Source organism: Lissotriton vulgaris, chromosome 9 (assembly GCF_964263255.1).
Source record: "Lissotriton vulgaris chromosome 9, aLisVul1.2, whole genome shotgun sequence".
Classification (NCBI taxonomy): Eukaryota; Metazoa; Chordata; class Amphibia; order Caudata; family Salamandridae; genus Lissotriton; species Lissotriton vulgaris.
In genome coordinates, this window is record NC_141697.1 from 614,985,805 (window position 1) to 615,057,893 (window position 72,089).

A 72,089-nucleotide genomic window follows, 5' to 3' on the forward strand; every position below is an offset into this window, starting at 1 on the left:
CATTAAACCCAGCCACTTTGTTGCCGATTCCAGTTGAGACAGAGAATGCTGAAAAGCAGCACGACTGTTTCTTTAGGACAGAAGAAGAAACGAAAGGGAGAGTAGACTTGAGCGACACTCCTCTTACTGAATGTGATGGTACTTTGTGGGTTGATGGTTCGTGCTTTAAGCTTCCGAATGGTGATACGACTGCGGCATATGCTCTCACGACTTTGCATACGATTGTCGAAGCTGCACGAAACCCACATAACTCAGTGCAAGCCGCAGAGTTGATTGCACTTACGAGAGCGTGCGTGTTGGCGAAAGGCAAACGAGTGAATGTGTACACTGACAGTCAGTATGCGTTTGGTGTGGTTCATAGTTTTGGACGTTTGTGGCGTGAACGTGGTTTCCTGACTCGCATGGTGCTAAGATCCAGCATGGTCAGTTGGTGAATGAGCTCCTTGAGTCACTGACCTCGCCGTTAGAAGTTGCGATTGTGAAGTGCAGTGCACACAAAAAGGTCACGGATGATGTCGGTCGTGGTAATGCATTTGCCGACGAAGTCGCGAAAGAAACTGCAAGAAATGTGATGAGTCGAATGTATGTTGCAGGTCCTGCAAGATGGATTGGTGATGTTGGAATGTGTGAAGACACGATAGAGAGCGTAAAGTCGATTCAAGCTGAAGTTTCAGAGAAAAAGTTGAATGAATGGAAAGAAAGTAAAGGTAGGCTGGATGCAAATGGTTGTTGGGTCGAATTGTCAGAACATCAGCGATGGTTGTTACCCGATGCGTATGTGCTTGCAGTAGTGACAATGACCCATGGTATGGCTCATATCAGTGTGAAAGGGATTTGTAAGTTGTTAGCTCCGGTATGGCAAAATGCTGGCATACCCAAGTGTGCAGAGAATGTGGTCAAGAATTGCATGGTGTGTTTGAAAAACAATCCTGGTAGGGGAACCCCAACTCCAGCCGGTCATTTTGCGCCTCCAACGTATCCGTTCGAGGTTCTGCAGCTAGATTTCATCAGCATGGAAAGGTGCAACAATTTTAAATACGTACTCTGCCTTGTCCACAGCTAAAGCCCTTGTCAAAGAGTTCTTCCCTAGATTTGGAATGCCGAGAATGGTCTGGAGTGATAACGGAAGTGAATTTGTGGGTCGAGTGATGAAGAGAGTATGTGAAGGGCTAGGCATCCATCAGAAGTTCCACGCTGCAAATCACCCCCAATCAGCTGGATTAGTAGAGTGCTATAATGTCACATTAAAACTGAAATTGGCCAAGATTCAAGCAAGCTCTGGTCTTAAATGGCCTGACGCCCTGCCTTTAGCACTCCTATCAACAAGAATGACTGCGAATTCGCGACTGGGACTTAGTCCGTACGAGATAGTGTTCGGCCGTCCGGCCAACATTTGGGGAGTGCCAAGGCCCACCAAGTTTAGCGAGGTAGAACACCCTGTACTGCTTGATTATTTGTACGAATTGACGACTAAATTGCGTGTCTTACACCAACAGGTCCACAGCTCCTTACCGCCAGCGTCTGACGATCCAGGCCACGCAATTGAACCTGGCACCTGAGTCCTGGTGCGCAACTTCCAGCGAACCAAGAACGAGCAGCCTCGCTGGTCCGGACCCTTCCAAGTGTTGCTGGCTACCCGCTCTGCAGTACGTGTCCACGGCAAAAAGAATTGGGTGCACGGCGCCCATTGTAAGCGGGTTCCGTTGCCCTTGCCGTGCGACCGGTGGGTCCAGGAGTGGATTGCTGACTCTGAAACGGAGACTGTGCCACGCTTTCTACCCTTCAGCGACGCTCGTGTAAAAGGAACAACTTCTGAACTGAAAAACGATAATGTGTTGCAAGAAGCTGTGCCACCGTCAATTCGATTGAACACTACAGAGCCTGAACTATTGTTCAAGAATCAAGAACTTCCTGAAAGAAACCATTATAACTTGAGACCGAGAGTCATGGACAAATAAAAGCAAAATAGAGTGTTTTTTTATGATTTTTAGTGGTTGCAGGTTAACGTCTTCACCGAGGATCTACTCATTCCATCCAGGTTCAGCTGCTAAGGCCGCGGTTGCTTAAAGTCTTCTGAGTGCAGCCTGAGACATAAGGTCGACGGTTCTGGTTGGTCTAAGGGAGTTGCCCTGGACTGACAGAAGCATTCTTTAGCAGAATCAACCTACCACCGCGGGCAGCAATTAGAGAGGATGGATTTCCTTGAGTTGGAGAGACCTGCACGGACAATGACTTTCAGACAGAAATTATGTAAATTAACTACAACGAAACGTTTTTTAGTATTATGTTTGTTTTTGCTGTTGAGCTTAATGATGTTCTTAATTGGTTATGTGTAGGCTGTGGGGTTTTAGGTTTAAACCTATTTTAACTGATAAAACCCCACTGAAAGAAAAATAGCCCTCACCGGTGAAAACATATAAACACTGAAAAAACACCTGCACAACCACAAACTAAATGCCATTCAAAGAAAGGAAAAAGGAAGTGAAAGAGTCATTTTGTTCTTACTGAAGGAATCAATAAAATGTAACTTAGTTTTACAAGCTAGCAGTAACAAAGACTGGCTAACATTATTCTGCTTGAGTTTTGTTCTTTAATGATGCCACAAAAATATTGTTTTTTCTTCCTTTTACTTTTTTCAGTTTTATGGCGTTTGGACTAAAGATGCAGGGTTTAGTTTCACGTTTTAGGTTTAGTTTAATTATTATATAAACTGTAGAGAATCAGGACATATCAAACTCACATTTGATATTTTGGCTGCATTTCATTCTTTCACGGATAGGTAAAATGGCTTGTTTCATAAAAATCTTTCCTAATATGTGTCATCACATTTGCCCACAGAGAATGGGTAAAAATCCTTAATATATCAGACCATAGCTTCTAGTGGGTCAGTATTGATAGTAGGGTAATTGCCAACACCTCAGGCTTTAAACATTAAATGCAAGGTATAGGGACAAGTATATATATCACCAAGCATCTGGGATAGTGGTGAAAACGTGACACCAGACTTCTGGAAAATATGGAACGCAGTGTCACTTGCTATGCTCTGCAAAAAAGGTTCTTTCCAAGTTCAACAAAGATTGGAGTGATATTATTTGTATTTGTAGTGATTCAGCTAAGTAAATAAAAAATGTGTGTTTTTGACTTGTCAAAATTGATACCCGAGCTGAAGTGATTCCCTGTAGGAGATCCTTGCCACTTCTTAGATAGTATGCTGAAAGCATTTTTACAATCTTCAGAGTTAATGAGGGATGCTATTGACTTTTTAGTCCATTCTGGTGCACTGTTTTCTTATGACCAGGAACTAAAATGCAAATATTTATCATTTCGTGCTTTATTTGGCATCAAAGGAAGAGTCATCGCAAATGTGCCCCTTAGCTGACGGTTCTCAGCCCAAGTGGCTATGAATGCTGAGAGGGCCTTTTCTCAGAGGTTTACATGGGAAGGAAAGCGCAAGCGCACATGACCAAAGACTCATTAAAGAAGTATTGTATGGTGTGCTACAATAAGATTAATTTGCAAAAATCTCTTTGGACCTCATATACACTATACGTACACTGTCTATATACCATGTTCTTTCAGTGCAGAAAGCAAGCAATGATGAAAGCAAAACGTTCCATAAACACCGGAAAAACACTTTTTCTGTTGTTTTTAGTGGCGTGAAAATGTGTAACCACTGACAACAACTGTTTTTTAAGATATTGAAAACACTGAAAAAACCCCACCAGAATTTACCAAAAATAGAAACTGAAAACAGGACAGCCTAGTTATGTGACATTCTCTTTTCAAGTAACGTTTATGCCTACTGTGCAACCTACACCTCCTTCTACTGCCTCCCCGCATTCTTTCCACCCTCTGCCTGAACACGAGTCCGCTAGGAGATCCGAATTTTTCAATAATTCCTTTGTTCAGCTCCTGCACCAACACCAGCTAGTAGTTAACACAACTAATTGTTGGGTGTGTGGTCTCATGCCACACACGACAGATAAGGGTATCCCTTACTTGGTCTTACCGTTTAGTTACAATGGTTCTTTGTGGGCATTTCAAGCAATGTTCATATACGCCATCGAACCATATCCCACACGTTCCATGAGAAGTGACCTGCGCAACAAAGCGTTGGTAGTGGGGATAACGAACATGAGCAGGAACATTGATTCGTATACAATGATTCCGAGAGATGAGTTGCAGGCTTATGATAGATGGAACATAACAGGGTATAGAGTCACTTTGAGTGAGAACCAGCGAGCAAAGAGATCCTCCCCAATTTGGATAGTACCCCTTCAGGGTCGCCTGTGTCTGCAAGGTAATGGTAAAAATCCCAGAGCTCAGTTAGGGAGAAGTGTCTGCACTGAGACATATGTTTTCGCATCTCAGACTTCCCCTTCGTTCCTGGCGGCTAGGGACACCTATTTCATCTGCTATGATAGAGCCTATACATGGTTGCCCCCTGACTTCTCTGGCACATGTTTTGTTTCGTTCCTGTTGCCTCCCACCTACACGGCCGCGGCAGGTTACCATAAGACAAGGATAGTTAGAGGTGTCATGAGTAAAGATGACACTGTCGGACAAGAATTTGGAGATTTCTTAAGGGGTTTTCTGCCTTTTTTTGGGGGCCTATGGTGAACAGCAGGAACATAAGGCTATTGACAAGGGTGGTTGAATCCACTGTCATTGAAACAGCCGGTGCCCTTAGCAATTTGACTGCCGAGCTCCAGTCGGATCGCCTTATGACTCTTCAAAACAGGGTCGCACTAGACGTCATACTTGCAGACCGAGGTGGGGTATGTAAAGTGATCCAATCAAGTTGCTGCATCTTCATCCCAGATAACGACCCGACAGTCTACTAGGCCATCTCCAAACTGCATAAAATCTCCGAATCTATCCACACGGATAAAGGAGATTGGTCATTGGTGGGGTGGTTCTGGGGACTGATATCTGCCTGGGGATGGAAGATTTTGATAGTCATTGGGATGGTCTTAGCCATCCTTTTTCTGTTCTGTCTGTGTGTACAGTGCGCTCCTGCAATATGTGGCCTCTGTGCTACATCGTGTGTAAGGAAACATGTATCAAGAAACAAGCTAAATAGGATGATGCTACAGCAACATCTCAATGACTTTATGAACACAGACCTGGACTCAGATTAAATTGAGTATAGGTTATTGCCTATGTAAGGGCAAAAGGAGGGTCTGTGGTACTGAGAATTCTGGACCTGTGTTATAAACATCGTCGATTCATGACAATTTTGGTATCAGCGAACCGCAAATGGCGAGTGCGGTATACACAAGCATTTTCGTCACGATCGAGTGTTGGGATCACCCTGAAATCGGCATTTCCGTCACGAACCCTCGGGTTCCATTTTGTGAACGGCATCCATTTTGTGATTGCCCTCACATAAAGCCAATGACTGAAGCCAAGACGAGTCCGAAGGACACATGCACCTTTGCTGACTCCGCCATGACCTGGGCAAGCTAACTCCACTGCCTACAGCCAAACCTGTTCGGCCAGGTCCTTTCCCAGTGGCCGAGCGAGATCAGTATCAAGGCACAACATATCATAAACCTTTCATCACACACAAACCATGCCTAATCTTACATACACCTGTCCCTTTCTGTTGTGTTATGACTTGCTTTACGAGGAGGAGGTGCCCGATTTTATTAGTGGTCTGTCGATATCTGATGGAAATACTGGGTCTTGCCGGGTAATCAGTTATGGGCTGGACGAACTGAAATATGTGTTTGACATCATGACTCTGCTTTTTCTTTGTAGTAAAAATATGTGTATGGTCAACTGTAAAATAAGGAATGTTTGCCCGAGGCTTATTGTTTTGTATAAAAGAAGAAGACTGGCTTTGTAATTTTGAGCAGTCTCCTGAGAACATACATGCTGTTGTACTTCTAGGATCCCTGTTACCGGTTGCAGCCAATAAATACGATCTTTGACTTCACCAAGAAGACTCTGGGTTTCTGTAGTCTGAAACAGGAAGGACTCGAAGTTTTCAGGTGTTCTCCCTGGCACCGCTGGGTTCTTAAAAACCTGGTACTTCACACTCCCAGCCCCTACTCTCCTCCTGCCTGGCATATTGTCTGTGTGTCACTCTCTCTTTCATTTCCTCTCTTTCCCATCATACACCATACGATCAGCGGGGGTAACCTTCTTATGATGGCCACCTACCAGTCAGCTCCTCGTAATCCTCCGTACAAACACCATTAAAAAACCATGTCTACAACTACACACACTATGTATGACACAAGCCATTTTCTTCCTACCGTAAACTATAGTATTCATTTGAATTGCCTTTTATGTTACCCCCACGGTAACTTGTTTTTCTTTCTTCTTTATATCTTTTCTGTACTTGTATTTTACTCATGCAAAACGTTAATAAAATCTAACTTGAGCAGTGCCTGGTCGATTTGGACATAGCAAATACGATTTCTGACGTGTTTCTGGCGTCCATCCGCTCTTGTTCACAGCGATGACTTGTAAGGAAGGCAGCTCAACAGGTGATAATTAAATGATTCACTTATCCTGCCCCGGGGGCGTGTTTACGCATTGCACGCTGGAATTTGCAGTTTTAACATCAGTGTTCCTTTAGTAGGTAACTGCCCAACTCCTAAAAATTACCAAAGTTCCACAGTGGGTAGCTGTATCTCACCGCAACCACTGCCATGCCAAATCATCCTGGGCAGAACTACACAAAGCTTCTACGGCGCCGTACTCGTCGCGGCACCGGACCTGTTGGTCCGCAGGGTGGGCTCTCCACGACCTAGGAAGGCCGCCAATATTCCAGACGAAAACACCCAACACTTGGAGGCCCCAACGCTTTTGTGAAGAATTACTTTGTTCTGCCAGGCAGCATAGCACATCCGTTAGGTAGGTGCAGCAGGTTATTGTCATCGATTTCCGACGCGTTTCGGGCGTCCATCGCCCTTGTTCACAGTGATGACCTGTAAGGAAGGCAGCTCAACAGGTGATAATTAAATGATTCACTTGTCCCGCCTCGTGGGCACGTGTACGCATTGCACACTGGTATTTGCAGTTTTAACATCAGTGTTCCTTTAGTAGGTAACTGCCCAACTCCCATAAATGTCCAAAGTTCCACAGTGGGTAGCTGTATCTCACCACAACTGCTGCCATGCCAAATCATCCTTGGCAGAACTACACAAAGCCTGCACTTATAGTCATGCAAGAGTTCGTACAGTCAGTGACTGTCCTCTTTGCTTGTCCCACGCTGTTAATCTTGGCCACTTTGGACTGCTAAATGGCCTCTTTCTTTCCTAATGGCAATTTTGAGGTGGCAAAGAGCTGATGCTGGTGCTCTGTCACCTCAGTGATCAAGATGTCATTCTACTCCTCACTGAAATTGCACTTCCTCTGCTTCTTCCGCTGGGAGTCTGTCTGGACATCCTGATTGCTGCTTGTACTGGCTGCTGCCATCCCACCCCCCCCCCCCCCCCCCCCCCACAAGGATGCTTTCTGTCTGGTGTGGCACTTTTGTTTCCTACAAAGAGTCATTTTTTAGTGTGTTTGGTGCGTCACATACTGAAAAGTGACGCTAGGGTGGTTAGCGTCACTTTACATGCTGCTAACCAGCCTTACATCACTTTTGCTTCCGATGCGCCAGTTTCTGCTGTGAAATCAAGCCCGCTTAAACATCACATTTTTTTTACACAGTCTGTACCTTACGTCGTGTTGTGTCATACCGTAAAGAAGTGTTAAAAGTGGATCATATCTCCCCAGAAAGTTTTTTTCTTTATGACACAAGGCTTACAAAATCTTTTTCTAAAACAATACTGCATTCAAGTATTGCTAATAATGCCACATTATGTATATAAATTTGCCTCCAGCGCTATTTCGGCAACGGGAGCTTTGACTTCAAATGCATGTTTTACTTCTGGACATATTATGAAACTACAAGTTGTTTTTATTAATCTACTTATAGAACTTTCTATTAAATGCAGGTGTCTCACGAATCATAGAATATAAGGAGAGGTAAACCTGAAGGTTGGAATACAAGTGGAAAAGAGACAAATAAGGAGAAGAGATGAGACTCAGAAAATGGAGAACTGAAATGGAGGGCATGGGAGAGAGTTCACTAAAGAGAATGTGTTTTCGAGCCATGTCTCTCATGTAAGTCTCTCTCCCCACACTCCCGGTTGCTCTTTGTTGCCCAACTGCTTCTACCCACCCCCTCCCTCTTACACTTGCCGGTCTGATTCTCCCTATTGCTTCCCCCACCCATTACTTCTGTGTTGCTTTCGTGCCCCCTCCAGTGCATCCTCCCTGTAATAGTTCCTGCATTTGCGAGAGTTTAAGGTATTGGCATTGTAAATGACAATGCATTTTACTTATGTGTTTGTTTTTAAAACAGATAAATAAAAAGCATTGTCATTTACAAGGCCAATTCGTTAAACTCTCGCAAATATGAGACCTATTGCATTTCTTCCTGTTGCAGCGGAAAAGAGGGAGCGAACTGGGAGGAGGAATCAGCTGCAGTGAGCTGTGCCGATTAAAAGAAAGACATGGCTCGCCGAAGTCTATTTTTTCCATATTGTAAGATTTTAGTAAGCAGAACAGCACGCCGCCTGTGGCTCGTAGCTTACTAAAAGATTACATTATTGAAAAAATAAACTTCCGCGACCCGCGACAAAGAAAAGAAATGTGCGGCTCGCCGAAGTCTATTTTTTTAAATATTGTAAGATTTTGGTAAGCAGCACAGCACACCGCATGTGGTGCGCTGCTTACTAAAAGTTTACAATATTTAAAAAATTGACTTGGAAGAGCCAAAACTTTTTTTTCATCATGGCGGCCTACCGAAGTCTATTTTTTCAATATTGTAAGATTCTGGTATGCAGCACAGCATGCCTCTTGCGTTGTGCTGTAGGAGGACAAAATCATTAATGAAAATAGTGCTGACAGACTATAAACAAAACATATGTGGAACTACAAAAGTAAAAGGGCCAGTTCTCATGGGAGGTTACAAATGTAGACAAGGCAGTACGAAGGAGGGACTAGCAAGCCTATTATTGAATCAGAAGCCAACATTTACAAAGGACAATGGCACAAGCCAGTGAAAAATATTGGTGGAGCTTCAAGTCCATACCTGAATACAGCAGACCTCGAGGAGCAGCGCATGCGCTGGCCATGCTCGGCCTAAAAAAAAAAAACATGTAATTTTGTAGGCACAAGAATGCCTGGTGCATGCGACAACAAAGTGACACAGGCTGCAGCATAAAAGTCTTTTTTTTTCTTCGATGCACAACATCACAAATTATGTGCAGCATGGCTAAACAATCATTTGCAATGCAATCTGTCTCGCCTTTGGCCCCTTATATGTATTTAGCTTTGCAGCACATTAGCCTGGATGCTGAAACATCTACTGTTCTTTAACATGGAGGGAAAGTAAGCACCAAACTGCGTGACATGCCAGGTAAGGGAACACATGAAGAAAAATATTGCCTTTCAATAGGAAATGGTATAATTCAAAGATATTTTTTTAATATAAAATCAGGGCCTTCGGTGGTCATATCCCTGAAAATACAAGATTTGAAAAAATATTGTCTTATGGGTGCTCGTGGAAGACAATGTCTATGGACTGGAATCTACAGAATGCTAAAGTGATTCTGGTATTTTACTGACCTCTACTGGTCGTTTTCTATCAAGAGGGTAAAACAGAGCCAGTTGCCAGAAAAAATTGAAAAAGAAAGTCCCTCAGCAGAAAGCAATTATGTGTATTTTACTGACCTCTGCTGGTAGTTTTCTATCAAGACAGTTAAATGGAATCAGTTGAACAGGAAAAAAAGTCCCTAAGCGGAAGGAGACAATTCCTAGGGCTGATCTCCAGAGCCCACAAAGTACATACACATATAAGTATACACTAAAGTATATACAAGAGGTCGCGAATGCTTGACCTAAAAACATTGGCAATGCCAATAGGTCACAGAGGCAATACTTTTTTTTTAAACACAAATTTTGAGTATTGCGAATGATACACATACATATATGAACATGATTAGACGGTTTGTTTACATTTTCCTATTACCAGATAGTACTAGTCACATATATGTTCTGTGTTTTCATTATATATAACTATGATACACTAAATATTAAGTGTGGAAGCATTACAAGGATATAGGCCTCAATCATGTCCCAGGGTGTGTGTTCTGTCAGTACTACTAGACTCTGGGTAACTTTTGTCCAGAACCCCCTCAGTACTGGGCAGGACCATAATAATGAATAAAATCAGCATCCTGTGTCGGACATCTCGGGCAAACCGAGGACACATTTGGGAACATCTTTCGTATTGTCGTCTGGGCAAGATATGCTTTGTGTAATATGAATAGTTGTATCATTTTTAACCGGCAATTACGGGAGACTCGCCGAGGGTGTTCTAACATTAGGGCCTATTCTCTATCTTCTAGTACACGGAGAAGTATTATGTCCCTTTTCTGTCTGAAATCTGAGATGTTGTAATGGGGTATGTAAATGTCCTCAAACCCCAAAAGAGCCAATGTACTAGATGTCGGCCATGCCCCATTATATGAAGAGATTTCAATAATTGGAAAGTTGGAGGTTCCCTCTGGTCTATGAGCCAATATTTACAAATAAAATGCGCTATCGCTGCATGAGTGAGAAACAAAGTATCAGGCACGGGATGATTGCGTACAACCTCCTCGTGGGGCATCAGGTAGCCATCCAGGAAGAACTCACCAAGTGTCCCTACACCCAGTTGTGTCCACCTCCTTATCCAAGTCATTGATACTATCCCACGTCTAGTAGGTAAACCACAGAGCGGGATATTCGGGGGATATGGAAAGGGCAGCTTTGCTAACTTATGGGCTTGTTTCCAATAGTGTTGTTCAACATGTAGGAGATAAGGAGGATACCACAGTTTCTCCGCATCCGGGCATAGCAGTGACTGAAGGGTTCCTTGTTTTAAAAAGTCAGGGGAATGCCTAATTTCAAATACACTTTTGCCCACCAAACAATATGACAACCACTGTAATTGTCAGACTATACAATACGTTTTAAAATCAGGTGCCCACAGCACCCCCGCATTTGTAGGTAGTTGCAAATTAGCCAACGCCAACCTATGTCTGCCTGTCTCCCAAATTAAAGAGGACAACAGGGTATCTAAATTGCAGCTGACCAAATTGTAAATAGTGAGAAGTGTAGGTATCATAAAAGGAGTAGGTGACTGATTTAGAAGCGTTAAGACATAAGCCAGATATTTCTCCAAAACTTGAGAAAACAGTAGCTACTGTGTGTTTATTTTTATTTTGATCTCGGAAATATAACAACATATCATTGGCGTAGAGTGATACAGACTGGATCACATCCCGTAATGGAATACCATAGGGGACCATAACGTGACGCAGATATTGTGCAAGAGGTTCGAGGGCTAATACAAATAGCAAGGGGGACAAGGGACAGCCCTGGTGTATTCCCCGATAAACAGTATAAGAGAGAGATATTCAAACCTGTCTTAGCACGAGCAGTGGGGTTAGTGTAGAGCAGTTTGATCCAATTACAATAGGACTGGGGCAGGCTGCATTTGGATAATAGAGTTAGCATATAGGGCCAGCTCAGGGTGTCAAAAGCTTGTTGTACGTCTAACGATAAACAGTCAGCTAGTGGTGAAGTTTCTGACGCTGCATGTAGCAAGGCATGAAGCTGATGAATATTTAGTGAGGTGCTGCTTTGGGATATGAACACGCATTGATCAGTGTGGACCAATCGGGGAAGCAACGGAAGAAGCTGGATGCCAAAAATTTACTGAGTATCTTGTATTCTGTGTTAAGCATCGAGAGAGGTCGATAGGACAAAGTTCGGTCAGATCCTTGTCCGGTTTCAACAGGGACGTAACTAATGCCTCCATGGTAGTGGGAGGTAGGGCACCATCTTCTAAGGAGGAGGTATAAAGCTACAATAATCTAGGAATCAATGTAGCTGCAAAAGTTGATGAGTAAATTTCAACAGGGAGGCCATCTGAGCCCGGTATTTTATTACGTAAGTAAGTAATTTATTGTTTTTAGGTTAATAAAAACCATTACAAAAAGAAGAATACATTAAAAAACAAGTCTCATGAGAGAAATTAAAAGAGACCTTTAAAAACAAGGGTTTTGAATAAAAGGCAAGATAAAAGACAGTAAAAAGTGCAGGTAGGATATATTGTTCGTGGCAACCTGACCCTGGCCCAAGATTCCCTCTTAGCCAACTGCCTGGGTTGTTTGTTTCCATTCCGCTAGTTTCAAAAATTTCACCAGCTTCCCGTTCAGTGGCAAGAGACCAGGGTCGAAGCAGGCGAGGACGGCTTGTCTGCGTGAGCGGACTCCTAGTTCGTTAAAGGCTGTTTTCAACAGAGCTGCCCTTTCCTTGTTCAGTCTCGAGCACGTGCATAGTAGATGTTTTAGGTCTTCAGTCCCCGTTCCGCAAAGCCGGCATTTAGTCCCATAGTTCTGTCTCAGCCACTGGGTAAGTGAGGAATGGCGGGTAGGATCCCTAGCCTGTGTTTTAAAAAGGCTTCCTTAGTTTTCCAGCCATACCCCAGACCAAAATATGCTAGGAGGCCCGGTGTTTTATAAGTAAGGCATGGTGTCTGTGAGAAAACGTGGCTTTATCCTCCAGATGCGAGTGTCTCTTTAAGCTCTTGTTCTCTGTGAGCTTGAATTGCGCATGTGATAGAGGAGACTCCCATAACTCTTTCAGTCCTGTTACGGTCAAGGACTCCTCTAAGTATTTTTTTGCCGGCATTCTGGATGAGCTGTTAATGTCTTGCCAGAGCTGTCGATTCAGGGTATTTTCTGGAGAGTTCTTTAATTTGTGCCAGCATTTGATGTAAGACCCTCTTTGTGCAAGAGTTTGGCTCGTCAGCCCAAAATCCAACCGAATCTGGGCTTGCGTAGTATACGATGGCAGGTTAAAGAAAAGTCTATAGGCCTTGGAAATGGTTGTATCCAGAAGTTTTGCGTCAGTTCCTCTTAAGGCCTCACTGCCATACGTAATTGAAGACTCTATTTTGATTTTGGCTACTCGAAGTAGTGGCAATAGAGTTTCGCATCTCAAGTTGGGCTTTAGCTGTTTCAGCGTTGTGGCTATTAACATGCCTTTCCTCTTGATGGCCGCTAGTTGGTTTAGATAGTGGCCACCTTTGTCGACTAGGATCCCCAGGTATTTGTATTCGGAACAATTTAATATTTCTTTTGTGCCAAGCGACCAGGTGTGCGACTTTTTGTTCCCTGTTATAGACAGAACTTTTGTCTTACTGATGTTCACTTCTAGTAGGTTTTCAGTGGCGTAACCATAAAGCGTGTTAATAAGGTTTTGTAGGCCAACTTTCGTGTGGCTGACCAGGACCACGTCATCTGCATATGAAACGCTGGGCAGCCCTTTTCCCCCTAATCGGGGGGCGTGGGGGTTACAAGCCTCTAAGGCGGGTGGCAGGTCAGCTGTGAATAGATTAAAAAGAGTTGGAGCTAGCACGCACCCCTGTTTTAGGCCCTTTGTGGTTGGAATACGCCTAGAGAGGTGCGAGCCGTTCCCAAGCTTTACCTGAACCCAGGTGTTCGTGTGCAATTCAATCAAGAGGCTTAATAAAGGCGAGGGAATCCCCCAGGCAGACAGTTTTCGCCACAGAATTTCCCGGTTGACATTGTCAAAGGCCGCCTTGAAGTCCACAAAGCAGAGGTGGAGAGCCTGCTTGGTCGCCCTAGCCTTATCGATGAGCAACGTGATGGCCACCAGGTTAGTTGTTGTTCCCATGTCTTTGCAAAAACCCGTTTGGCTAGATGGTATTAAGCTTTGATTTGGAGCCCATTCTCGCAACTGAGTCAATAGGAGGCCGGCGAAGTATTTGGCCTCAATATCAAGGAGTGCAATCAGGTGATAGTTTTTTGGAAGGAGTCTGTCCCCTGCCGTGTAAATTGGTGAGATGGTTGAGCCCCTCCATGAGGCAGAGAGGCGCCCAGAGTTTTTGACGGATGAGTAGAGGGGGATCAACATGTCGGCCTAGTATTCCGGTTCGCGTTTGAAAAGTGCCGGCAGAATACCGTTAGGTCCAGCTGCGCCATCTTTCCTACCTTTGGAAATTAGTTTCCTGATTTGGGCCACAGAGGGTACCATAGTTTCGTCTTCACTTGGTGAGCTTGTTAGAGGATATCGATTCTCCAGAAGAATATGGGGCTCGCTTGTTTTGCCAACTTGATGATTGAAATGTTCTTCGAGAAATTATTCCCAAGACGATTTTGTTATGTAAGATGTTATTCCAGTATTTTTCTGATTTAACAGTTTATTTATAATCGACCAGAATTGGGCGCTGTTGCTGTCCTTGGAAGCGTGGTGAAGTTTTGCCCAAAAGACTTCTTCATTAGTTCTTTTGATTGCCCATTTCAACTTTTTAAGATCCGCACGATGATTGTGAAGTTGTGCTAGGAGAATCCCGTCCCTCGGGCTTTTCTTCAGCAGTCTTAAAGATTTATTAATCGCTTTTTTATGGGAACTCATGGCTGATTTCTGAGTGCCCGAGATCTTCCTTGTGCCAGCGGGAGCTCGTGGTGGAAAATGCCGTACAGTTGTTGAATAGTTACTTGCAAACTCCTGTGTAAATTTTTCCCAGCCTGCTACTATGTTGCCAGAAGGATAATTTAAGAAGTTCAATTGAGTTTTTGCAGCTTGAAGTACCTCCACGGTATTTGCTAGTGAAATTTTAATACCCTTAAGATTGAAGGTGTAACTGTCCTGCGGCCCTATTGCATTTAAAGGAACATCATCCGGAAGAGCTCCCAGTCTGACTTCTTGAGGGCGATGATCGCTGTCACCCTTATCTCCTAAGTTGAAACCCAGAACGTGATGAAATAACGTGAGGGAGACCAACGTGTAGTCAATTGAAGAAGTGGACGCACCTGAGGTAAATGAGGCCACAGATGGTGAGTCGTCTGGGAATCTTCCGTTTAAGACCCGCAGGCCCATGTGTTCCAGATCTTCCAGTAGTGCCTTTGCAGACTTAGAAGCCTTGCATTGACTGCTAAATATTTGGGTTGGTATGTTCCAGTGGTACGACTGGGCCTGAATGTCACTGTTGGTGGAAGAGCCTAAGATGCATTGATTGAGGTCTCCAGATAGAATTAGATTTGGTGCCGTTCGAGTAGTCATAACACAATGTAAGTGGTCCGTTAGGAGTTTTCCCTCCTGTCTCTTGTTTTTGGGGTTAATGTAGATGTTGGTTAGCTGGAATACTTTCTTCTTACCCCCAAAGTTAAGTGATAACTCCATTGTGTTTATGGCCAAGGAATTTGTAGAAAGTGACCGAGCAGAGCCAATAGTTGATATTTTAAGATAGGTTGCTAGGCCTCCTGACAGACGACCAAACTTGCTTTTCCTTGTGGCTGGGGAATGATAGCAGGTGTAGCCCTCCAGATGAATTGGCTCTTCCAACCATGTTTCCTGGAGAAGGATGATGTCAAACAGTTTGACATATTGTAGGAAGTCAGTATCCTCTGCTTTATTGTATAGCCTGTTGATGTTCCATGAGCACAGTTCTATGTGCGGTGCATCCATTCGCATAGCTGGCTCTGTTGGATTTCCTTGTCATTGGGGATTGGCTTGTGAGTTACATATACTAAAGAGCCGATGTTCAATTGTACTGTGCGTATTGGTAATCCTTGAGCTGTTTTCCGTAGTTGTCGCCTGGGCTGCTGTAATTGAGCAGCCCAGTGCGCCCCTCAGCACGGACCTTGTCGTTGAGGTTGAGTCAGGCGGTCGCTGCTTGGGCCTCTCGAGCACGGGAAGCGGATATCCTATATTGTGATAAGCAGCTATATTGATCCCCCATACTTTGAGGAGACCTTCCTCCTTGAAGATTTTATTGACGATTTCCGGGGAAGACCATGTAGTTTTAGTCGCCTCATTCCCGTCCACCCTGTCAGTTCTTATAAATTCTATGGAAAGAACGTCCGCTGAAGATAAGTCCTTTAATGCAGGTATAGTGCTAAGTAGCCGTAGTAAGTTCCCTCTGTTCAGGATATCAAATCTGCCCTTTGATTGGTACTCAGGAGTAAAGAGGATGCTGGTAGAGAGCTCATTTGGATAGTGCGGCGGAGAGATTAGCTGATTTTTTGAGGCTTGAGGACTTGAGTTGTTGTGGTCGGAGTGAGACGAGATTCCAGTGGGATTCTCTCCAGTAGTGAAAGTTATTAAAATGGGCACAGCAGGACCTGTGGTGGTGTTGGTTATGGTGGATAAAAGCTTAGTTTTAGGGCTTGGGAGCCGTGGTTCCACTGGTTCCCGGGGAGGCAAGCTTACACCAGTGGTCGTGGGTGGTTCGGCCCGTGTAAGATCCAAGTTTTGAGTTAACTGTACCGCTGCCGGTTCGGATGTCAGGGGAAGATTAGGGGGACGTTCATCGGTCACTTGGCATAGGCCATGTCTGTCCGACTTGTGTTGGATTCCGGCCTTCCCACCATCTGAGATTTTACCATCCTCCAGCGTCAAGGCAGGAGTCCTTGCTTTTGCGGGGACTCCATTGGGGGAGAGTTTAGGGCCCGTAGAAGGTAGATCGCTTCTATCAATGCTTGCTGTATTAGGACTCCTGGCCAGCTGCTCAAATCTTTTTTCTGACTGAAAAAGGGGGTAAACTTCTGGTTTACTTGTTAAGGATTGTTTTTTCCGGCCTTTCCTTTTCAGTTGACGCCGCCCTTTCGCGTTGAGGGGCAGCTTACTAACGATTGTTGGAGAAGTGGAACAGGATGCAGTGTTGGCCTGTTCCGGTGGCATGCACCCCAATTCCGACACCGATGAAACTTTGTCGGGGGTACTTGATGTAGTTGTCCCTCCTGTTGGTGCTATGTAGGAAGCTGTTTCGCTCGGGTTAGTGCGCTGGGGCCTTGTGTTTGTCGCTTTTGGCAGCCCTTCTAATAGGCAGGATACGATTTCTGGAAGAGCTGCAAGTTTGTCGATAATGGGACCGCAACTACAAACCAGCTTTGCCTCCTGCTGGGCCCTGCTGAGTAGCGTGTTTAGTTGGCCGAGTTTCTCATCTATCCGTCCTACAAAAACAGCCAGGGTGTCGAGTAGAGTCAGCTGTAAGTCCATTTTATCTGATTGAAAATGCAGAGTATCGACAGTTCGTTGCATAGTGTTGAGCAGGATATCCCACGTATTTGATGCTTCTGTTGCTTGTGATTTTGTTGATGTCCCAATTTCGTTGGCCCCTTTTTTGGGAGTTGAAAACGATGAGGAATTCGGCAAGGAGGTTAAATTAGAGTGGGTACCCTCCTGGATTGGGCCCAGTATGGATGCCTGGATTTTATTTGTTAATTCTACCTTTGGCAAAGATGAATTCATACAAGTAGGTGGATTATATGTGGCAACTAAATCGGCCCATTCTTGTGAGCCCAAATAGGTTGTGTTGGCAAGGCCGTCACACCCAAGGTTTGGATTATTTGCCCAATCCTCCTTGCTGTGAACTAGCTGATCTTTTGTTGCTCCTTCAGGGGACTGTAAGTAGGGTTTTGGACTGCCCAGTTGGGCCAGATGGTTTTTGTCTGCAATCAGCAGGTTGTTGGGATTGCCTGTGTCGTCGCTGCTCGGTGCTTCTTGCCTTTGATTAAACATCGCGCCCCTGGTTGTGGGAGAGTTGTGTACAGAACGGATGTTTGTCTCACTTAATGTACATGAGAGGGAAAATGCAGATGCTGGGGGGGCATTTAGGTCCGTGTCTGGGGGGAGTTGATGGATAACGGGTGTTGCCCCCCAATCTCCTGCTAGAAATGGTGAACGTCTGAAATTGGCCTTGTTTGAGAGTTTGTGATCCACCGAGCCCCCTGTTATCTCCGCTGCCACTGGGCTCTATGCCGGTTGGCTGGCCGATGTGGAAGAGTAAGGTGAGTTGCAGCTGATTTGCTGTGAAGATTGAGCAAGATGCAGGTCCACTGGTGATAGGGGAAGAAGTGAGTCCTGGAGGTCCTGGATTTTCCCAGTGGACGAGAAGATGGTAGAAAAAGGATATTTCAGAAAATTAAATTTAGATGTGATTTTTGGTTGTCGTAGGTTGGGACGAGGGATTGCGGTTGGGGAAATTCGATCTCTGGATGGTCCAAGTTCCCCTGGTTCTCCTTGAGACGCTGCCCGGCTCCCACTGACCTCTTTGACTTCTGACTCGGTGATACTCTGTGTGGCCTTTGGCTTGATTTTTTAATTGAGCTTCGGCTTACTTTCAGGGGGGACTCTTTTCTTGCCTGACCTCATATTGGGTTTGCTGGAACTACGTGGTACTCTGTGGTAGTCTGCGGTACTCCAGAGATAGACACTTAGTGCAGCTTGATGCAGCTCAGAGGTGAGATTGCACAGAACCACTACCACTACCGCGGTGACTCCTGCAGTGTCTCTAGTGCTTCTAGGATCAGCTTGGATCAGCTTGAAATGGCGCTCTGGCGTTACCGTCTCACACCGTTCATTGCCGAGAGACTGACAAAAACTAGCGGAGCGAGCGGAGCTCTCAGGGGGGGCCACCGGCAGACCTGCCTAGGACTCTACCCCTCGGCTCTTACTTAGCAGCCACCTCTAATGGCAGCCGCGCTCGCATTTTCCTGGTTAAGGGAAATTACAAATAACAGTGCCGGTCCAGAGACAGTTGCGCGCGGCCTCACCTCGTTGAAATTGGTAACTTGGGTGTGGATTCTGGACCCCACAACTGCACAAGATCCTCTCAGGATGAACGTAGTAAAGGGCTTCCGCAATCACCCCTTGGTTATCCCCGGTGTTGGATCACAAAGGCTTAAAGGCAGGGCACGCCGGGCACACCGGTCGATATAGTGCGGCTTGGTGCGGGACCCCCTGGAGCTCAGACCACTCTCCACCAGTGACCTCAAGGGGTGCGAGGGGGGCCGGCGCTCATGGGTGCTCCAGACGCCCCGAGCTCTAGATGCCAGGCGCCTGGGCTTTGGACTCCGGATGAAGGACGCAGGCACAAGACCCGGTAATTCCCGGGTTACCAGGCTCCGAGGCTCCGATGCTCCCCCCCCCAATCTGTGCCACCGGCTCCTTACTTTCACCTGCACTCGCGGCCCCCCCAGCACGGGCCCGGCTCCGCACAAGACCGCTATGCAGATTCTGCGTATCGCTTCACTCGCTTCTCTCTCGGCTCCCACTGCCGCACAGCTCAACCGCACAGGAGCACAGCAGTAGCACCGCAGAAGCCTACTTAGGCTGCGTTGAGCTCCGACCTCAGCAGTCCCTTGCTCCCTCGGGCTCCAACGGGGGTCCAACAGATCTCAGTGAAGAGACAGCGGCAAGCGGCAAGTGATGACAGGGTGGCAACCCGTTCTCCTGCAGCGGCTCGTTGAGCTCCGTGATCAGAGCAGAATGGCGTTTCTGGCGTTCTGTATTTCCAGCTCTCTGGCGCTCGCTCCAGGTGTTTTATTACGGGCTAATGCATTAATCTCCATACGAATCTCTGCAGTAGTAATCGAAGCCGCCAAGCCTTTGCCAGAAAGCAGGTTGTAGCGTCTGACATGTCTAAGAGGTGAGCGGTATATAAATGTGCATAGTATTCCTCAAATACAGCATTTTTGCAGCCTGGGAAGTAACCACCGTGTTATGAACATTATGTATTGCCAATATGGGAGAGGGAGTTACAGAAGGTTTAATCAATCGCGCTAACAATGTGCCTGCTCTATCTGCCTCGGAATGTGTGCGCAGTCTGTAGGCATTAAAGTCTATCAGTCTCAAGCATTCCAGTAATTCAGCATAATTAATCCTAGCGGCCTGCTGAGGCTCTATGCCTTCATCGCTCCTCTAGGCAGTTATGTCCAGAGCCTGTAAGTCCCTCTCCAGGTCGGTTATATCCATAATCGTTTTCCTCCGCGAGCCCACCAAGGTTCCCATGTAAACCCAGCAAATGGTTGCTTTAAAGGCCTTCCACTCAAAGGATCTGGATGAGGCAGTACCCTCATTATCCATAAAATAAGTAGTGATAGCTGTAGCCAAAGCGGCACGATAAACTTGGTCCTCTAATTGAATAAGTTGCATTCTCCACGTTGGGATAGGGGCAGGGGAACGGCCCCAGGTCAGCAATAATTCTATGGGATTATGGTCTGATATTTATTTATTTTTGCCATTTATACAGCGCGAACGAATACCCGCGGGCGTCTCGGCGCTAGACAATTTGCATAACTTCAGCTCGATGTTAAATTGCTCCAGAGGATTTTTAATGGGTGTTACTGATATGGTCTTGTCCAGATAATCACACTGTTCTAAAGAAGGGGATAAGTCAGGGGAACAAAGGAAATAATCTAAAAAAGTATGTAACTTGTGTGGGTAAGAATAGAAGGAATATTCACGCATATTAACATGTAGGGACCTCCACACATCCAATAAATTCCAGCCTTCTGCCCATCTTGTCAAGGTAACAGCCTGCGATCGCGCTGTAGTATTAGATAAGAGAGGATGGGAGCGGTCCAGATATACATCAAATACTGCATTAAAATCGCCCGCAATAACCATGGGAAGAGTGACCAGTCTAAAAGTGCTCGAGAGACCTGTGTTGAAAATGCTTCTTGATCTGTATTCGGAGCATAAAGGGCCCCCAACACTACCTGTCTACCATCCAATGCTCCAAGAACAAAGACAAACCGACCCTGGTCATCAATTTAACTCTCTTTAAGGGAGAAGGGATTCCCGCCCGAATCCATATTGCTGTCCCTCTAGAAAAGTCATAATATGCAGTTGCATAAAATTGACCCCGCCATCATTTGTGTTGTTTCATAGTTTTGGAGGGTAACAGGTGAGTCTCCTGGAAGTATACTATTAGAGCTTTTCGGCGGTGTAACTGTGCAGCTATTCTGGTGCCGTTTAGTGATAGAACCAATACCCCGGACATTCCAAGAGATGAAAGTATAGGATTTGGCAGTACATTGAAACGGATGAGGGGTCCTGAGAACACCGGTTCTGGGGGAAATTCCAATCCAGGGAGAATACAACAAAGAACATGAATGAATACCCCCACTACAATGTATTTAAATGGGTAATAACTCCAAATATAAAAATGTCACCCTCAGAATGACTAATTTAATACTTATTTATTCATCATATTTTCAAAATTTATTTCTTTTTTATAGACTTTTTTTAATATAAATTATACAAAAATATTTTTGGTACATGAGTGTGAACACATGATAAATAACAACTTTTGTATATACAATATAATAATCACAAAACAGGAGAGCCCTGAAAAAAAGAAAGAAATGTCCAAACTATACAAATGACCAACTAACCTACACATAGACAAAGACTACGTGAACATTGATACGCAACTATGAAACTGAAAAAGTACATGACAAACAAATAACATTACACAAAAAATACATGAACAACGCACCACATAGCACAAATATGACAACAAAGGTGAAAGCGCTGACACGCGTTTAGGAAATGCCACTGCTTGAGACTTCCTTCATGCAGACTTCCTCATTCTAGTTTGTGGCGATATCATAGCCATCCACATTCAAGGTACACATAATATAGTGCATGAACAGGGCTCTAAAGACTGTCTCTGGGGACAAATGGGGAAAGGATAAGATACGTATATCTAAAAACCGCTAAAATAGTCAAAGAGAGCAAGAGACTCAAAACTGATCGTGGAGGGAACCATCACCAATCAATAAATGTGGATCACCATATGGTAAGTGGTACTGAACAGAACACACCTACATATAACAGAGTAAAACAGCCTCGAAAGCCCAGAGAATGAGGGCAGAAATAAGAACAGAGATAAGATAATATAAAAAGAATATATAAAAAGAACAAACCTCAGAAACAGTACACAGCGGGGAGCATGAAGTAGATACAGAGTGTAGATACAATGGTATCGCACCAAAAGATAAGATACCTGGAAACATGGAAAACGAAAAGAAAAATAAGCGGTAGTAGCAACTGAAAGGGAACTAAAGAATGCAGTGTAAAAAGAACACCTACGTATAAAACAGGGGATCCAAGGACCTTATGGCAGGGCCACACTGAGGATACGGAGGAGATGAGGAGAATATGTCCAGTAAGGATAAAATATCTACACAAGAGATAATACAGAACCAATAATGATGAAGAATACCCTCGGCACAAAATGAAGTGAATAAGCAAATAGGGAAAATGAGCCAAACTCATCGTCACAACTAATCCAATAAAAATCACTTTCTGTCATGGCTGGATATGCTGAGCTACAAACATCTCCATAGTGTAACTGGGGACCGGGGTATCTACATGAAAAATATGAGAAAATGGCCTGAGAGAATAGAAGGACAATGCAAAGAAGCGACAGAAGGGCCAGCTATATGGAAATACCTACAAAGGGTTATCCGGTTGGATCCTCCCCAGTAGCCATCGAGCGAAAAAGGTCCGACGTAATGGAGAGATAGACTACCGTAGGCCGAAAGGATAACAATGAAAGATGAAAAACGACTAACACAAGGTAAGTCAAGTAAAAAGAGAAATGAAAAAGTAACGTCTGAGCAGTCATAAAGTAAGGTACTTACATACAGTGCCGGTAGAACGGGCCGTCCAAGAACTCCCTCACTGGTCCTGCCTGTGGTAAGAATACGGAAAACAAGGATCTATATATACAAGGATTCCCGGAGCTTTCAACACTGAAATGAGAGGCACCTGAGAGACTAGAATGTGACCCTCAGTGCATGCATGGGCCAGAACTGTCGGCCATGTTGGATTTCGAAAAATGATGCGGAAATCGAAGAAGGTATGTACAGAATAATTTATAAAATATAGAATAATGAAAAAAATATAAAACAGACCTAAATAGGTCCTCCCAATTGCGCATACTGGATATAGATGACTAGTGCTGGAAGGCCGAAAATGCCAATTAAATAAGAGCAGGGAGTGCTGGAAAGGAGAAACCAGCGTGATAAAATGTTGGCCATATTGAAATATCTACGAGAAAGGCAAATATTAAAGGGGACTGGTAAATTCCAAAGATAACAGTGTCATAAAACGAAATAAAGAAAAAAAGATGTCACAAAACGAGATAAAGAAAAGAAAGGGGAATATCAGACTACAAACCAAAATAAATAAGGGAACACACCACTAAGGAAAAAAAGGGATATAATTAAAATCTAAGTGTGCGCAAAAAATACGAAAAGATAAGCAAAGGGAGATAACTTGAAGAAAGAAAGAAAAACAAAGAGGAACAATAATTCCAACCACCCTAAAGGGACCTAAGATGTAGCACAGAATAGAAAACCAAGCTCTTGATGCCTTCCCTAATCAAATAATGGCATTTTCTCAAAGTGAGGGATTCATTGAGACCAGTGCTTGCAGTCTGAAGGGTAAAAATCCAAAAGACTTCTCTCTTAAGCCGCTGTGCATCCATGTTTCCATCTTTCGAATTATGAACCCGTTCCAAGATAAGCCATTTAAATTTTTGTACAGTATGTTGCTTTTTAAGCCAATGAGCGACCAAGGGTGCTCCTGCCCTTTTATTGCGAATAAAGGATTTATGTTCACCGAAGCGTATTCTAAACTCTCTACTTGTTTTGCAAACATAGCCTCTATGGCAGAGGCAAAAGATAAGATATATCACATTAGCCGTATGACAAAATTTGTCATCTTCTTTAGGAAAAAAAATGTCCTGCCCCATTCAAGTTCAGAGGTAACCATGGCTGCATCGCACGCGTGACAATTGCCACATCTGTGCGTCCCACATATAGGGTTAGACCCAGTAATGGATTTCTGAACCAAACCGCTACTTTGGGTCACAGAGGCTGTGACCAAAGCATTTCTAAGGTTTTTATTCCACCGGAACGCAAAGAGCGGTTATTCGAGGGCCTCAACAGTTTCTGTGTTCAGAATGTGCCATTGAGAATTGATGATTTGACGGAGTTTGTCATTACAATTGGAGTGGATCGTCACCACTACCAATTTGTTATCATCTTTCTTCTTGTTAGAACCAAAGAGGGCCTCGCTGTTGTAGTATTTCGCCCTTTTGTAGGATTCTTTGACCAATCTATGTGGGTATCCTCTGTTTAGCAACCTGGTTTTGAGCTGGGATGCATGAAATTCTAAGTCGCTGATATTGATACAGTTTCTACGGAGTCTCAAGAATTGGCTGAAAGGTATGCTATTCTTTTGGTTCCATGGATGGTAACTTTCATAATACAAAAGAGTATTCCGGGCAGTGGGTTTAATGTATAAGGCCACCTCAATAATTTGATTAGTAACCTGAATCCATACATCCAAAAATTCAATTTAAGTTCTGCTAATGTTAGGACTGAATCTCAGGTGAGGATCACACAAGGTAATCCATTGAATGTTTGGATGTATGGATTCAGGTTACTAATCAAATTATTGAGGTGCCCTTATACACTAAACTTACATGTGTTGGTCGTTTTTTCATCTTTTGTTCTTATCCTTTCAGCCTACGGTAATCTATCTCTCCATTATGTCGGACCTTTCTCGCCCGATGACTACTGGGGAGCAGGGCCGGACTGGCCATAGTGGGCACCGGGCGTTTCCCCGGTGGGCTGCTAGGGTGGGGGCCGTTTTTGCTACCGGGCGTCGGAAATATCCGCCCCCGGTAACAAAGTCGGCGGACACCGACCCTCACAAACTGCTTGACTGCACTCCCGCTCACCCCGAGGGGGAGGGAGGGGGGGGGGGGGCTGCTGAGCAGTTTGCCAGGGCCGGTTTCTGTTCCCAGTCCGGCCCTGATGGGGAGGATCCAACCGGATAACCCTTTGTAGGTATTTCCATATAGCTGGCCCCTCTGTCGCTGTGTCAGCACTCGTCAACAAGCTATGCATGTAGTATCCATTTTGTCAGGTAGATCCCGCTGGTTCAATACAGATAAATGCCCCTTACTTAATGGATGGCGATATTGAAGTCATAAGCGGAACTCCAAGATGGGCGCCGATCCTATGGGAGGAGTTGCGGTCTAGTGTTTCTGCCTTCTGCAGGTGCGGGAGCTCAGGTGAAGCGCGCGATGTAATTCTAATGCACACTTCACTGAGGAGAATCCCGGAGAAGGTCTTATAGTTAGCGCTCCAGTAAATTCTTGTTCTGAGTTAGTCTTGAAGCAAAATTTCTACTGCGTTATAGTAATAACGACGGTTAGGAATTACCAGTTCCTGACGCAGAGTCTCTGACTTGGTGAAATTGAGTTTAACAGTCTCGCTCTGTTTTTTCGGCGACTTCGGCAAGAGGCCTCCAACGTCTGCAGCGTTCCTGAAAAGAGAAGAAAGAAAAGAGAGATAAGTAAATTTTTGTCTCCAAAGTAGAATTTTTAGGATTCATTCTTTCACCAACTGGAATGAATATGGACAAACGTAAAATCCAGGCAGTAGTGGAATGGAAATCTCCAACCAGCGTAAAAGAAGTGCAGAGTTTTATTGGATTCGCAAACTTTTACAGGAGATTTATCAGTGAATTTTCACGGAAAATACTACCTCTCACAAAACTTTTAAAGAAAGGTGTTTGTTTTTAATGGACTGAAGAAGCTGAAGAAGCTTTTAATTTGCTAAAGAAAAGTTTTACTTCGGCCCCAGTACTGTTACATGCAGATCCATCAGAACCGTTTTATGTGGGAACCGATGCCTCTGATCAGCTGTTGGTGGAGTACTTTCCCAACACATAAGGAGACTGGGCACCTACATCCAGTAGCTTACAGATCTAGAAAACTAATACCTGCGGAAACAAATTACACCATAACCGAAAAGGAATTACTGGCGATTAAGGATGCATTCAAGGAATGGCGTCATTATCTAATGGGAGCAAGGCATCAAGTGACAGTATTCACTGACTTAAACTTAAACTTAAAGTTTTTAAAATCAGCTAAAACTCTGACGCCCAGACAACTTAGGTGGTCCCTGTACTTTGCCAAATATGATTTCGTCATCACTTATAGGCCTGGAGCTCAGAATGGGAAAGCAAATGCCTTGTCTCGAGTAGGAACAGAAATTCACAAATCTGTAAAGAAGAATCAAACGATAATACCAGACTCAAAAGTAATTTGTGCCACAGTACCCATCGATTTGAATGAACAGATTGTCCAATCCATGAGTCTAAGTGAAATGCAGGAGTGGGTTGGAGAAGAACCGTGGGAACCAATGCCTCTGATCAGCTGTTGGTGGAGTACTTTCCCAACACATAAGGAGACTGGGCAACTACATCCAGTAGCTTACAGATCTAGAAAACTAATACCTGCGGAAACAAATTACACCATAACCGAAAAGGAATTACTGGCGATTAAGGATGCATTCAAGGAATGGCGTCATTATCTAATGGGAGCATGGCATCAAGTGACAGTATTCACTGACTTAAACTTAAACTTAAAGTTTTTTAAATCAGCTAAAACTCTGACGCCCAGACAACTTAGGTGGTCCCTGTACTTTGCCGAACATGATTTCGTCATCACTTATAGGCCTGGAGCTCAGAATGGGAAAGCAAATGCCTTGTCTCGAGTAGGAACAGAAATTCACAAATCTGTAAAGAAGAATCAAACGATAATACCAGACTCAAAAGTAATTTGTGCCACAGTACCCATCGATTTGAATGAACAGATTGTCCAATCCATGAGTCCAAGTGAAATGCAGGAGTGGGTTGGAGAAGAACCGAATCGAGAAAACCGGCATCAACTGCCTTATCATCAGGGAGCTCTGTATTTACCCACTGAGGAGTTACAGCGTCAAGTGATGTACAAATGTCATGACAACCCTTTAGCATGACACAAAGGTGAATCCAAGACTGGAGAATTAGTCAAGAGACACTATTGGTGGCTTTGAATGGCTACCGACATTGAGAATTATGTTAAGGCATGTGAAGTCTGCGCTCAGGGAAAATCGGAACGATTGGCCCCAGAGGGATTTTTGCAACCCCTACCCACCCCTCCTGGTCCCTTGTACACAATTACATTAGATTTAATAGTTGATTTGCCTTCCAGTCAGGGGTATAATACAATCCTGGTAGTGGTGGATGCATTTTCCAAAATGGCCCATTTTTTAGCACTAAAAGGGGTTCCAACTGCTAAGCAACTTGCTAGTCATTTCAGCACTCACATGGTAAGACTACATGGTATCCCAAAAGTGATCATCTCAGATTGAGGTTCGCAGTTCTTGTCCCATTTTTGGAAGGCCTTTCTGGGGGGTCTAGGAATTGAGGCTCGGTATTCCACTAGTTACCATCCAGAAACAGATGGACAAACCGAGAGGGTGAACCAAGAATTAGAGCAGTACCTAAGATTGTTCCTTTTGAAACAGGGTGGGAACTGGTAAGATTATCTTTGGACAGCTGAATTTGCTTATAATAATGCTAAAAATGTTTCTATAGGCTATTCTCCATTTTATTTAAATTATGGTAGACATCCCAATTACACAGTAAGCAATGCAGAGATCACTGTCCCAGCAGTTAAAGATTGATTAACTCATTTGCAAGAGGTTCATCAAGTGGCTTCTCAAAATCTAGAGCAGGTTAAAAAGAAGTACAAGAAATATGCAGACAGAAAGAGAAGAGAAGGTCCTTGTTTACAAAAAGGAGACAATGTTTGGTTAAGCACAAAGAACTTGAGGTTGAAAGGTAATAGAAAGTTTTTACCCAGATTCATAGGTCCTTATCCAATTGAAGAACAGATAAATCCAGTGACCTATCGCTTGAAATTGCCTATCAAATGGAAAATTCACCCAGTTTTCCATGTTTCCTTGCTGAAATAAACATCCCCAGATCTACGAAGGGTTTCACCCCAAAACCTATTCAGTTTGAATCGGGAGTGGAATATTAAGTCAAAGAAATTTTGGAATCTAAGAAGATCAAGGGACAATTGTACTATTTGGTGGATTGGAAAGGCTATGGACCTGAGGAAAGATCTTGGGAATGCTGTCTGGATGTTCATGCTCCCAGATTAATGATCAACTCCTTTTTTATCCAGGGGCGGTCAAACTCGACCTCGCTTCAAACAACCATGGCAAATGCGAACTCGCAACAAAAATTACAACAATTAAATTTGTCCACCATAGTAAATCTTTCTGACAAAGAATTATCGAAAGATGAGGAAATGCTCTTGAACCTGGGCCTCAAATTTGTCCCTACCAAAAGAACCGATTTCACGAAACTGATATTGGAGGCACTTGACTTCTGCCGTAAGGTTAGGCTGAAAACTTACTTTGCTGGGGCCGAAATGACGTCAATGCAGGAAACCACTGGACTTAGGGTTAAATCTAGGTTCACTCCGACAATAAACATTCCGAAACAGATTATTGCTTTTGAACAAGCGGTACTGTCCTCTCTCACGAAACTTGAGAAGAAAAACAGTTTTGTTAAAAACAACATCAGCAAAGGAATCCAAAAAGCAATCGGTGATCTTAAATCTGACACATCAATTGTCATAAAACAGGCAGATAAAGGCGGGGCGGTGGTTCTATGGCCCCGTCCAATGTATCTTGCTGAAGGCCAATTACACGTCAACAATCGAGAGTGGTACAGACCGTCAAAAGAAGATCCTGTCCATGCCATTCAGGACAAAATAGCTAAAATCACAAAGACAGGCCTGGATGAAGGCTACTTAGGGTCCAAAGAGTTCGAATTTTTTAACAAAAAATCACCGAGAACGCCAATCCTCTACTTCTTACCAAAGATTCATAAAAATGATAAGGCACCACCTGGGAGACCCATAGTGTCCGGATGCGATTCCGTGCTAGAACCGGCATCAAAATATATTGATTTCTTTTTAAAACCATGTATAGCACAAGTTAAATCGCATCTAAGGGACACAACAGATTTCATCACCCGAATTGAGGGGCGCACATTCAACGAACAGACTGAATTGATGGTGACATTAGATGTCGCTTCGCTCTATACTCAAATACCGCAGGATGAGGCACTTGAGGTTATTGAGCTCTATCTAGAACAACGAGATAGGCCCCACCGGGTGCCCACTACATTCATTTTAGCATTGGCTGAAATTACTCTTCGGAGTAATTATTTCAAGTTCGAGACTGATTTCTACATACAAATCAAAGGGACAGCCATGGGTTGTCCCTGTGCGCCGTAGCTGGCAGTGCTGTACATGGCACAATATGAGGAAAGATTCATTTATAATGGCAACCCCTTCTCAGATCACATCATCCAATGGCTGAGATATATCGATGACGTCTGGCTCCTGTGGCAGGGTAGCCAGATGGAACTTGATCAATTCCACCTATGGCTAAACTCAAGGCACCCTGATATCAAACTCACGCTGAACTCCAGTCCCAAAGAAATGACCTTCCTTGACGTCACTGTAGGCACCAGCGAATCAAAGTTGACAACCTCTTTACACAAGAAGGAAACCGACAGGAATACAATTCTTCACTATACCAGCTCACATCCACAATGCTTAAAAGATAACTTACCTTATGGTCAACTATTAAGGATAAGACGCAACTGTACAAACTTGGGTGACTTTGATTCACATGCAATAAGATTTTGTAGTGAGATGGCTGAAAGAGGGTACCCCAAAAAACTATTAAAACATTCGAAAAACAGGGCTAAATTCACTCCAAGGGATACACTACTTCAGGTAAAAGAAAAGAAGGATTTGGATAAATTGGTTTGTGTGACAACATTTGGTCAACACACAAACCAATTCAAAAATATCATTCGAAAGAATTGGCATTTATTGGAAACACTTCAGTACCCTCTTTCTAAACCCATTTTTGCAATGCGCAAAAACACAAGCATTGGACAGCAACTCATTAAAGCTGACAGTCACATTCCATTACCAAAAAGTGACCTTATAGCTCAGTGGAATTTGAAACCTCTATGTGGGCACCACAAATGTGGCAACTGTGTGTCATGTTCCACAGCGGCGTCACTAGGGGGGTGCGGGGGGTGCGGACCGCACCGGGTGACACCTGCCTGACACCATCGTCATGGGGTGACACCAATCTGCCTGCAAGCAAGCAACAAATTAATGAAAAACTCCAGTGCACGCACGCCACACACGCACTGCCTAGCATAGTAGTGATGATGGTGCGATGCGCGGCGGCGGCGTACCCAGTCTGTGGGTCCCAGGGCCGTCAATCTCATCGCACTACCAATGACGGCCCTGGGACAGCCCCCGCGTTGCACTGAGTCCTCTGACGTGCGCCACGGCCATCACCACCACGCGCTAGACAGTCTCGGCAGGGGAGGGCTGAGGGCAACATCCAGAAGCCTTACAGTAGGGCCCAGCCAACCCCACAGTGGAGTTTAAAGAAAAGGAGAGCACTGGGAGAGCCTGGTATCCGCGTAAGTGTTTTTGCTAAACTTTCTTTTTTCAGCAAAGCTGCTCTATTAAAAACTGAAAATTAAGATCCTGCTCTCCTTTCACGGACCTGGCTGCAGCTTGGCTCCGAGACTGTCTGGCGGTCTCCCAGCCACGGAGCACAGAAAGCCCCCGTTTACTTTCAGTCTGTCTCTGCGAGAACAGGTATTGAAATGAGAGACTCGGACGAACACATTATACACAATTATCAGCATCAGCACATGCCAGAATCCATTTACTTTCTTAGCTATAGCCATGGCAGATCCGAAGTGAAAACACATTCATGGTAATTGCACTCTGCTCTCTCAGACCTTCAAGCGAATGACAGACAAAGATGTCACAACTACAGCGACAATCCCATCTCATATCAGATATTTAATAGTGGGCGTAACTTCTTTCACAGACCAGTCAGTGAAATCGCATTCAAATGAGCATACGCATGTTTCATCACCATCATCCTCCTCATCTCATAACATACAAATAGCGCTTACTAACAGCAGGGATCTCTAAGTGCTATGTCCTCGCTTAGTTGTTGTTTTGTCATTCAAGTCTAGTTGCAAAGTCAGAGCCTGCAGGATGTTTTGTATGAAGGGATCGCGCGCTGAGACATGTTCTCCTCTAGTCCTATATTAATATGACGTTCATGCATCAGATACCCAATGCATATAAAAGTCTTCCATTTCACTTCCCCACGTTCAAAGTCTGGAGGAATTTTAGTAATGTTTAATGTTGTTCCGGGTCCCACTAAACTTACGAGGTTCTCAAATTGCTTGAAGTTTATTTGTCAAATAACTCAGAGTGTGAAAGCAGCACCATACACATGAAATGAACAAGCATTCAGCTCCGTGGCTGTTTGTTTTGTTGGATAGAAAACAGAAAGACATAAAACTTCACACCCCACAGCGGAAACAATTACATCTGATTTTGAACATGCTATCAAGTGCACTATTACTGGCCTGCTATGCATTGAAGTTTGCAAAATAGCAACCAGATGCAGTCGAAAGCAGCGCGAGCAATGGGAAGATTTCTTTTCCCTGTCATGTAGTTGCCTGTTATAAATATTGCAGTACGCCTAATGCGTTATGCTAAAGGCAGTGAGTAATGGTACTCATTATTGCTACTGAATAACGCCTTCGACGTAAAAAAATCAAAACAAGAGCACTGCTTAAATTTGCACAGTGGTTTCCAAAAGAAATAATTTAGAAAACACTTAACAACTGAACATAGTCTAGAAGAATTCCTCATGTTTTTACTGTGTAGTTGAACTTATTCTTAAGATTTCCTTGATATTTTCATAACGAATCACCTTTTTGTGGCAGCAAACTCTTACATAGCACATAAGCGACTCACAGCCCATTTGCCTTTACCAACCCATACCCTTTATAGTATATTTTATATCATTGCAATTTCAAAACTGTTATTCAGACATTTTAACAGCACAATTTGAATTCATTTGCTATTTTAGTCTCAAATTCTTTTTGGAATATGTCCAATACATTTCATTTTCTTGTCATGAAATTTCTTTTTTCCGAGTAGCGCCGCATGAGTCTTCACATTCAACGCTCATATCACGACCGGTGCTATTGAAAACACCAAAGGTTAATAAACACTGTCTAAAAGGATTTGAGTACTTACAATTGACCAAACAAGTCCCAATTTTCCTAAAAGTCAAACCAAGAAAAACATTCCTGTTGCCTTTTGATCATGCCTAGAATGAACATCCTTCCCCTAGGCCTAAGAAATACCTCAACCTTATTGGCCTACAAAGGTCCCTCAAAAACAGTTTTTTTCAAGTTAAGGCCAAGAATTTAGGGCCTGCTGTGAATTTACTTGTAATAAGGTGGATGGGTTATCAATCAAGCTTATAATAGAGTACCCATCCTCCAAACTCATAATCAGTCTAGTACTCAAAGAATATGCAGCACAAAGAAAGCACTCTAGCCTGGTGAACATCTGAATGATTTCACTTTTTGGGAACTTGAGTATTGAAAATTGTTCTAGATTGATGCAGGCTCAGTTGCCCTGCACTCTGCATGAAGTCCTGCTAGGGGAAACCGATTGAGTCAGAACATCAGGTTGAATGTATGTAAAGTAAATAACTCGAATATTTAAAGCTCACAGTTACAATCGATAAGGCCTGCATAGTTACAAATGTGAGCTATAGCAGATGGATGTTTTAATATCTTATACATCAAGGGGCCAAGCTATTTATGGTTAGCTGGGTGCTCAGAATGATGCCCTATGGCCACTGTGTAGACTTTGCAGACAGTGAGAGTCCCACCATTGTTTGCTCTCCCTAGCGCCTGGAAGGCTTTCGCTTGCCTTGGAATCTCTCTGGGGGTGATCAGTGTTTCTCCGTGGACTGATAGTTCAGGATTCTAGCTGTGGGCGGGGTGCCTTCACTCCTCCAGGACGGATTGCACCTTGGCTCTTTTTGCAGTTTTATACCGCTACTTGTACTTTGTATACCTTTGTACACCTTTGTAACCTGCACACCTGTCACTTTTCTTCCTATAATTGTACCGTTTGCTACCTCTTGTATTTTGTTTGCTCACATATTTCACTTTTGCCTCATGTAATTTAATGTTTGCTGTTGTAATTTGTTCACTTGTAATTTTCTCCTCATGTATCATTACTGTTCCTTTTGTGAAGCGCTCTGACCTCTTCGGGTAAAGTCCGTGCTATATAAAAACGCATAAATAAATAAATAAACCAAGGAGGGATTATTGTAATACATTGGAACGTAAATAGCTCATCGAAGCCCGGGGGGATGCAGGAAGCTGTGTGGGGTTGCTCTGTGTTTTCTGTGGGCGAACATTACCTCGCACCGCCTTCTCAGCGTTATGCTTCATCAGTAAATTATCTTTAAGACAATATCTGCAGCCCCGAGCCAAGCCCGCTGTTCTTAAAAGAAGTCGTCCATATTGACTTTACTGTGTACAACCTGCCCTCTCTGGGTGACCCTCCCTGTCCCACTCTGCCCTCTCTCTGGCTGGCCCTCCCTGTCCCACTCTGCCCTCTCAGGCTGGCCCTCCCTGTCCCACTCTGCCCTCTCCGGCTGGCCCTCCCTGTCCCACTCTGCCCTCTCCGGCTGGCCCTCCCTGTCCCACTCTGCCCTCTCCGGCTGGCCCTCCCTGTCCCACTTTGCCCTCTCAGGCTGGCCCTCCCTGTCCCACTCTGCCCTCTCCGGCTGGCCCTCCCTGTTCCACTCTGCCCTCTCTGACCCTCCCTGTCCCACTCTGCCCTCTCTGACCCTCCCTGTCCCATGCTGCCCTCTCTGGCTGGCCCTCCCTGTTCCACTCAGCCCTCTCTGACCCTCCCTGTCCCACTCTGCCCTCTCTGACCCTCCCTGTCCCTTGCTGCCCTCTCTGGCTGTCCCTCTCCATCCTCAGGACTCTTAGAAGTCACTGCGGGCAGACACAGTGGTCTCCGCTCGGCTGCTTCCCCTCTCATATCTCTGCTATTAGCTGGTACAGATATTTGGCACCACAATTTCATCATTAGAGCACCCTGTGGCCCTCTGCTCCCTGTCACTTGTTAATGGATAGCTTGCTAATGCAACCTCAGGACATGGATGTCTTTGAGCACTGAGTTGATGCCCCCTCGTCCCATTCTATCCCCCAGGGTACTCTGCTGTTCTTAGATCACTAAAGTTTTTTCCTAGGCACTGTCACCAACACACTCATTTCTAGTATAAGCCGCTCCAAAGCGATGCAGACTCGCACCTACTAAAGTGTAGGCATCATAGATTCACACCTACAATTTGTGCAGTTGTGTGAAAAATCTTTTACCTCCAACCTTGTTGAATTCAATTTTTCTCTATGGCCTTTGTAAATATAGGACCTACATTTACAAACGTTACTTGCCAACTGTGTCCACTGGCGGGTTCGGAGGGGAGGAGGTCCATGCGGTGAGTCGTGAGGGGGTGACACCATGAGTTACCCGCACCGGGTGACACCAACCCTAGTGACGCCACTGATGTTCCACAACATTAGAAGGTGATACTTTCATCAATAATGACATCAAGTGGAAACACGAGTCATTTACAAACTGTAAGACCCGAAATATCGTCTATGCGGTGGTTTGTCCATGCAACAGAGTGTACATCGGCAAAACTAACCAGCCCATTAATGCTAGAATAACTCAACACCGTTCACGCATAAAGAGAAAAGTTATGTCCGCGCCAATGGTGGAACATTTTTAAACAACAATCACACCGAAAATGATTTTAAATGGACAGCATTGGTTTGGATAGATCCCAAACGCTATCCTGATGTTGAGACTATGTTATTACGCAAGGAGGCATATCTGATTCTTAAATTTGACAGTGTCAACAAGGGCCTAAACACTCTTAGTGAAATCAACAGGGCATAAAACCCTTTTTTCGAGTCCAAACACCATTTCCCACAAAGCACTATAAATCACCCGAGGCTCTGATTGGTCGAGAGCTCATCACATGTTATGTGTATGAGAGAACCGGCACTGCTGCGGACACCCACAACCAGAGTGTGCCGGGTTGCAGTAGGATTGACAAGCGGAGCTCTCCGCACAGATTCACAGTAAGACTCAGACCCTTTGACATTGTGACTCGTTTTCGCGCTGATAGCAAAGAACGAGTGTAGTGACATTTTACCCCCTCCTTGCCCCCTCAGATCTGACAACAGAGATTTATCAATACCGGTGAGGATTTTCCCGCCCGAGCAGAAACGTCCACAAGTAAGTTCCCCCTCCAGGTGCTCCCTTTTCAGTGCACGGCCGAGCGAGCAGGACCAACCCCAATTCTCTTTAAATCCCTTTTTTTCAGAGATGTAAACAAGCCAGCATCGAGATTTATTTCCTGACACCGGCACACTAGCCGAAGGGTTGAGAACACTGAAGGTAACCTTTGATCCATGCACTCTGCTTTAGGTGAGCAAAACCCACTCGAATGTAGTACTTATTCAAATCTCGCTCTGTTGCAGCCCAAACCCCTTGGCATAGACGATCCTTCACCTAAACAGGAGCAACTTTGGGCAAAACAATATAAGGTATGCCGCATTCAGATGCGCTTATTGTTACTAGTACAACTGGCTAGAGGACTCCGTTTGCTAAACAAAATCCCCTTTTTCTTTTCACAAACAGTTCCCATGGACTAGAATCACACCGCCCTGATGAGAATCCTGCAAATAATGTAATAGGATTCGAAACGCGTCGGCACTTTTTCTGACATTAAGGGTCAACGTTACTGATGCAAAAATGGGCAATTTCCCTGAACAATAATGATTGAATCTGTTTCAGGAGTTGGGAGTTGATTTTCGAAGAAAACTTTTTCTCTCTCTCTCTCCCCACGATTGTGATTTTTTATTGTGAAATGTTTATTTTGCTCACTATTTTCATGACTTAATTGTCCATGTCACGATCATGCACTTATGACCAAAAGTTTTTCTTTAAACGTTCATTATTGATTCTTTTGCACTGTATATATGCACAAATTGTTTTTCGAACTGTATATGGCCAGATATGAAGTTGATGGCGATCTTATGTCTGTTGATGTAGAATGAAGACAATTTTTTGTAAACTGAGTAACGATTCAAAGACATAAATTGTCAGGGTAAACTAATAAAGTGTTGTTTATCCGTAACCAATTAGTGTTTCATTCAAAATTTGGAGGCATAGGCAAAAATTCTTTTTTTCCCAGATTAATGAAGGCTTTCCATCAAAAATTTCCCACCAAACCAAGAAAGGAAGGACCTCCCTTGTTGGGGGGTACTGTCAGGACTCCTCAACAAGCTATGCATGTAGAATCCAATTTGTCAGGTAGATCCCATTGGTTCAATACAGAAAAATGCCCCTTACTTAATGGATGGAGATATTGGAGTCATAAGCTGGAATTCCAAGATGGCTGCTGACTCTATGGAAGGAGTTGCGGTCTAGTGTTTCTGCCTTCTGCAGGTGCGGGGGCTCAGGTGAAACGGGCGATGTAATTCTAATGTGCACTTCACTGAGGAGAATCTCAGAGAAGGTCTTATAGGAAGCGCTCCGGTAAATTCTTGTTCTGAGTTAGTCTTGAAGCAAAATTTCTACTGCGTTATAGTAATAACGACAGTTAGCAATTACCAGTTCCTGTCGCCGAGCCTCTGACTTGGTGAAATTGAGTTCAACAGTCTCGCTCTGTTTTTTCGGCGACTTCGGCAAGAGGCCTCCAACGTCTGCAGCGTTCCTGAAAAGAGAAGAAAGAAAAGATAAGTCAATTTGCATGTTACAATCAGACCCCCCAGCATTTCGCGATTTCGCGATTTGCAAAAAAATCGCGAAATCGGCAGTTTTGTAAAAATGCCGCGATTTTTACAAAACTGCCCGCGAAATTTAGAAAATGTGCCCAAAACACTGAAGGCATGCATATTTTACCCACCGTGGCAGTCTCAAAGGGCTTCAACCCCCCTCCCTCCCCCGGAGTGTTTGTCAGCCCGGGCTGAGACAGCCCCGGGCTGGCGGCCGTCTTGTCTTAAAGCAGCTGCACCCGAGTACTTAACAAGTGAATGCTCTTTTAAAGACCTGTTAACTAGGCTTTGTTCTGTTTTCTGTTTTCACCCCTTCAAGCCCCCTGCCCCTCCATTCTGCCTATGCTGTAGGAATTTGACACCCCCTCCTCCCCCCCTTGCAGATGCCTTAAGACAAGAGGCCGCCAGCCCGGGGCTGTCTCAGCCCGGGCTGACAAACACTCCGAGGGAGGGAGGGGGTCTGACGCCCTTTGAGCCTGCCACTGTTTTGCACGTGCCATAAATAATAGTGGCAAATGCACGCACCAATTATTTATCTGACATGTGGAAAGGGGGTAATGGCAAATCAATAACCATGCCGGCTGCATCCTATGACAATTACAGGGGCAGCTGCTGCCAAGTTTGTATTATTGTGCCAGCAGCCTTCACCTGCCGCAAAGGTTGATGAAAGCCAGAGATTCCCACCGTTGACAAATCATTTGATAAATGCCCGGATAGTTTTCCTGATAAGCTATTTGACTCATTATTTTTTTACATTTTTTTTAATTGAGATTATAAAAGTCATTCCATTTAGAGAAAGTACTTTTAGGCAAAAGAAACGTTTGTATTTTGTTTCTAATTAATGACTTCACTGTAGTCAGTAATCTGCATGAAAGATCTGGATTAGACCTACAAGCCGTGTAGGTTGCCTTACGCTGCCATTATTGTGCTTTAAATATTGCCAACTGAGCCACTCTTTCTGTTATCAGCCTCAGAAGGTTGAAAGTCAGAGTCAACAATGTATTTTTTTTCAACAATGTATTTTAACTTCTTGACCCCTCTGGTTACTTAGAGATCTTGTTCTCAGGTACATTAACCCAATGAGATGATGCTTTGTCACACTCTGAACAATTCCATGTTTTTACTCTAAATGATCGTTGTAACGCAAGTACACAGACAGTGTAATATGCTGTCACTGTAATCCTGTTTCAGCAGGCATATCACTTCTGGAAGCATGAATGCAGTGTTGTGAGGACTAGCCTTGAAATCCAAAAATACAGTTCCATCACCCAGACGAATGGGCAGTACAACCTGAGAAGAAGGGGTTCATTTTGTGTAGTAAAATGAAGTCTTGTTGCATAAAAGAGTTTGAAGGCGCTGCCAGCCTCCGGGGACAGGAGATGTACATGCATATGGTATGCACATCTCCTGTACACTCGTGCCTTCTCTTGTCTCCCTTCGGGACAGAAAGCAGCAGCAATAGAGTCTCATAGCTTCATGTTGCTAAATAACTCAAAAACAAAGATATCTGTGTTTGTTGTAGGAAAAATGGCCAAAAAAATGCCGCAAAATTGCCGCTAAATTTCCATATTTGTGCCGCTAAATTTCCTTTTTTGTGTCGCTAAATTTGCTAATCCATGCCGCTATATCCTGGGGGGTCTGTACAATTAATATTGGCTATACTTAGTTGTGCATCAAAGAAAAGGTTGAAGTTCAATTTACGAATTTAGAATACAGTCTTGAATAATACTTACCAGAACTCTTTCCATTTATGAAGACCTGTGAATAAAGAAAAGAAAGGACATAAATATAGAGATAAGAAATTCAGCAAAGTATAAATACAGCAAAATAAATCTGGCACAAAATGTAAAATAGTTAGTAAAAGGCTAATACTAAATAGGGTATATATTAGGTTGTGTACGTTTAGTTTAGCTATTTAGGATAAGGCAAGTACTCCAATGCAACTAGAATACTGAGAGACAGATTAAAGAAGCACAATACAGATGATATGGTAGGCAGTTAATTCAGTAATACAATAATCCAGTTTAGAACAACAACAGATATAGTAACCCAATCTTGTTCAATAGGTATCATCTGAAATAAGAAAACAGTTAAGACAAATAAACGTAACGAGGATAGGAGAGAGGCAAGCACGCTGGAAAAGATAGGTAAAGTCTGTTTAGGAATAGAACCAAATATATATTAGAGTACTTAGGTGCATGTTAATCATTTTCTTTAATACAATCCAGGTTTCTCAGAAGTTAAGTCTTCATAACGGACTGAAAAAGAGAAGCAGTAAGAAGAGTTCCAGTGCAGTCTCTTCTGTTCTCTTTCTTATTTTATCCAATCCCCCTTCCCCCTGGAGGGTGACTAAGGGTCAAGTTTTATAACGGGCTCTGAGGGATCTTTTAGAGGGAGTCGGGAAATATTCGATTTCTGTTCCTGCACAAGACTTGGTGGTAAGAGTTCACTTCAGCTTCTGACACGCTGCTTTGCATTGTCCTTCTATTCTTTCACGCCATTTTCTCATATTTTTCATGTAGATACCCCGGTTCCCAGTTACACTATGGAGATGTTTCTAGCTCAGCATATCCAGCCATGACAGAAAGTGATTTCTATTGGATTAGTTGTGACTGTGAGTTTGGCTCGCTATTCCTATTTGCTTATTCACTTCATTTTGTGCCGAGGGTATTCTTCATCATTATTGGTTCTGTATTATCTCTTGTGTAGATATTTTATACTTACTGGACATATTCTCCTCCTCTCCTCCGTATCCTCAGTGTGGCCCTGCCATAAGGTCCTTGGATCCCCTGTTTTATATGTAGGTGTTCTTATTACACTGCATTCTTTAGTTCCCTTTCAGTTGCTACTACCGCTCATTTTTTGTTCATTTTCCATGTCTCCAGGTATCTTATCTTTTGGTGCGATACCATTGTATCTACACTCTATAGCTACTTCATGCTTCCCACTGTGTACTGTTTCTGAGGTTTGTTCTTTTTATGTATTCTTTTTATATTATCTTATCTCTGTTCTTATTTCTGCCCTCATTCTTTGGGCTTTCAAGGCTGTTTTACTTTGTTATATGTAGGTGTGTTCTGTTCACTACCACTTACCATATGGTGATCCACATTTATTTATTGGTGATGGTTCCCTCCACGATCAGTTTTGAGTCTCTTGCTCTCTTTGACTATTTTAGTGGTTTTTAGATCTACGTATCTTATCCTTTGCCCATTTGTTCCCACAGTCTTTAGAGCCCCGTTCATGCACTATATTATGTGTACCTTGAATGTGGATGGCTATGATATGGCCACAAACTAGAATGAGGAAGGGTGCGCCCTGAAGAAGGAAGTCTCAAGCAGTGGCATTTCCGGAATGCGCGTCAGCGCTTTCACCTTCGTTGTCATATTTGTGATATGTGGTACATTGTTCATGTATTTTTTGTATAATGTTATTTGTTTGTCATGTACTTTTTCAGTTTCATAGCTGCGTATCAATGTTCACGTAGTCTTTGTCTATGTGTAGGTTAGTTGGTCATTTGTATAGTTTTGACAATTCTTTATTTTTTTCAGGGCTCTCCTGTAATGTGATTATTTGCTTATTGTGTATACGAATGTTGTTATTTATCATGTGTTCACACGCATGTACCAAAAATATTTATGTATAATTTATATATAAAAAAAGTTTATAAAAAGAAATGAATTTTGAGACTATGATGAATAAATAACTGTTAAATTAGTCTTTCTGTGGGTGACATTTTTATATTTGGAGTTATTACCCATTTAAATAAATTGTAGTGGGGTTATTCGATCATGTTCCTTAAGATTTGGCAGTAGACATCATCAGGAGATAATGATAAACCTCCCCAGTCCTCACCCCCAACCACCACCCCCACATACCCACCCCTAAATCCCAGACCATGCGGCAAAATTACAAATAACTCAACAATGTCCCAATACTGGGTCCATCAACCAAACTTAGTTTGACCAAACCGTGAAAACAAGATTAACATACTTCACATTTAACAGTTGCTAACACCTGTGGGGGAAGGTCGCTAACACTATTGGTATCCTGACAACAGCAATGAGCAATGTATGAAAATGCCTAAAACGCAGGTCAGGGCCAGGGAACTTACTAAACCATCCCTACCTGTCATGCAGTTATTCTAAGAACATTGTATACGGCAAGGAGAATAAGCAAGCATGACTGTAACAATAGCACGTCAACCTGTACAAGTAACTTGTAGTGGACGGAGAGCACACTCCGGAGAAATGTGTCAAATAATACATAAACAGTTTACGCCAGAGGATCATTGCTAAGTTGCGTGACCACAGAGGGGAACAGTGCCACGCTGCCGTCAGAGTCTAAGTCCGTGTTGGCATCCTCGGACGGACTGGTACTAATGGATTGGCGAGATGTACGGAAGGTTGAGGCAGTTCGAATGGCCCCCTGCCTGCCCTCTATCACCTGCTGACAAAGGGGAAGACTAGAGGCCGAATTCTGGGTAAGGAGTCCTCTCTTAAGCCTACGGGGCGGTGTGACTTCGGTTGCAAAGAATTCATTTGTATGGCAGGCTGGACATCGGGAAAGGTCTTGTCCTGCCAGTCCCAAGCACTGTCAGGAGTATCAAAAAACTAATGAGCGCTGATTATATATGATTTTCAGTTTTGCTGGGAACAATAAAGCAAACGACAGACCTGCTGCCCGGACCTGCGCCTTCACCTCCATAAAGGAAAACCTTTTACGCTGTACATCCAGAGTATAATCAGGGAATATTACGACCTTCACATTATCGATCTGTAATGGGCCGTTATCCCGCGCCGCTTGTAACAAGTGATCATGGTCTTTATAGTTCAAGATCCTGGCCAATGTTGGACGTGGGTTGGCGCCAGGTATTGGTCTACGTGTAGGGACACAGATGTGCCCGCTCAACTGTAAAGTGTGCAGATAGTCCGATCGGAACCACACAATTTTTCTGCCAGGTTTCTATGTACTCTGTTGGGTTGGAACCCTTTATTCCCTCTGGTAAGCCAACAATTCAGAGGTTGTTGCAGCGTGCACGACCTTCTGCATCATCGGCCAGGGCCTGGAGGGAATCAATCTGTTGACGCATTTAACAGAGTTGCTCTTCATGGGCTTTTACTTGTGGTACCATGGTTTCCACAGTTTGCTAAGAGGTTTTAACCTTATCAGCTCATTTATTATGATCATCTTTCAATAAATTGAGATAAAGTGATATCACGCCCAGTTGCACTTCTAGTACAGAGCGGGAAACACAGATTTCCTGCAAAATCATGTCCAGTTTATCCACTGAAGTGTTGGCACTGACACTTCCCTCCACGCCTCCAATAACCTTAGTCCTTCGCTCCATTCCTTTTCTTCTTTTTCATCATAATGTTAATTTCCCTTCTTCCATTTCAGTAATTAATGTCTTCCTTTTCTCTACATGCCTTCCCTCCAAGCTCTCCTTCCCTATGTGGAGCATTGCTAGTCTCCTGAAGGAGATTGCACACATCTATTTGACCTGGGCACTGGGCAAACTCCTCTAAATTCATTGTGATCAAGGAAAATTGGGGAACCAGGTGCTTCTTTCCCAGTTCTATGACTTGCCCTTGTCTTAGAAAAGGTGGCCCATTTTACAAAAATAAAAGAAGTGCCTTTCATTCTGGCCACAGCCCTTCGTGAAGATTTACTGAACCATGTGGGAAAAGGCCCACACCCAGGAGGAATTGTAATTGTATCTCTATAGCGCTCGCTACCCCTGATGAGCTGCTAAAGTGCTTTATGCAGGGCAGCACGCTGCTCCGGAACCCAAGGTTAATGGTTAGTTCAGTGTTCTTGCATACATGCCATTAGACCCGAATCAGACGGGTTTGTGTGGCAAAAAATGGCTTCATTTTAGCTGTCTCCTGTCTGAAATTGCCTCGAGTCTATAGATACATGCTTTTTTTCTCAAAATCCCCCATTCATTTGTTCTAAAATTGTGGCATGTTTGTCTTGGTTACTGTTATTTATTGTCCTGTGCCCTTAAATAAACCATTCAATGCAGTCATTCCAGTTTCTTCATGGTGGGCTAATTTAATAGAAGAGAATGCTAGTGTGATTGGGTGGGGAGGACACTAAGAAGAGGGGTAATGGTAGGGGGGAGTGGTATTGTAAATATTAGAAAGAAAGAAAAGTTGCCAGTGTCGTGAAAGAAAAGAGAAAAGGGTGAAAAGGGGTAAGGGGGGAATCGAGGTGGAGTGAATGGACTGGAAGATTCTGAAGTGGAGACAATTATAGAAAAAATCAAAATACTTTAAATTTTAGTTTTATTAATGCAATTATATGCATTCAAACGACAGGTCCTGGTTGGAGAGCAGTAAAATAGACCGACAAACACTACCCCACCCCTTTCCCCAAAGATCAACGTATTTCCGTTTAAGATTTGCAAACTTAGTTGAAACTACTATTTTTTTTTCTTTTCAGGGTTGCTGCCAGATACAGGGGGAGGGGTAGCTGGGAGAGGGCGCCTTATTATTTTTGCCAGCCTTAGGTATCTTGAATCGCTGATATTTGGAATGAAACCCTTAAGTTTCCCAGCCTCGTGAAGGAATAAAACGTTTAACAGACAGAAAAATACACATTATTCCTAACATTTTACAGATAATGGAGGGGTGCGCTAAACAATGGTGAGTTGGCAAGTGACCTCGAAGAGTCTCTTGGCTGGGATGCAATAAACAGCCTGGAATGAGAGAAACCACAGAGCGAGGGTAGGCGGAGAAAGGGCGGGAGGCACGGGGGAGGGTGCTGCAGTCTTCCCACTGTCTCTGATTCGCCCCAGCTCAGCAGCACTGACTGTGCAAACAGAGACTTTGCTTTATTTCGGGTTTCACTGCCTCCACGTTGGGGTGGGGGAGGTGAGTTGGGCATGCCTGGTGACTCACTGTCATATTGCTACTAATTCACAGCTGAGAGCTGCGTTGCCAATTCTTTTTTTTTAATTCCGAAAGTTTGCCGTCCCTGTGCGGGGGCGTTCTTTTTATGTGAACCTCTAGTTACCAGGCCGTTGTTTTGAATGCAGATCGGTCGTCGCGGAAAACCGCTCCCGTTGTTTCTGTTTGGAGGACTCTGATTTCCGAGAACTCCAGCCGTCTCGTGATAGGTGTCAGTGCCGGCTGCTTTCAGCTTGCACGCGGAGCTACATGTGCCGTATCAGAAAGGCGAGACACAAGTCACGGGGTGACGTACACCGTCACCTTCTTATAAGTAAAGCCTTGACAGAGCTCGCAATTTGTAGTAGCGGGCAACGACAGGCGCATTGAACCAAACTTACCAACCGTTCGGCGAGTCTACAGCCTGGAATGCACGGTCATTGCGTCACTTCTTGCTTGCCCTCTGTAGTCTCTGCTGGAGGTGGGCGAGCCCACAATGACCGTGAGGGGGGGGGGGGGGGAGGGGGGGGGAAGCTCTTGCTTCAGCTGCCCGTGGACGAGCCGAGCCCTGACGTAAATCATACCATCATTTGTGTCTTTGTGTAACGTAACTGGCGCTCATGTAAAGCGCCCCTATACCTTCTAGTCCAGTTCGCGCTATATAAAACTGCAAAAGAAAAAAAATCAAACCATGTTAGCCATCTTAAAAATGCAAAGAAAGTCATATTTATTTAACAAAGAAGCTCCTTTAGTAATTCGACTATTTGAGAAGTATTTATTAATAAAAACGAGGGCTTTTAAACACGAACTGAAAAACATTCTTGCCCGCACCCTGATGACAATCAGTGAACGAAGAGGCAAGCAAGTCAGGGGCCATATGTACCCTATCTGTGACATAGATTCTTATGATAGTTGGAGCAAACTTATTTTAAGGTGCTCTCATGTGTGATAGTGAACAAAAAGGATATTGGGTGAAATAAAGTATTTGTCTAGGATCATACAATTTAGTCAAGCAGGGGTTGATCCTGGGGTTTTTAATTTCCCACTTTGCAATTCTGCCATTAGATGGGTATTTCTTTTTGACAACAAATGTTAACATTTCCCCTTAATTCTATAGAGGATGATATTAGAGAATACATTTCATTTTGGGTAGTTTTACATAGGGCAAACATTGCCCAAGGTCCTAAGAGCTTTTCACGAAAGATACAGACTGATGACTTTTGTTTCCTGGCACAATGACATTTGCCAGGATTCAAAGCTGGTTCCCCATGATAAAAATGGTTGACATTTGTAGCTTTGATGCTGCATCGCCTCCTGTGAAAGCTTGACTCATTTTGGGCTCGAGGTTCCTATGAGATCTTGAGCTGAGCCAGAGGCATTCATCTGAATTAAGTTTTCCGTGGCTCGCCCACCTCTTGTCCCTGCTGTATTATACCCTCAGTGTTTTTTCAGCCATCCATGAATTATCCCTGGACATGCAGTGCATGTATTTTCATATGCTAGCAAACACAACCAGATGATGGACGTAGTGCTGAAACCTTTCAACCACTCACCCCCAGCCAAGAGCTCTGGGTTTAATCCATTATTCATTTGCTCACTTCGCCACCCCAGTTTCGACCCAGCCATATCCAAATCAGTCTTGATCTTGTGCCTCATTGGAACAGTCCAGCCCGAACTGCCAGGCCACGTCCTCCCTATACCGGAAACAAGCATCCTGTGACCGGTTTCAGGGTTTCACCCCTCATCAGCCAAGCTAGCTTGAATCTAGTGGCACAGCAAGCAATGCACCCACGGCTGGGCATATCCTTAGACACTTAGGGCAAACACAACAAGATGATGGACAGAGTGCTGAAACTTTTCAACCACTCACCCCCATTCAAGAGTTCTTGGTTTAATCCATCGTTCTTTTGCTCACTATGCCACCCCAGTTTAGATCCAGCCATATGCAAATAATGCTTGACCCAGCTCCTCATGTAAATAGTCAAACCCGAACTGCCAGGCCAGATCCTCTCTGGACCGGAAAGGAGCATCCTGGGACCAGTTTCGGGCTCCAACCCTCATCAGCCAGGCTAGCTTTAATCCAGTGACAGAGTGAGCAAGGGACCCATGTCTGGTATGGTTGTTTCCGGTCTAGGGAAGACTTGGCCTGGCTGTTCGGGTTTGAATGTTCCCATGGGGATTAGGGTCAAGACTGATTTGCATATAGCTGGGCTTAAACTGGAATGCATGGGGAGCAAAAAAACGATGGATTTAGCCCCAGATCTCTATAGGGGTGAATGTTTGACATTATTCAACATTCTGTCCATCAATTGTTCTTTTTGCATTTTTCATATGCTAGACCTTTTGTCCGACCGGAGGAAGTATCTCTGCTTTGTAGTACGGCCACACCACATCCAATTCACCAGCATGGCCTTGGGCCTGACACTAGTCACTCCAGTATTTACATAGATTATATTGGTGGTCGGGACACATCTTCTAGGGTCAGGAAACGATTGTGATATATTTAAAAAAGAGCTACTGTTCGAGACTTGATGGTTTTGAGACTGCTTGATCTTCTAGCATCTTGCTTCATTCTTGTATGTCTTTCTCATTGGCAGATGCCAATGAAAAAATTGAAACCACACTTTAGAGAACACTTCCTTACGTCGCAGGAACAGTAAAGCTTTGCTTCCAGAACCCAGTTATCTCTCCTATCTCTTGGTGACTGTATGCTTGCCTCCGAGCCTGTACAACGCTCCGCTGCCTTTTTGCTAAGTTCACCCTAAACAGATACAACATGCATAAATGCATGCAGGCACATCAATGGACCCTCCATCTGCAGTTAGGCCAAGCATTGGGGATATCTCACACACTGGATTCGCATCACTTTCAGTGGTGGATGCCAACCTGATGTGTGGTAGATCATTCTTCAGAGGTCTCAGTGGTGACTATTGCATCTGCTTTAAGTTGGGGAGGTTCTTCTGAATAATGTGGAGATTAGAGGCCTCTGTTCCATGTTATGTTATGTTAATACATTTATTAAGCGCACAAATGCCCAGAGGTGTCTTGGCGCTAGTGGTCCGGTATAGGCAAGTTCATGTAAGGCAAGGGTCTCTATTTATTAAACAGCCAAGTTTTCAGGGCCTTCGGGAAAGCAGACAAGGTCGGACGTGTTCTAATGAAAAAGGGAAGACCATTCCAAAGTTTAGTGACTGCCAACCTAAAGCTTCTGCCACCCCAGCTGGTTTAAAAAAATCTCGGAGTTGCTATCAATTTAGCTCCATCTGAACGAAGATGCCTTTTAACAGCAAACCAGTGCAGTAGACGTCTCAGGAACTGGAGACCAGTGTCATGAAGTGCCCTGTAGGTAATGCAAAGGACCTTAAAGATGAAATGGCTCTTAACTGCCAATGCAGCTTTTGCAGATGTTTTCCGACTGAGTGAAACATGGGGATTCCTCACAAGAGCCTAGCGGCCGCATTCTGGATCATTTGCAACTTATTAAGTTGCTTCCCAGGCATACCAAGATAGAGCTCATTGCAGTAGTCTAGTTTGGCAAGAATCAGTGAAGTAATCCCTGTTTTCTTGCTGTCCGTAGGGATAAAAGGTAGTTTTTTTGATTACCTTAAGAAGAAAAAAGCTAGACGAGGAGACAGTGTTAACCTGTGCCTCAAAGTTCAATTTATTATCAATAATCACACCAAGGTTCTTTGCTTTGGCGACTGGGATGGGATGCAGTCCCTAGTTCATCTGGCCACCAGCTCTGTGACCAGCCCGGCGAGAAATTGCCAAAAATGACTATTTAATTTTTATCTGAATTCAGTCTAAGACAATGAGGGCTCATCCCGGAGTTGACTGCTATCATACAGTCCTTGAATTTTTGCTTCAGTGGCAGAGTATTTTAAAAACCAGACAAGACAATTTGTGTATCGTCTGCATATGATGTCAAAGCCAGTTTGAAAGATCTAATAAGCGTTGCCAGTTTAGATACATAAATATTAAAAAGAGTGGGACTCGAGGACAAAACCTGTGGGACCCGCAAGGAAGGAGAATCGTAGCTGCCCAAGGCTACAGATTGTATTCTTCCAGACAGAAAGGAAGAGACCATTGTGAGAGCTTTGTCGGAGATACCAACAGAATTTAGAGACTTAAGTAGCAAATCGTGATCGACCGTGTCAAACACCGCCTAAAGGTCGAGCAAAATCAGAGCAGCAGCGCCACTTGTACCAGAACTGTTCTGATTTCATCTGTGGCTTTAATTAGGGCAGATTCTGAACTATGTTCAGCCCTAAAGCCAAACTTGGTATATTCTAGCAGTTGTTGAGCAGATAGTGAGTTAGCTGTTCATTCATAACTTTTTCTACCAGTTTAGCAGGAAGACATGAAATAGGTCTGTATTTGGTTGGTTCAGTGGGATCGAGGTTAGGTTTTTTCATTAATGGTAAAATAGATGCTCTTTTCCGAATAGAGGGAAACACACCCTGAACGGATATTGAATTAAAGATAGTGGTAAGAGTCAGAGCCAAAGTCTCAGGGGCTTGCTTAAATAAACTGGGGGGGAAGAGAGTCGTGGGGAGAACCTGATTTGGTATGCTGAATAAAAGTAGTGATCTTATCATTAGTGATTGGTTTAAAATCTGAGAAAGTCGAGACATTAGAAGAGCCAACATTGGCTAGGATGTCTCCATCTGAGTGTGTCTTAGTCTCATAAATGACATATATTTGCTCCACTTTCCTCAAAAAGTGTTGCGCTGAGGAGTTGCAAAAATCTTGTGAATGCTCAGTAGTGTTTTTTCTGGAGGTACAGACAGTTTGGAGACTACTTGAAAGAGTTCCCTGGTGGAGTTCTTAGCCTCCTCAATTTGTTTAGCAAAATAGAAGCGTTTCTCTGTCAATATCAGGTTTTTATATTCAGCCAGTAGGGATTTGTAGTTGGAGAGTTCGCTGGCGTTATACTTGCTTCTCCAGCGCCTCTCCTGTCATCTACACTCTTGTTTCTTAGCTCTAAGGGTCTCCGAAAACCATGGGGTAATGGGTGATTTTCTCTGCTTGAGTTTTTTTTTAAAAGGGGTTAGCTTGTTGGCAACGGATGAGAGCCAGGTATTAAATTGGAGTGATGCTGATTCCACATCTTCTGGGAGTTTATTTTGGGCCTTAGACAGTTGTCATTAAGCATATTGCCTTTAACCTTTTTCCAATTATGATAGGTCCTAGTGAGTTGCTCTAGATTAGTGACCTTGTCCATGGAAGGGTTGTTCAGAAAAAAGATGATCCGTCAATGTTAGAGGTAACATCTCCTTGATCACAGTAAGTTCGCTATTAGTAAAAATGCCATCAAGGGTGTGGCCAGCCTCAAGTGTAGGGCCTGAAACTATTTGATTTAGACCAGAGATAGTCATGAGATCGATTAAGGAGAGAGAGTTTGAATCTGAGCTGTCTTTGAGATGAAAATTAAATTCACCCAAGAAATGGATTGAATTCTCAATAGCACAGGTTTCAAGCAGGGATTTACTTGAGTTAAGGAATCCAGTTTTTCTCCCTGGCGGGTGATAGATTAAAACCCCTTTAAATGCAAGACAATTAGCTTTTTTTACAGTTAAAGAGAAAAGCTTCACAGTCTAGGCGGGGAATGGGCTTGAAGGATGCTTTGAAGGTGGCGCGATAAATTAACGCAATTCCACTACCTTTTTTCTCAGTTCTATCATGCCTAAATACCGTGAAAACTTGAGGAACAACCAAGCAGAAATCCGCTCCTGCCACCTTATCACCCAGGTTTCGGTAATAAAGAGAATGTCTAATTGATGAGCCCCAATTAGCTCGGAAATGTTTAGCCTATGTTTAGGCACAGACCGGGAGATAATGAGAGGCGTGTTGCACTATAAGATTTTTAACCTTGGTGTCAAATTGGAGGAGAAGAATGTATGGGGTGCTAGGTCCAGCTGTAATGGGAAGCCACATTTAGAACAGGCCTCTGCTGCCTTTAAGGCAAGATTGCTAAAGTCTAAGCAAACACAATCTTTGGGGCTATTAGCAAGAGAAGTATTTAACTTGCGCAGGTCCTTACCAGAGTATAGCTGGCGTTCCGTTGGGTAGATAGTAACATGGGCAGCATCCCTGGCGCTCAGCTTGGATGGGCGCAGACGGGCTCGCCGCAGGCACGCCAGCGGCGCACCCGCTGCGTGTCCATTTTGCCATGGATTAATTATGTTCCCCCCGGAAGTAATGAGTAAGCTGGACCGCCAACCACCACCAACTAAGATGGCGGCAGCCTCAGCAAATCAGCGTAGTACTCTCTCCGCTCAATCGGGAGCCCCCGCGGTGGACCAGAGAGTGGGAAGAACTTTGTACAGGTAGCCAAAATTAAAAGACTGTAAATGCACAAATAGAATAAAATCCCTTTAAAAATTAGCCTTAAAAGTTCTGTGTTAAACGATCGTAGAAAGCTCACGAACGACCATTCGTGAGCTTTCTACGATTGAATCACAGTCGTGTTGACTAACCCTGAGAACTTTATCACCTTCGAGTACCAGTACGGTGACAATCTAATGCCGCGTTACCATTGACCAACGCCCACATTGATCCCCTGATGAAGGGCAACATCAATGCCCGAAATGCATTGGGATTATGGATTTATGTTTGATATATATAACCGCGAGTCACCTGAACTATAAAAGTTGTGAAGATATTTAACACGTGGAAAACTTTTGATCATTGAAACCAAGTGATCAATAAAAAGATTCATTTGAATAAGAGACTCCGTAATTTGAAACTGGAGACAATATTTGATAAAAACATTTATTTGTTCTAATACGCTGTGCACCAGGGGACAACCCCTAACCAGGGGCTGCAACTTCTTCTGATCACATGTAATATTGCAACATGAAAGGGGCAGTTGGGTCCCATGCCCTCTGGCTGGAGGCTCTTAGGCTATTGTGATGGATGGAATGTCGCAGGATCTCCCTGATGGTAAATATGGGACCTTTCCACATCAGGGCAGACTGACTCAGCAGACCTCTTATCAATCACGAGTGCTGTTTACATCTGGAAGGGGCATAGCTATTTTTGACAGGTGGGGCGTGCCCTTGGTTAATCCAGCCGTTACCTCCAAAAATACTCAGAAAAAGCCTGACCTTCTGTGCTCTAGAGTTTCCTCCTCGTTGATCGCTAGAAGATCTGCTCAACCTTTGAGTGGATTCTGGTCTTCTATAAGCATGCCTCTGCTTCTGATTCCATAGATCCTTAAGGTAGTCTGGCTGGACAAAACGCAACTGGTTCTGGTGGCCTTGTATTGGGCCAGGCTAGTCTGATTCTCCGAACTGCTGACTTTCAGCATGTTCCCTCTTCTTTGGCTTCTTTAACCTTGAGTGACTTCCCTCTTTCATTCATTCACTCATAATCTTTATTTCTGTACATTTAGTACCATAAAAGAAAACATCATAAAACACATATATATACGTTAAGACATGGTCATTATAGTTAAGTAGTACCAAAACGGGGTAGGAAAGAGAATCAACCAAAAACTCCGGAACAATTACGGCTGCAGTTATCATTACATTTAAAAACATTTTAAATACATATACGTTAAAAAGGCATATACACAATTTAAAATAAATTCATTAAAACAATAAGCATTGAGCAGCTCATAAATTCCCAAGTATAAAATGTATGATTAAAATTTCAGACCCAATTAAATTCTTATAAAATTTACAGCTAACAGGAATCTACTGATGCCATAAATAATGACCTGGTTGGTGTCTGTCTTTAAGATCCTTCCTGCATCTTTGTAATATCTTACACCCATATTTAAGCAAAGAGATCTGATCCATCTTTTTCTGGGTGGCGAACAAGCCGATGAAAAGAATAATACATGAAAATCATCTTCCCTGGCTTTATGGGAACATAAAGTGCACAAATCGTTACTATTGTTTTCCCACTTTGCTAGACTTACATTTATCCTTAGGATACCATATCTATATTTCATATAGAGTGTCTTAGCAAGCGGTGGATATACCTCATCAAGAACATTTTCATAATACGTTACATCCTTGAACATGAGGAAATTAGTCATTAATGATCCATACACTCTTCCATTCATCACATTCTGCTCCAGATATGCCCAGAACGAAGATTTCAGTATCTTCTTCGAAATTGGAGATAAACTATGTGGATCATCCTAGAAATCTGCTAAGCCAATCTTGATCAACCAAAATCTGACATGTTTAAGCCATAAAACATTGCTACAACAACCTAAATCCATTATTTCTTTCAGACCATCTCTATAAATTAACAGCTCAGGGGTCGATCAAAGTCTAACCCAGAGCATTAGAAGTCTCAAGAACCCCTCTCTTAATCGGTATTGATCTAGTGAACCCCCCCCTCGGACCCCACCTAACCTCGGCGTAGTTATTTACATGTAACTTTATAATCTGCTCTAAAAGGTTGGCTAGTAGGCCTTGATGTCTGAGAGTCTCCCAAAGCAATTTTCAGGGAATTAGATCAAACGCAGCACGAAGGTCTACAAAGGCTACATACAAATGAATCTTTCTTAAAGTGACATACTTCCAACATAGGCAGCAAAACCTGAGGACCTGATCAATAGTGCTTATTTTGGCTCTAAACCCTGCTTGAAACTTTGTGAGCACTGCTTCTTCATCCATCCAAATATTTATAGGATTTAAAATATGTCTTGCATAAATCTTCTGTAAGATATCAATTAAACTAATAGGACGATAATTTGCCAGATCGCTCCTGTCGCCTTTTTAAAAATTGTAATGATTTCCGCCACCCGCCATGTTTCCGGAATTTCTTCACCTACAGCTACAGCATTGCATAAGCAATTTATATATGGGCCCCAAATACCAATATCATGTTTAAATAAATCTCCGGGAATTTTATCTAATCCAGGGGCCTTCCCATTTTTTACTTGATTGATAGCTAATTCAGTTTCCTTTAAATGAAAGTCTAATTTATCCTCACTTGGAATCATTAATAACTCGGCCTCTGGAGAGACCCTATCCTCCTCGGGCACATCATATAACCTAGAAAAGTGATTGATCTAGGTAGTCTCATCAAGAAAGACTTCCCTCGATCCTTTTTCTTTTCATTCCCTTTGGCCACTATTTTACAGAAGGACACTTGATCCCTATTTTTGGCAGCGATTAACATATTGGACCAGATCTCTTCGTCCCAAGATACTTTTGCCTTTTCTTGTACCTTCTTATAATTAAATCTCGCTTCTCTAACTGCCGACATATTATAATTTTTTAAAGCATGAACTAGATTAGCCTTTGCGGTACGGCAGTCCTTATTATACCAGGATTTCCCTACTAACTGGGGATTACTATCTCTACCAGATCTCTTTGCTTTTCAGTTACCAGCGGGATAAGTTCTTCGAAAAAAACCCTTATGTAGATCTAGCAGAGTTTTTTCCCCATCTCGGGCAACTTGGTATAAACCAAAGGTTTTAGCAAAAGTACTGTAAATGTTTGCCAACAATTCATCATGCACCAGAACATACGCCCATTTAACTGAATGGCGATTGTTACTGACTATAATATCATCTGGATTAGTTAGAATTGTACTACCACTATTAGATGCACTATGCACCATACTGCTGTAGAAAGAAAGCTCTAACGGGCGATGATCACTTTCTATTCTTGGTCTGATTTCCACGTCTACTGCATACGCCCAAATATCCACAGATAAAATAATGTAATAAATTTTACTCCGGCACTTGCTTCTAAAAAAGGTTGGGACCTTTGGACTATCAGATGGTAAACGTCCATTACATGCTCTCAAACCATGGCCAGATGTAACCTTCATAATTTGAAGAGCAAGGGTGGTACATGATACCTTACCAGTACTATTTATATTGGGTATCTTATTGGCGCTGTCGTCATTTTTAAAAATAGTATCAAGCCATATAATAGCTTCATAATTACAATTGAAATCACCACCTAATACTATACTTGTTCCCATATCTAGTGCGTTCAAAAGTGAATCTAATTTTTCTATTATAGGCGACTCCATGTGTGGAGCGCACGGTATGTTATAGATGTTATATAAATGTAAAACCTTTTTATCTTTAGTAACAATTTTGATTCCAAGGATATCTAAGGAGTCAATGCTTAGTTGTTTAATACTGATGTTAATAGTCACCTTTACCCAAATTACAAGACCACCAGAGGCCCTTCCTCTCTCAGATGGAATGGCAGCTATTTGAAAAGTTGTGTACCCAGCCCTATGTACAGTCTTTATGGCCCAGGTCTCCTTGAGGATACAAATATCACTTGTTTCGATATAATTATTCCATTCAGGGTCGCTAAAATTCCTACCAAGGCCCGCTATGTTCCAAGATATCATTTTTAATTCTGCATTTTTTTTGGGACCTGTAACTCTCAGGGGCACATCTCTCATCATTATTTCTGTGTCATTTGCTCCTCTAGCTAGCATGATCTCACTTGTTGCTCTTACTAATGGAATTTGGGAAACAGTTTCACATTAACTTTGTTCGACTCCAACTATCAATTCTCCACAATGAAAATGTTTCCTCTCTGGATTATACTTTACTAATCCCTCCTGCAGTTTTATCACATTTTCATTTGTTACTGGCAGTCAGCCAACAGCCTCCAAACAGGATAGTTCTTGGAATCTGTTAAGGCTTTCAGGGAAAACATTTCTAGGGGTATGAATTAGTCCTGCTACAGCAGGTTTGTAGAAGTAACCCAACAGCAGAGCATATATGTTAGTACTTTGCGATGGCCTCTCCTCATGCGCTTTCAAAAGCCTATAAACAGTACGAGGATACCTGAAATTTACAACAATACAGTCACCTTGTATTACTTTTGATGAATCACCCACCCATCTCACCCTACGTACCATTAATATTTTATTTCACTTGCGGGGATCAAACTTTTATACTTGGAAAGCCAATTAACAACTTTATTCCTAAGGTTTTCCCAAGATTCCTTCTGGTCCCTATTTAGGACTGGAACACCCGCTAATACTAATACATAGGGACATGCAGCTGGAGGTAATTTCAAGTTGTCTAGATTGGGAGTCAGGTCAATCGCCTTCGGGCTATACGTAATTACAGCTGCACTATTGTTGGCCACATGGTCGATTATATTATTGGATCGAACTGGAATATGAATCGGGCCCACTAACCCCTGATCCCTCTAAATTTCTCCCTATCATAGTGTGGTTTACTGATGGGAGTCTGAATGATTTGGGGGTTGGACTTCTTTTACTTTCTCAAATTCCTTATGTGCAGACTTCATATCTGATAATAAACGAGCTCCCTCCTCTATTGTTCTATTACCATCTTCAATAACTGCACATAATTTGGCAATGGTAAGATCAAACTGACTGATTTTGCTATCTAGAGCCTTCATTTTCATATTCAAACATTCCTCTATGTGGGTCTGTATAGTATCTAAGGCATTTTTAAAAGTGTCCACAACTGTGCGGTCATCTCCTTCCTCTACTCGTTCTGTTTGCCTCGATTTGAGCAAGGATCAGCGTCTGTTTGTACTCCAATTGTCCTGCATAAGATCTCCTCATTTTCTTGCACTTTGGCATCCCCTTTGTTATTTCTTATTGTGGACCCGGGCTTCCCTTTCTTTTCACCCGTATTTTTCTCCTTTCGTAATTTCTTTAGTCTGTCCTCCGGTGCTCCTACTGTTTTTTGGACCCGTGATCTTGTAAATATCCCAGCAATCCCCAATTCATCAGATCTTTGTAAGCCCTCTTTAAGTTGTGGTACTTCTACCACAAAATCATTTGTAATGGCTGGGGCGGTTTGAACACAACTATCCTCATTCTGATGCGAGACAGTGGCCGGTGATGAAGTAGCAGACTGCCTATACATGGAAAGACTGGAAGGATCCAATGATAACCTTCTATGGGCCAATTCAATTTCATGGCTTAATACAGATTCATCTCTAGTTAGGAAATCATCAAGTGTCCCAGCAGCGCCCTTCTTTTTACTCATACTGGAAAGTTAAGGGGGCTCAGGATTACAAATGGCAGCCACTCCAATCACCTTGGTAACTTCAACACTTGCTGCGAGTATTATAACAAAACGTCATTCAAACAGTACCTTGCTTTCGTGAGGGCCAAAAGGGGAGGCCCAGCCTCCTCCTACCCCGTAAGGCAGCAGACGGCCCCGCCCTTGTCCCGGTGTGACCCGCTCGCCTTTTGAGCGCCTCCTGGCGCTTACCCCCATGCGCTGGTGTCATACGCGCCGCAAGTGCTGCCGGGCAGTGTAGTTCGAGCCCCGGCAGCATGGGCACTGGGGGTGTGGGCGGCGGCTGTAGTAGGGCCCCGGGCAGTCCTGGCGTCGACTGGCCCAAAGGAATAACGGTATGAGAAAGGCAGGGTAGTATATATTTAATGAGCCTCAACTCCACTCCTACTCACGGCTCTCCTCCTGCAGTGCACTTCTGTAAGCTTCCCTGCAGATTTCAGACTCAGACTAGGTTCAACGTCTCTCGCGAGTCCCGTGGGTCTGCTGCGACTCCCGTGGGTCTGCCGCGTCTCTCGTGGGTCTGCCGCGACTCTTGCTGGTCTCACGGGTCTCCCCCAACTCTCCCGGATCTTCAGCGGCTCTCCTGAGCCTGCTGCGAACCCTCGCTGGTCCTGTAGGTCTCCCGCAGCTCTCCTGGGTCTCCCGCAGCTCTCCTGGGTCTCCCGCGACTCTCCTGGGTCTGCCGCGTCTCTCCTGGGCCTGCCACGGCTCTCCCTGCTCTTGCGAGCCTTCAGCGGCTCCCGCGACTCTCGCGGGTCTCGCGGCTCGCCCCCGACTCTCCTGCGTCTCTCGCGGCTCTTCCGGACCTTCCAACTTCCTGCCAACTTCCAGTCTGTAGTCACGTATCCTGACCTGGTGGTTGTCCGGGGGCAAAAGCTCAGACTGTCTTCCCTCTTCTTTGGCTTCTTTCTAGGAAAAATAAGTTGCCTCAGCACTAGGTCGGAGTACTGCATACAAACCTTCACAATATACGCATTTATGTGTCCACAGCACCCTTTTACAACGCCTCAATAACATTGGAATCCAAGGAAAAGCACTTGAATGGATCACCTCATTCCTCACAGGAAGAACTCAGAAAGTCCGCCTCCCACCATTCAAGTCCGAAGCCACCGAAGTCATCTGTGGAGTACCTCAAGGTTCCTCACTCAGCCCCACCCTCTTCAACGTATACATGAGCCCCCTCGCGACCATCGCACGCCAACACAACCTCAACATCATCTCTTACGCGGATGACACTCAACTTATCCTCTCTCTCACCAATGACCCCAGCACCGCCAAAACTAACCTACACGAAGGAATGAAAGAAGTTGCCGAATGGATGAAACAAAGCCGTCTGAAACTGAACTCAGACAAAACAGAAGTCCTCATCTTAGGTACTTCCCCCTCTGCATGGGACGACTCATGGTGGCCGGAAGCCCTCGGAAAGGCACCCATCCCGACAGACCACGCACGAAACTTGGGCATCATCCTGGACTCCTCACTCTCAATGAATAAACAAGTCAGCGCCGTATCCTCTTCCTGCTTCAACATTCTTCGCATGCTTAGAAAAACATTTCGCTGGATCCCCACCGAAACAAGGAAAACGGTCACCCATGCTCTGGTCACGAGCCGACTGGACTACGGAAACACACTCTACGCAGGCACTACCGCTAAACTCCAGAAGAAACTCCAACGAATCCAAAACGCCTCAGCCAGGATCATATTAGACATCCCACGCAACGAACACATCTCCGTCACCTTAAAGACCTCCACTGGCTACCCGTCAATAAGAGGATCACTTTCCGACTGCTAACCCACGCACACAAATCACTCTACGACATCGGACCAGAATGCCTCAACTCACGACTGTCCTTCTACACCCCGTCCCGCCAACTACGTTCTTCCAGCCAAGCCCTCGCCACTGTACCTCGCATCAACAAGACCACCATGGGAGGCAGATCCTTCTCATACCTGGCCGCTAAAACTTGGAACTCACTCCCCGCTTACCTTCGCCTTACCCAGAACCACCTAGCATTCAGAAAGCAACTTAAAACGTGGATATTTGACAAATAATCCTCCTCTCCTCTCTAAGCGCCTTGGGACCCTCTGGGTATGTAGTGCGCTATATAAATTCTCTGACTTGACTTGACTTGACTACTCAGGCCGTTTATCCATTTACGTTGCCAGACATTCGTTGTTTGATGTTCTTTTGTTTTTGCTATCTTTGTCCTGGCACGGCTTTACTGTGCAAAGTTAACGTTATGTAACAGCCTTTTCAGGCTTTCATTGCCTGATCAGCACTCTTTATTCAAATGACCCTTTGAGGAGCTTATTTTATTCTAAATGGTTTTCACATGTGTTTCCCGCCCATTTATTATGCTGCAATTTAGCCCTCACTTTCCTAATGTGTGCTTTTTTTCAAACCCCTCCATAGTTGTACCTTGCGCCTCCTAAACTTGAAGACCATCTTTCTCATTGCAGTTACTTCTGCTTGTCATATGAGTGAGCTACAGGTATTGTCAGTCCAAACTCCTTACATTACCTTCTATCCTAATAACTGGTACTTGGGACTTGTGCCTCCTCTCTTCCGAAAGTGTTGTCACCCTTCCAAGTTGGACAGTCTTTCAACACGCTCTTCTCTTCACCACATCCCTTGAAGTAACAAGAGAGACTACAGAGGTTAGAACCATGGCAGGGCTTTAACTTCTACTTACATAGAACTGAGGAGTACCAGGAGGATGATCAGTCCTTTGTTGGATGCGACAAGAGGAAAGTAAATTCCTATATGAAACTTGCCAGCATGAATTGTCCTTTGCATCACATCGTTATGCTTTTGCAAAAGGACCCCCGATGGTCCCATGGGTCATTCAGTCGATCAAAAGTCATAAGGACATCTTGGCGTCTTCGTGTTTTGGATATCTACCCAGCAGCCACATGGACGTATGGTTATACTTTTACCTGACAATACTGTATTGACTCGCAGGTCTGCAAGGAGGGTCATTTTGCCCTGTTGGTCCTGCAGGGCTTCCTGGTGTAAAGTTCTCTCAGCAGATCGTCTCTTCTTGCACGGGGCATTGCTTTGGTATTGATTCACTTAGTGAGGAATCATCATTTAGAAGTATCCGTCAGAAGAATTAGTTACCTTCAGTAACACTCTTCTTGGTGTATAGGTTAACCACATATTCCTCACAGCCTTATTTATTTATTTATTTATTTATTTATAATGTTTTATATAGCGCGAACATGATCCAGAGGGATATCATAGCGCTTTACAATTGGAGGGAGAGGAGAGGTAACAGTTGCGGTACATGTGTCAAATAGGAATACCAGACAGAACACAAATCAAATAGGACTCACAGAACAAGAGCGGTTACAATATAAGGGGCCAACCGAGAGTAAGATAATCACTGGTACATAGCGAAATAGGAGGGGAGCAATTGATTCGGAGAGAAAGGAAAAATAGACAACAAAAAAAACACCAAGATTAGTATCCAGCGCAGGCAAAAAAGGTGTAAGTCCAGTGCATTAGAGCAGACGATCCAACATCCTATTAAGGTAAGAACTTGTTCAGAAGAAATATTTTCAACTTCCAATTGGAAAGCAACCTTGGAGGAGATTCTACGTATTTCCAGTGGGAGAGAGTTCCAGATCTTCAGTGCAGAGCCGGCGAAAGCACGGTGACACGTTTCTTTTTGCAGAAGATCTAAGGTTTCAGGAGGAGAGAGTTAGCACTCCTAGAAGGTCTACCCCTTGCCGATAGTTCCTGCTTTTGTGCTAGATAACTGGGATTTGAAATGGAGGGCTTTGTGAGATAGGCAGGCAATCTTTAGCTGAATTCTTGCTTCATAGGGCAGTCAATTTAGAGATTTTAAGACTGGGGAGATGTGCGCATTTCTTTAGGTACCCGTGACCAATCTGGCTGCCTCATTCAATGAGGCCCTTAGTGGGGCCAAGGTATTTTTGGGGAGACCACCGAGCGTGGCACTGCCATAGTCTAGTCTCTGAAAAAACAAGCCCTTAGACCACTTGCTTGAAGTCCGCTTGTGGGAGGAAAGGTTTGAGATTCCTGAGTATCCTCATCAGATGGTTAGCTCCCTTGCACACGTTGCTAATTTGAGTCTTCATGTTCAACTGCTTGTCCATGGTGATTCCGAGTGATTTAGCTGAGTCAGTAATGAGGAGGGAACAGTTGAAGGCAGTGAGGTGGTTCATCTAGAGGTCTAACTTAGGAGTGTGATTCGGAGGAGAAATGAGAAGGAATTCAGTTTTGGAGGTGTTGAGTAGAAGGTGGTTCTTAGTTAACCAGTTTTGAGTAGTCAATCGGGTAGAGTTGAGTGAAATGATGTTTTCCGGGGAGGAGATTTTCAGATAAAGTTGGGTGTCATCTGCATACATATGGAAGAGAATGTCCACGAATTTGGTACATTTGCTAATGGTTCCAAGAACAAGTTGAAGAGAATGGGAGATAGGGCGAACCCTTGGGGGACCCCAATGGATACTGGTGATGGCTGGGAGAGAGAGTGGTTCGCTTTTACTCTTTGTGATCTGTGGGGGAGGAAGGACGAGAACTGTTGCAACACTGGAACAGACAGGCCCATCCTGCGCTCCAGAATGAATAGGAGGTTGTGATTAACAGTGTCAAACGCAGACGAAAGGTCAAGGAGGATAAGGAGGCACGATTCATTGTAGTCAAGCATGTTTTAAATGTCATCCATAACGTGAGTGAGAGCCGATTCGGTACTGTGCCCACTGCGAAAGTCAGATGGATGTAGGTGCAGGAGATAGAAATTTTCAATGTGAACACAGAGTTGCGATTGGATTTATTTTTTTAGGAGTTTGGCAAGTGGCAAACCTTCTCTCGTCCATTCTCTTTAGAGTGGGCTTCACATACTGTCAGTGTTTCTCATTCTTTCAGTCACCCTCCATGTTTGAGTAGCAACGGAAAAGACCGGTGAATAAACTGACGTCATCAATCCGGGGTGGCGCCTATATGCAGCTACACACTGTCATGTCCAGAGATGGTGCAGAGTAGTGGCAGAGACCCATGGTGCTAGCGGCAGGAACTAGTACTAGAGTGTATCTATCTAGCATGTATCCTGGAGGGATTCACAAGGTAAATAATCTGCTGTTTAATAGAGTATCCACTAGAAAGAGCACTACCAAAGGCAACAAACATATTCTTCGGGGTGGCTTGTATTTTGTTGTTTGAAAGAAAGAGTTGAACTATATTAGGTGTTAGTAGCTATTAGAGATTAGATTATTATTTGTGGTGGGTGACTACCTACCTCAAGGTATAACCACAACACTTGTAAGGGTGAACCCTCAAAGTCACTAAATTGACTTGAGCTCAGTCCCCTGGTAGCTATGACACAGAGCAGAAAGGTTAATTTAGGGCCATATGTAAACTACTTATGCTGTCCCAAAACAGCAATAAATTAAAAATGCAATACAATAAAAATCCCAGACTGAATTAGATAGAGTAAAATTTAACAAACAAAATACCGACAATCCAATAAAGGCACTGACAATATGAATTACATTTTTTTAAAGTAGAAATAGAGACAATAACCTCAAAGCGCCAATGATAGCCAATCGTCGCAGTAGACTGGGACTTAGGCACAATTTGAGGCTGACTGCTATAAAGCACAGGATGGACAGAGCAAACATGTTCATCTTGCTTACAGAGTTTACTTTCTGGCTATGTCCTTTAAGTCCTAATCCACCACTGGAGCACACTTCTAAAGCCCACTGGGGAGGTCCTTTGAGACTCCGGATCTCATGCAGAGGCCAACAGCAGGGTCTAGACCAGGTCCAGTTCTATTGGTTACCTGAGTACTTCCAAGAAAAGGCCTCTTGTAGCTTGTTGTATCCCTGTATCTTGAAGAGGCCTTTTAACCCGGTGAACCCACTTCTTTGTCCTTGGTACAAGAAGAAGCAGGTCCAGCTCCTCAGTGCTTCTCTTAGGTCACAGGCAACAGGCCCACTCCTCTTCTGATTTCTAGCAGGTCCAGGAAGTGAGTCAAAGTGGGTGCCTGAAGGTACCGGGCACTAGCGAGTGGGTGGAAATAACTCCTGGGCTTACCCTAACCAATGGGGTAAAAGGCGCCAATCCTACCCACTTTGGGTATTTTCAAGATTGAAACAGTCTTCAGGAACATCTCAATTGGGCTCTGAGGGCTGGGGGTGTCCGTGGGGAGCGTGCTATGATAATCCCAGTGTTCTCCCACATCTAACACTAATAACCAGTTTGAGACAACCACTGTACCCAAAATAAACCCAGGGACCGACATATAATAGAACAAAATCAGCTTCCTTCAGCAACGAGGCAGTGAATTTATAAGAACTGTTTTGGCATCCGGTTTTTTCCCCTTTGAAGTAGGCCCCAATGGTTATATGTAAACCCAGAGAAAGAAGTCTGGTAGGATAATAGAAGAGTCCTTCAGCAACCAGAGAGTGGGTCCTCAAGAATTGTCTTGGCATTCAGTCTGCCACAAGAGTTATATGTGAGCACAGCAGACTTGTCAAGCAAGATTTGATAGTGTGATGTCAAAAAGGATGACCACAGCCCCACCCTACATATTAGTTTGGGAGAGCCATCTCTGCCCGTTCAGGTCTGCTTAGTGTGAGGTCTTGGGAGGCATTTTACACCTATTTACATCTACTGAAGGCTAATTTCCGTCTGGGAGCTGGCAGAGGCTTATGGTAATTAGACACGTGACAGTTCAGGCAGGTAAAGGGTAACTTTCTAAAAGTAACTTTTTCTTACTATACTAAAGTCGAGCCTTAACTATTGATATAGTTGTTTTTTTTCCTTCTAGCTAGTCTCTGTCCTGAGATACATTATTAGTATTTAACTCTAGCCTCTGGTTTTGTACATAGGACAGCTTGGCTTGCTACAATAAAAATAGCTTTTGGGTACTAGTCACTATGAGGACAAGTTATTGTTACATTTCTAGATGTTCTACTTTCAAATACCACATTCTCTGCATTTTGGGCTACAAGGTGTACTTACTAATATTTAAAAGAAAGGTTTTTACATGTTAAAATGGTTAGTTTTTACAAGTTGAAATGCAGGTTTTACACTGCTACACTTAGGCTACAACGGTAGACTGGAGGCTATGTTTGGATTGCTACATTAGTGGATGGCTCAACAGGTGCAACAGTCCACTAATGGGATTTAACTCTCAGGCCCTGTATACACTTTGGAATATATAGTAGGGACTTCTAGGCAATCTAAATATGCCAGTTAAGAGTATGCCAATTCAACCATGTTAAATGGGGGAGGAAAAGCATTTTACTACTGGATAGCAGGGTTAAAGGGCACAGCCTTCTAAAGCCAATAAATATATGGAATTCATTAAAAAGCGAAAAATCTAGGGTGACTCCACAAAATAGGCGATTTCCTATGCACATATTTAAGTACTTCTTTTATCCTATGATGGGTACTAAAGCATAGACCAATTTTGGAATTAACAGTCTTTCTAGAGGACTAGGATTGCAATAATAACAGCTACTCGAAACATTTAAGCAAAATACATTCCTTAAAACTTTTTATTATATGGACTTTAAGGTGAGGAGTCATTTCAGACCACTGTCCCGGACTTAACCAGCACTGCCACACAACCTGAAGCCTGGGTCGCTTACCAACGACATCAGTGGTTTATATTCCTATTTCAGTGATCAGGATTAAATGATAACCTCAGAGGGAGCAGGCGAAAGCACAATGCAGATAAGGCTTCCTGTTCTTCTCAGGTCACTAGAGATAACATGTAATGTGCTGTTTATTTGCCCATGAGCTGAATGTCAATCTTCTTTAATGAAGTCAGATCAGTGACAGACTTTTGTGGATACTTTTTGATGGAAGCAGAGGAAGTAAAAGAGCAACTACGATTGGAGGCATAGTTGAAAGCATGTTAGATATATCTCTTGATAAACTATACCATGCTATGTATACTTTACTGTTCGGAAAGCACTAAAATGACCAAATAGTGTACCGATGAATTCTGTGTTATCACTTCTGCCTACTGGTAATAAAGGAAAAAAAAGCACATAAAGAGATGCAAGACTAACAACCTACTGAGTCTTAGACAACCTTTGCAGGACTTTTCGATTTGATTTCTTACTAACCTGTTTATTTCTGTGACATCATTATGTGCTTGAATGAAGGCTTATTGCTATGCAAGAAGACCAAGATATAAGAAGATTAAACCAGCACCAATGCCTAAAGCGGATCAACCCAAATGTGAGAAGGAAATTCCTACAGCTGAAGCCTCAGAACATGGACAACTGTGTGTTGTGATAATGATTTAGGCTTTAAAGTGTAAGCTAGGAGTGCTATGTAGGGGGGTTGTGGGCAGAGGAGCAATAATAGAATGTAAGTGAATGCTCGGTTCCTTCTCTGCTTGGCAAACAAACAGTCTTAGATGTGCTCTGTCTGAACTACTAAATATAACAGCCTTCTCCGTGCCTCACATTCTTTCATGGCAACAAGTGTGGGACACTGCTGGAAAGACCATCATTTAGGGAAGTTTTAACTAAGGGATTTGTGAGCAAAATTCTATTCTATGTTAACAATTGAGGGGGCGATCTGACGGCCCTTTGCACTTTAGCTAAAGTACTGTAATACTGTATTTGCTGTATATAATACTGTATTTATTTCAGTTTTAAATACCCGCGCAACGTTCTTTGTTGCTGCTTACTTCATGGTTGCAGCTATGAGACGCCATTTTGAGGGGGCAGCGCTCTAGCGGTCAAAACCAGGAAGCAGTTCCAACTGCTCAAGCCGATGAGCTCTGCCCATAAAAACACGGCTGAAGTTCGCGCCCACCTTTAGCGCGCCAAAGGCAAGCCCATCTGTGCCCGTCAGTGCAAAGTCGAGCCCATTTCACTTCAGGTAATCCGCTCTCCATGGACTTTTTAAAAACACTTAAGAATAAGGTATCTCATTGTGGCCACATATGGGACTCCACCCATATTGAAGGCCCATTATCCTGCGTTTCATGCAAAGGCAAGTGTGGTCTTCTTTTGCTGCTATCCACACCTCCATACCTATCTAAAACTACCTCTTTGGCATGCTCATTAATGGTCGGTCCCTCAGTAAACATGAACAAAAGCTCACAATTTGATCAGGGACCTCAAACATAATTTTCTTTATCACAGATTCATAGCTCAAACCTTGGTGCAACTCGGACATTGCTTCTGCCCTTCCCCAGGGTACACTATCCTTAGGCGCGACAGAGCAGAAGGCTGCGGAGTTGGCCTAGTCATTATCTTCTTTGATGTTTTTCAATGCAGCACATTCGACATAGACTCACTTAAAGGAGCAGAAAGGTTAAGTTTCTGCTTCAAGATCAGCCCCTCCCAATCCTTTGCTGCCTGCCTACTCTGCCACCTACCAGGCCTGGGGCCTACCTTCCTGGCCACCCTGACCTCCTATCCTACTCCAATAACCAACTTCACCACTTTTGGTGATTTCAAGTATCATCTTGAGATCACCAATAGCCCTAAAGTGTCAAATCTCAGAGATACCCTAAATATAATCATCCTCACCCAACTAGTGTCCGCACCCACTAACATAGCAGGACATACCCTGGACGGGGTCTGTTCTGATCACCCCCAACCAGCACTGGAAGAGCCCATTACCCAGTCCCGGTCCGATCATAGTTTAGTCCCCTTCAGACTTACAATCAACACTCACAATCCCCCCACCTTCAGTACGGTTACTGGCTCCCGTCCCCTACGTAAAAGGGGCAAGATGATGAACAACCCTGGCTGTCTACTACTGCCCTGGCCTCCACAGGAAGACTATCTGACAACATCAACAAATTTCACAAAAGGATGATTAACACAGCCAATAAACTAGTTTTCCCAGTTCGATCCAGTAAACGCAGGTTATATCCCTCTGCACCCTGGTTCTCCCCATTGTAGCAGAACAGGGGCTGTTCTGCAAACAATTAGAATGCAAATGGTGTCAGGCCTACAAGTAGCGCGCTATACAAGTGTTATGATTGATTGATTGATTGAAACCCAATGACTTGTACCATTTCAAGACTGCACAGAAATCGTACCACACTCTGATCAAGGCAAGCAATAAAGCCTACTTTACCACCCAAATTGAATAGACTCACTATGACCCCAAAAACAATATTCAAAATGTCAATATCTTTCCTAAAACCCAAAGCCATCTCCAGGGACATTCCCCCCTTTCAAGCCCTCTGTGACCAGATCTCACAGAGGAGAATATTCGGACCATATAACAGGGTTTTCCAACCACCATCACCATAACTGATTATTCCCCAGAACAACATAAGCGCAAGTCTATATGCCTTTCAGGATATTTCACTCTCACAATGGTGCCAGGTCATTCTCTCCTGTAAATAGGGCTCTCCCAAAGATCCTTGCCCACCAGCCTTCTTCCCCATGGCCATCAGTACTTTCAATCCTTTAATTAAGAAAACTCTCAACACATCTTTATCTACAGCCGAAGTCCCTCCAGCTTGGAATCTGGCAGTTGTGAAACCCCTGCAAAGAAATCCCATTGTAGACCCCACCATACTGTTGAATCTCTGCATCTCTCCATTCCTTGCACTGACCAAAATGCTGGAAAGAATTGTAAACGGTCCACTCATTTAGTTTCTTGAAAACTCAAACTCACTACACCCTGTCAATCCAGTTTTCAGACCCAAACACTCAACAGAGTCAGCCCTTCTAGACAATTAAAATCATCATCCTGGATGCAGGCAACAATTCAGTGCTGATACTACTTGATCTCTCAGCTGCACTTGATACCATCTCTCACTCTATACTCCTTCAACATTAGTGTGTCTTGTTCATCTCCCCTGAGGCGGAAGCCGGGGGTTAGGCTCTCTGTAAATTTTAAAATGACCTTTTTTGTGAATTGAGTTGTGCTTTAATAAAATTTCTGTTACTTTTAAAAAAGGAACCTTATTCTGCCCCTTGCAGTACTTGAACCCTGCTCCCCGCTCAGAACGATCAAGGTTCTGACGCGGTCTGAGACAGGGCTGGCCGACATCTTTGGTGGGAAACCAGGTTAGCGCACCAGTTGTTGGGCTGCCTCCCGTTCTTGTACTTAAAGCGCGCTGTGACGCGCCGGCACACATTAGTGTGTCTTGTTCATCTCCCCTGAGGCGGAGGCCGGGGGTTAGGCTCTCTGTAAATTTTAAAATGACCTTTTTTTGTGAATTGAGTTGTGCTTTAATAATATTTCTGTTACTTTTTAAAAAGGAACCTTATTCTGCCCCTTGCAGTACTTGAACCCTGCTCCCCGCTCAGAACGATCAAGGTTCTGACGCGGTCTGAGACAGGGCTGGCCGACATCTTTGGGGGGAAACCAGGTTAGCGCACCAGTTGTTGGGCTGCCTCCTACTCTCCTCCACCTCATAAAATGGACGCTGTATTCCGTTCGCGCAGCGGGCGGGCGCAGCGGGCACGCCAAAGGGAAGCCCGTCTGGGCCCGTCCGGGCCAGAACGGGCCCAGGGGCCAGTCCCCCTGCACCTATCGTTGGAGACATAACTACGATATCGTATAACAGGGAACAACTTGTGAAATTAAGAGGTGGAATGGGCTTAAAATGTACTCTTTTATCTGCACATCAAAAGGACCATAGGCCTTGCACGGGGTGTCAATATCAATTCACTCCGGATACCCCAGTCCCTGATGCACGCCCATTCTCACTGGCACTGCTTAACTGTCGATCGTTACATAAGCACGCCCTGGAGATCTCCTTGCTTCTGGAGGAACGAGACTTGGAGGTACTCTTCCTAACTGAAACTTGGACCAACGACAGTTCTGACCCTGATGTTGTCCGTGCCTTGCCCTCGAACTATGCCATTGTGAGGCAAGATCATACAGACGGGCGAGGGGGAGGGATTGCCATAGTGTACAAAAACTCTTTAGGTTGTAGAGGTGAGAAGGTCGCCATCGCAGGGGCAGAGAGTATGATGTTCTCCGTTACGCTGTCTTCAACATGCACGCTCTCGGGGCTTTTGGTTTACAGGCCTCCAGGGGCGCTTGGGCAGTTTTGCAAAGAGCTTTCGAGCTGTGCCATCAATCTCTCCAGTAATGTCCCTAACTTTACTATGTTAGGAGACTTTAATATCCATCTAGATGAATCTGACACTCCGGCATGTCAGAGTCTGATGACAGCGCTGGAGGTGGTCCAATTCAAACAAATCATCAAAGGTCCCACACATAAAGCAGGACATACACTTGACCACTGCTATACTAATCTAAGTACATTGAAATTTGAAAACTCTATGATAGTCCCCTGGTCTGACCACACTCTCGCGTCCTTCTCCCTTACCCCCCAGGAACAGCTAGGTCAGGCTAATCTTTCCAAAAAAGTAGGCCGAGTTTGGTCCAAATTGTCAACGGATAAATGGATTGCGTACCTTAGGGAAACCCTGCCTGAAGCTAGCAATGATCCCCTAGAAGCAAATGCTCGCTATAATCATTGGTTGGAGGTATCATTAGATTTGGCCCTCCCAAAAGTGGAACTCTCCCATCGTAGTGGGGTGAATAAAAAAGCTTGGTATTACGCCAGAGCTCAGAGCCCTTAAACAGCTATGCAAGCAGAAGGAGAGGATGTGGAGGAAAGATTACTCTGAAGCTAGCAAAATGAGCTATAGGATAGCGTTACGTAACTATAAACGGGCCATCAAAGTTACCCAGTCCAACTACTATCAAGAGAAAATTACATCTGCTGCTAGCTCTTCTAGGGAAATCTTTAAAATCTTTAAGTCCTTAGTCACCCCTCCGACCCCCACTGCCGATCCTCCTCTTGCCCACGCTCGCTGCAGGGAGTTAGCAAACTTCTTTGCCTCGAAGGTAGCAAATATCTATTCGTCATTTCAGGGGACCCCCGGAGGACCACTTCTTTCCCCGGCCCAAGACCTGATCCTGCTTGAGGAATTTATCCCCCTCGATTGTTCTAGAGTTCAATCGCTTTTGGGGAACCTGAAATCAGGCTCACCGGTTGATGTTGCACCACCTACTGTCCTGAATATGGTCTCAGACATTGTAGCCCCGGTGATTCAGAAGGTGATTAATACCTCCTTGGCAGCGGGGTTAGTTCCACCCTCTTGGAAACAGGCAAGAGTAAAGGCACTACTGAAGAAACCAAATCTTAACCCTGGTGATTGGGCCAACTATCGCCCTATCTCCTTGCTTCCCACTATCAGTAAGCTTGCAGAAAAATACGTAAACTCCCTGTTATCCACTTTCATTGAAAATAACAACTTACTACATCCTACCCAGACTGGGTTTAGGTGCACACACTGCACTGAAACCGCCCTCATTGCAGTAGTAGAGGAAACAAGGAGGATCGTAGATTTAGGTAGCTGTGCGGCCATACTGTTATTAGACCTCAGTGCGGCCTTTGATACTGTTAATCATTCTATTATGATTCAAAGGCTGAGTAATATAGGTGTTACTGGGACCGCACTGGGGTGGCTACAGTCCTTCCTCTCCGATCGAACCTTTTCGGTGTTCGAGGATGATGTTGCATCCCCCCTATACATCTACAGTGTGGCGTTCCCCAGGGTTCATCCCTCAGCCCGACCTTATTTAACATCTACATTAGGCCTCTGGCTGAGGTGGTGTTACCCTGGGGGGTGCAACTGGTGACCTATGCTGATGATACTCAGCTCATCATCGCTCTGTCTGGCCAGGAGTCGACCTATGACAACCTCTCCTCCTGTCTTTGCAGAGTCCATGAGTGGATGGATGATTCCTTCCTGAAACTCAATGGAGCAAAAACGGAGGTCATGATGCTGGGACACAATGCACCCTCGTCGGTGGAGGGATGGTGGCTGAATATTCTGGGCCAGCCCCCTCCCCCAAAAGAGCGAATTAAGAGTCTGGGAGTTTGGCTGGACCCAGCTCTTAATTTTTCGGTGCAAGCTCGGAAGGTAGCAGCTACCTGCTACGCCCTGATTAGATCACTTAGGAAAATCATTGGGCTACTTCCGTTTGAGGCTAGGCGGATATTAGTACAGGCCCTGATTCTAACACGCCTGGACTACTCCAACGTAGTCTACCTAGGAGCCCCACAGGGGACACTTAGGGTCTTACAGACTGTCCAGAACTGTGCAGCCCGGATGTTATTGGGCACTCCACGAAGAGCTTCAGCCAAACCAGCGCTTCGACAACTCCACTGGCTGCCGAACCAACAAAGGATTTAATTCAAGGCCATGACTATTGTTTATAAAGCCCTGACCAAGGCAGGACCAGATCTCATTCAACCTCAAACCGGTAGGACTCTAAGATCCAGTAATAAGAACTTACTGGCAATCCCAAGGATAAGGAGAATCGGTATGGGCGGCAGGCGTTTTGCTTTACAGGCGGCAAAACTCTGGAACAACCTCCCTGATGTTATTCGTCTGGAGGAAAACCACCTCAGGTTCAGGAAGATGTTGAAAACATTTCTTTTCCTCTAAACAATCGGGGATGAATGGACCACTGAAGCGCTGGGATGCCTTCGGGTAGCCATGCGCAATACAAATGTGTAGTTAATCATTCATTGATTCAACAGATCAAAGACTGCGGCATCTTCCACAAAGCCCTGCCCAGGATCAAATCCTTCCTGACTGGCAGGAGATAAGCGGTTGCCCTAGAACAATTCTCATCAACAGAAAGACCAGTGGCATTGGGATTCCCAAAGGGCTCATCTTTTAGTCCAGCACTATTTACTCTCTACATGGCTCCCCTTATCTCCCTAATAGCCTCGTTTGGAATTGCCACTACGTCCTATGCAGATGATACACAACTGATTCTATCGCTTGACAAAAGCTTTTTCGGTTCTGAGCAAAACGTCCAAAATTGTTTTACCAAGGCCATCCCATAGATGCAAAATAATCATCATAAATGCGACACAGATCAAACCAAAATCCTACTATTCGGCAATTCAAACTTGTTTTCCTGAACCCAGTTGTGGCTCCACTCTGTCCCCCCACTCCCTGCCATAGCAGAAGTGCCCAAAAATTTAAGAGTAAAATCTAACTACGCCCTCTCCTTCCATCCACAAGCTCTGGCAGTAGCAGGAATGTGCTTTAACCTACTTAAATCCTTTAAAAAAATATTTGATTTTCTTCCATTGACTGCTAGGAAAACGGTCGCCTTCACACTTATCACCTCAAGACTTGACTATTGTAATAGTTTATATGCAGTATCATCCAAGGAGATTATACAAAATGCCTTGGACAGACTGGTGCTAAAATTTCTCTGCAGTCCTAAAAAGACTACATTGGGTACCAATTCATAAGAGGATCATATTCAAGTTCCTCTTTTTGGTTTTCAGAGCTTTTATTTTTTCCACAGGACCCATTTACCTCACTGCCTGTTTCTCCCATTTCAAGAGTCCATGCTTGCTGAGATCATCCCATGCCAATCTTTTAAAATTCCCACCCTTTAGACTTAAGACCCAGGGCAGAAAGACTTTCACGGTACTGGGCACAAACGCCTGGAACCAACTCCTACGCTCTCTTTGCGTTTTGCACTCCAAAGCCATATTCTTTAAGAATTTGAAGACCTAGTTCTTCATGGCCCCAGACACGCTCCGTTACTCCTCAATCTAGCCACTTCACCGACCTTCCCCTGTTTTTTTCAGCGACTTCTCGGCTGGGATCATGGGGGTTCTAAGCTCAGTGCCTGGATGCTCAATTGCGAGTGACATTGCGCTCTATAAGATTGTCATTCATTCATCTCCCCACTTTTACTTTTCTGCATGGTCCAAGATGGGTTCTGGTTGTCCTGAGTCATTTTCGAAACTCCCGGGATGTTAAGATGAGCAAAACCTGCAAGATATAATTCATGCTTTAATTTAGGCCTGTAACAATTTTCCAATTCTCTACTGATCAAAAAATAATCAGTTTGTGAGAAAGTGCCCACAAGGTATGTGATTAAAGTTGGAGAGACTGAAGTGGTTGAGGAGACACAAGCAATTCAAGAGTTTATAAAGGATTCGCTTGTCAGTTAAAGTGCATAGAAATAGGCTCACCACATGCTTGATAAGTCTGCTCTTGATAGCTGGTAGAGGCTGGATGGTGAAAGGGAAGCCACAGTGATCGTTGTTTGTGGCAGTGAGACAAGTGCGCAGGGACCAGTATGAAGTCATCCAAGGGGCAACAGTTTGTCTACAACAACTGCTCATGACTGGAGGGAAATTCATTATTAAGTTTACATCACACACGCAGCAGAAGCATTTGACGTCAAACATGAGCAGCCATACGTTAAGGAGACTGGAATGTACTGTGTGGGATGTGGAAAAAAAGAGTTATGTTCCACCAAGCAAGTGTTCCATGTAGCACAATTGTTAAAGATACAAAGCAGATATAACATCAGATCAGAATGGAAATAATAGGCACTCTATTGAAGGAGTACTCAACTTCTGGACTGGGTATTGCATTAGTATCAGTGAAAAGCATCTGATAGAGCACAATCAATGAAATGTTGTGTGGAAATGAACACCTTGGGTGCTGTGGACATGCTGGAGCTGTCATCAGCAAAGGTGATCAGGTTGTCCTAGCACCCATCCGTGGCGCCCCACCTGTGGGTTCCCTCTACCTGTAACCCCCAGCAGTGGAAGCCGAAGCTCTTTCGCTGCCACCACCAACCCCTCCCCATGCGATCTGATGACATTAGTACGCTGACATCATCAAAAGGCGCCACA

The 72,089-nt window shown here is 44.0% G+C and overlaps 1 protein-coding gene across 1 annotated transcript; it reads right to left on the minus strand.

Moving 5' to 3' along the window:
• Positions 1-6,313: 6,313 nt before the first annotated feature.
• LOC147691960 (uncharacterized) lies at positions 6,314-54,787 on the minus strand. Its single transcript, XM_086939488.1, has 5 exons — positions 54,715-54,787; positions 38,259-38,358; positions 36,346-36,464; positions 25,113-25,215; positions 6,314-9,147 (listed from the first exon to the last, which is right to left on the minus strand). Exons 1-5 carry the CDS (start codon positions 54,785-54,787, stop codon positions 9,018-9,020), a joined length of 525 nt encoding a protein of 174 aa, XP_086795614.1. The 3' UTR covers positions 6,314-9,017.
• Positions 54,788-72,089: the final 17,302 nt, after the last annotated feature.

Excerpts from the sequence above, each read along its gene's own strand:
- LOC147691960 (XM_086939488.1), bottom strand. The coding sequence starts at position 54,787 with ATGAAGGCTCTAGATAGCAAAATCAGTCAGTTTGATCTTACCATTGCC. Across the intron at positions 38,359-54,714 it reads ATGTGCAGTTATTGAAGATG|ATTTATTTTGCTGTATTTAT; the intron begins GTAATAGAACAA and ends ATTTTGTGCCAG. Across the intron at positions 25,216-36,345 it reads ACTGGTAATTGCTAACTGTC|GAACGCTGCAGACGTTGGAG; the intron begins GTTATTACTATA and ends TTCTCTTTTCAG.